This window comes from Cricetulus griseus, chromosome 2 (assembly GCF_003668045.3).
Source record: "Cricetulus griseus strain 17A/GY chromosome 2, alternate assembly CriGri-PICRH-1.0, whole genome shotgun sequence".
Classification (NCBI taxonomy): Eukaryota; Metazoa; Chordata; class Mammalia; order Rodentia; family Cricetidae; genus Cricetulus; species Cricetulus griseus.
This window is the reverse complement of record NC_048595.1, coordinates 162,911,642-162,972,219: the sequence shown is the minus strand read 5'-3', so window position 1 is coordinate 162,972,219 and position 60,578 is coordinate 162,911,642. Positions and strand designations below refer to the sequence as shown.

Here is a 60,578-nt window from a genome sequence, read left to right as displayed (position 1 = left end):
TCTCTTCTCTGGACAAGAGTGGCTCATTCTTTTTATGTCTGCCGCCATGCAGGCAACCGAACCAGTGGAAATGAGCTAAATATCACAGGAATTTAATGCTAGGAGGCTTTATTGTGGATGGAGAGGAAGCAAACGGTGGAGCAGATGCTCTGGAGACAGGGCAGAGCTAAAGCAAAGGCAGCTTATGATAGAGCCAGTGTATCATGGTCACAGGATAGAAGAGATCTCAGCCAGGCATCCAGCCTGGAGAAGCAGCTTGCTCCAGTGCCCCTAGGACCATGGGAATCTGTAACATTTAACACTCATTAGGGCTTGTTAACTGGCCTGTTCGGAGGTCCAGGATGATAGCTTACAAGCTTACCTTAGACTTGCTAGACACTCCAGTAAGCGGTTGAGCTAGTCAGTCATCTTGGTCTCCTGCAGGAAATGTAACTCAAGTGTCTAAGGGGCTTCCTTCACCAGTTCTCCTAGTTTTTATTGGTGCTGTGACAAAATGTCGTGAGGGAGGGAGGTTTTTAGCTTACAGATCACAGTCCCAAGTTCTTCATGGTAGGGAATCCAAGGCAGCAGAAGCTTGAAGCAGCTGTCCACAACACATCCCCACTCAGAAGAGTGCATCCTGTTCAAGGGCCTTAATCCATTTTATATGGTCCAGGATCACAACCAGGAAATGGTGCCACCCAGAGCACACAGTTCTTACCACAACAAAATCAAGAGAATCCCCTATCGGCAGCCCAGAGTGATTCTTGATTCTGTTGGAACAGCACTAGCCGTCACTTAGGCATCTCACAATCAAAGGGTTATGTTGTATTCATATGAAAGACTGAATCCACACTGGTTTCATTGTTAACTTATAGGCCAGAAAATGGGTCAAATGATCCTATGAGAGTAGGGTGGTGCTGATGATAGGGCATGACAGGAAATGATGGGAATCATGAGCACAGAACACACTGGAGGAGTGTGAGCCAATCCAGTAGTGACCAGGTTTCCATCACTCCTCTGACACCTCACACAACTGTAGGTGTGTGCCTGCCACACTACATCTATCAGAACCTACCATAATGACAAGGCACAGAACAGAGACCACGTCATTGTGATGGCTCTACACAGGAAAGGGATCACCCCATTGTGATGACTCCACAAATGTCTCCAGGTGTGATGTCAGATACTATACTCCCTTGGAATGATAGCGATGTCACTTCACCTTTAATCCCACACTTTAAAACTCCAGTATCCTGTAGGGTGGGGAAGGTTGAAACACCCTGTATTTATTATGTTCAGTTAGCTTTGGATCAGTGGTTCCAGTAACATGAAATTAAAGTCCTTAGGCTCCTGCAATAAAAAAATTTAAAACTGCATTAATCTATTTGACCAAAACACTCCTCCCTGAGTGGCAGAATGAATCCCTTTTTCATATTACAGTCATTTGCATGGAGCCATGTTTACATTATCGTGTTTATTTGTCATAAATCACAAAGATGTTTTCCACATAAATTCACGTGGATTTTGCTGGCTTTTTATGATACCAGCCATCAAGGCCTACTAGCTGGAAGCACATTTCTATCTTTAAGAGGCAGCAATGAGGCACCAGATCAAAAATCATATAAACTGCTTAGGTCACTAACAACTTTGAGTATCTTCTAGTGTTTACTTTCATGTCATACATTGGAACAGTTTTCATGACTGATGTGCCTGAGAAATTTGTATTTATTAAATGCTTACTGTGGCTAAAGCATAAGGAATACAGCAGACATAGTTCTGTCTCCTAAGATGAGCATCTTCTAGTCAGCATTGAGGCATATAAAAATGAACCTAACAATACAAAGGACTCCAACAAATTCAAAGCAATGGAAGACTTCCTATATGGAGTGCAGAAGCTGAGTGTTGGGAACAGTTTCCTTAACCTCTAGAGATCAGGTAGCTGTTGGCCTACACCGTTTTAAAGAACACTTCATTAAATCAGTAGGAATGAAAAAAGGACCTCAAACCATGGTACTTAACAATGGAATCACATACACAGATGTCGAATACAGTGTGAATGATTGGTAAGTGATGAAGACAACCACTGACGGTAAGGCTGGGTTTACTGGAGGTAAGTGTGGACCACCAGCCAGACATCTAAAGGATGCGAGTGATACAAGAGCAAGGGTTGACTAACCCTAACTGCCATCATTGAGAATGATGTTTCTAGGAAGATTAGATTTGGCAATGTTAGGCCTAAATTTCCATGTTGACTTGGGCTGAGTCACTACTGTGCCCTTTAGAGAGTCTCTGGCCCTCACCAGTTCACCTCCCTCCCTGCCTCTGCCTTGTACTATAGCTAACACACCTTACTCATGTGCTACCAATTTCCTTGCTACCTGTGAACTCTGATTTATAACAAATAACAACAAAATGCCCCACATTGGATTAAGTTAAATTTTATTTATTCCAACCACTGAGAAGTCAACTCCTCAGACAACTTCATATGTGTGTGTATGTAATGTGTGTGTATATAATCTTTTTTAAATGAATGTGTGTGCATGTGCATATGTGTTCTAGAGCCCAGAGGACAACCTCGAGTGTCACCCTCAGAAACACCATCCACCTCCTCTGAGACAGGATCTTGTTGGCCTGGAGCTCACCTGCCTGGCCAGTGAGCCAGAGTGACCTCCTGTCTCTGTTACCTCCCCAACACTGGAGTTTTAAGCATGCACCACTCAGCCTGGCATGTTTATGTGAATGTTTGGGATCAAACTCAGACCCTCATATTTGTAAGGCAAACACTCTCTTCTAAGAATGACATAGTTTTATAAAAATCAGGAACTCAACAGCTGCAGTTACCTGTACTGAGCTGCAAAGATTGGGCCTATTGCCAGGCAGTGATGGTGCACACCTTTAACCTCAGCAATTGGTAGGAAGAGGCAGGCAGATCTCTGTGAGTTTAAGGCCAGCCTGGTCTACAAAACGAGCTCCAGGACAGCCAAAGTTGTTCCACGGAGAAACCCTGTCTGGGCTGGGGGGGGGGGGGACAGGGAGATGTTTATGGATCCTTATACTCCCCTGGGTAACTATTGTTTATTGATGGATGCTGGGTGGGGGATGGGGGTGGGAACAGTCATTATATTAAGTTGTATGCCCACAGATGAGCCCACCAGTTCTATACTCAAATCATGCATTGATTAAATTCAATGAGTAAATGAGTAACAAAACAAAAAAGACATTATGAAGGGAGAGGGAGAGAGAGATGATGGGAGTAGGAGGAAGGGAAGAGAGGGTAGGCTAAGTAGAATACATTATACACATATATGAAACTGTCAAATTTAATTTAGTAAATAGGAGGCCGAAGAGATGGCTTGGTGGTTAGAGCACTTGCACTCTTATAGAGGACCCTAGTATGGGGGTACAGAGCACTCGTGTTGGGCAGCTCACAACTGCCTGTGACTCCAGCTACAGGTGACCCAGGGGAGCTGATACACTCCTCTGGCCTCCATGGCATATGTACACATGTGACACACACTCATACAGAAACATAAGGAACAAATGAATAATGGTAGATACTCTAGAGTAAATCCATGTATTAGTGTGTCTCCTTTCTTAACGTACCCCCCCCAAGAAAGGAAGAGAATAGAGAAATTATAGACCCACAAGATCAGCCAGTGAGAGAATGCAGATGAGAAGATGTGGCAATGGAAGATGCAAAGTAGATGGAGTGCTAACCAAACTGAGCAACAAATAAAAAGACAAAAAAACTCCACATACACAATTTATCCTTCAGAACACTTTCCTCAAAGACTGGAATCTTCCAGGCACCAGGAGAAGGTTGTGAGGCAGAGCTGAAAAGTCAAGTGGTTGAAAGTTAGCTAACAAACTAATTGGGATCCAGAAGCCCTGAGAAGCTAGGGCAGGAGAATGGAGGTTTTTCTTTATCCCCTAGGAAAAAGGAAGTTAAGGGCTTGGGGACAGTATGTGGCAGGACAGTGGTCATGGTGGTTAGCTAGGGTAAGAGGGGTGAAAAGAGAGTGTAGCTGCAAATACGGTTCTATGGTGGTCTCCTTCCCTAAAGCAGAGGGAGTGGGGAGAACAGAGTTACATGGGGTGTGCATGTTTAGAAAAGCACACTCGGGAGGCAGAGGTAGACGGATCTCTGTGAATTCAAGGCCAGACTGGTCTACAAAGCGAGTACTAGACCAGCCAGCACTACACAAGTCTTGGAAGAAAGCAAGGAAGGAGGGTAGGGGAGAGAGAGAGGGAGGAAGGGGAGGGGATACTGATGGTATCTGACAGGCTTAAGAACAAGTTACAAGAATGAAATTATGAACAGAGACTAAGAAAATAATTTTCTTCAAAATGAAGACCTCGGTTCACAAATAAGGAATACCACAGGAAACTTCTTCAAAATTTTATAGCAGAATTGTGAGGAAAAACTCCATTGCCTGACCCAACAGCACACACTCCTAACCAAAATCTTCATTTTGCTGACATCCATGCCACAAGATCTTGTTTCCAATATAACACAGTTGTCCAAATTCATCCAGCGTTCAAGGATAATGTTCTCCCATCCACCCGAGTCATTGCTGTAGAGGCTCTCGCTGCCTCTGGCCAGGTCAGGCTGAGGGCAGCTTTACACAGATTCAAACTTATCTTGCCAGGCCAAGTATCTCTGAGTCAGATTCTTTGCTGAAGGCTTGGAGTGAGCCAACACTTCTAAAAAGTCCTTTGTAGTCACGGTATCCAGATGGATCTCGGGTAAACTGCTGCCCTCTAGACAAAAAGGCAGCAGTCAGGGCACAGTGCGGCACCTCGCCAGGCACCTGGGCCAGGTCTGGAGACAGTGCCTAATATCCCGTTCCTGGCACTAATGCATCTCAAACGCACATCTCAAGAGGGCTGTTGGGGAAACTTTCTAATGAGCAACTGATGCCCTGATGCCCTGACCCTCACCCACTCCCACCACCCTGCCTCCAGAAGGGACGTCAATATCTTGTTATCAAAGTACTATTTACTACTTGTATAGTACCTCAGATGGACCCAGCCCCACACCAGCGTGTGCCAGAAAAGCAAAAACCCAGCAACTGGAATCTTGCAACAGAGGAAGCAGCTGACTGAGTACATGGAGGATGGAGATTTAACCAGAGAGCATACAAATATAAAAGACCACAGAGGCTGGAAAACCAGGCGCCAGGCTCCACCTGCTGGTCAGAGCGGTTGGGATGTTTGCACTCAAAGAAAGCGCTCGGCCACTGAGTCCATTTTGGTATTTGTATATTGAAAGACAGGGTCTTGTTAAGTTGCCCAGGCTAGCCTTGAGCTCACTATGTAACCCAGATTGGCCTTAAACTTGATCCTGCCTTTGGTCCCAAGTGGCTGGGCGTATAAGCATGCATCACCACATCCCACCAAGAATTGGGATACGTAAGCACAAATTTCTCTCCCAAGCCACCATCATTGTGGGACCCCAACCATACCTGGCTGGTGATTTTCGAGCAGACTGAAGATCTTTCTCACTGGCCGCATGGCTGCTTCCCTGCAGACTAGCTTGATGTCGGAGCCTGAGTAGCCCTCTGTCTCCTGAAATAGTAGAAAAGCCAGGACAGTCAGTGGGCAGAATGCTGGTGTCCTCTTCATTCTTGCAGGCAGGATCCAGTATCAGATCACTGGCTTAGAATTTTGTCATCCCCATTCACCAGGCCAGCATCCCTGGGTAAGCAATGCTGGAGGGACAGAAGGTGCTAACAAGCCCAGCTAACTGGCCTTTGGGGATGATAGCTTCCTCATACCTTCAAATATGCTGTGAGATGACTGGACCACCCAGTGTTGCCTAGTGGGGCCCTTATCCTAAGTCTATGATGGCTAAAGTGGATATCTTGTTCATAAGGCCATTATTGTGTTTGAGGAACTTCAGAAAACATTAGGTTTAAATATCTACCCAAAGCAGAAATCCTGGAAATGGATGCCTGTGGATAGCTGTTCTTGGCTGTAAACTTGACTACATCAGAATTAATTAAAACCCAAGCAGCTGGTTATATCTGTGAGGGATATTTTCTTAAATAAATTTGAAGTGCCAAGAACCACTTTTAATTCAGATCTTTAAGGTGGGAAGATCCACCTTCAATCTGGGCCACACCTTCCGCTGGCAGCCTATGTAAATGCATGGAAGAAGGAAGCTTCCTCTGTCTGTCTGTCCTCATTCTTGCTAGCAACTTCATCCCTTCACTGGCACTACAGAACCATTCAACCACCTCTTTGGAATTCTGGCCTATACAGAAGACCAACTGAGACATCAGCCTTGTGGACCGAATTCTTGGGCCTTACTCTGGTAGACAGCCATTGTTAAAGTAGCTGGACCATAGCATGTAAGCCATTCTAATAATCCCCTTCATATGTACATACATGTATGTATTGAATATACATATATTCACTTTATAAGTTCTGTTCCTCCTGAGGACCCTGATCAACACAATACCCAGTAAGGATCAACAAGATACATACCTTGAGTTTTTCTTTGCAGAGGATTCAATCAATTCATTAATCACAATAACCCTCTGTGGATTCTTCTCTACCCATTTTAGGGATGGAGAAACCAAGGCTCAGAGCATAAGTGATGTCCCTGAGATCTCACAGCTGATACGCTGCAGGGTCAGGATTTGACTGTAGGTTCTCTAAATCTGAACCCCATGCTACTTCCTACAGCTCCCACTTTCTTCTTCACTGTAGCCCTGTCTCTCTTTGGAGCCCATTCTTTCATAGGGAGGGGTTCACTACCCTACTGCGCAGTTTGGAGCCTCCCTCTGAGGCTGCCCACCTGGCTCAGAAAGCTATACTCCAGCTCTGTATGCAGCTCCAGGGCTTGGTTCTTGCTCACAGGGGGCAGCCAGTGGTAGATCATGGCCTCTCTGGCCTCTTGGCTGGGGAGATCAACCAGAATCCTCTTCTCCAGACGCCGTAACATAGCACAGTCCAGATCCCTATATCACAAGAAGACAGGCAATGGATAGAGTGGCAGAACAGTGCTTCAGATGGACTGACAGGTAGATTTCTTACATCTATCTAGTTAGTGTGTGTGTGTGTGTGTGTGTGTGTGTGTGTGTGTGTTTGTGTGTGTGTGTGTGTGTGTGTGTGTCATGGCACATGTGTGAAGGTCAGAGGACAGATTTTGGAAGTTGGTTCTCTCTTTCTACCTTGTGGGTCCCAGGTCACACTCAGGTCATCAGTCTGGAGGCAGCTGACTTTACTCACTGAGCCATCTCACTGGCCCCAGCATCTATATTCTAAGTGCAATTTAGCTTTACAAGAAGCAATTCTGTTCCTTAATTGTCACTATAACAGAGTAGTTAGGACAGTTACTTTATGTTGTTTAAAGAGAGAAAGAAAAATTTAAAGATGTGGAAAAATAGGTGAAAAGAAAATGGGAAGAAGGGAGACAAAGAGACAGGGCACCTTCAAGACTTGTCATGTGAAGGACGTATGTTGGTGACAATGGGCAGAGGACAACTCACAACAACTAAGCATGATATCCACTGAGATTTTAATATGAATTGCTGGACTTGATCTTGCCAGTGAGTCAACTATTCTATAACGTCACTTGAGCATTCTGGAAGTATATGAACTTTTCTGAAACTCATCCATCCTGGAATGAATAACCACCTCACTCCACTGCTCTGGTGAACTCAGCACCAATACCCTCCTTCCTAGGTGCCCAGTACCAACATAGTCTAATAAAAGACTCGTCCTCTGTCAGTCCAGGTTTACACAATTTCACACTACTAAGTAGTTTTTTCTAAACCTCTTAATGTGAAAAATCAAAGCAAATAGAAAAGTAGAATAAAAGTATGCAATCCATCTATACCTCTGCCATCTTGACTCAATAGCAGACAATACTTGGCCATATTTGCCTCATGTAGCTTCCCATATCATCTTACTAAGCTTCTAGATAAATTGCACCACTGACCCCATCTCTAAATTACACCACATCATGCCAAAAATATCTCTCCAGGATTTTCCAACCAAATCTAATGAACAGGTATTGTATACAGTCATTGTCTCCTAAATCTATTGCTCAAAGACAGCCTCTCTGTCCCAGAGAGAAGGACTGGAGTTCGCTGTAAAATGCTTCGGGCCCTAAATGCATCTGGTGTTTTCCTTGTGGCACTGTGTGACAGGTCATTCTGTAACCCAGCTCCAGATGGAAGCTGGGACTAAAAGCTTGATTAGGGCCAAGATGTTCATTATGGAGAGTGTTTCTCAGGCAACATGGTTTTGTATTATGGCACATCAGGATACATATATGTATGTCTCAGCATCAATGACATGGTGTCAATTGCTGGGATCATCCGATGATGATTCAACTCTCCATTATAAAAGACACATCTTCTAATTATTAAGCATTCTGTGTACAAGCCTTGACACCACATGACCGTGCCATCCTTTCTCAATTAGTAGTTGTAGAATATGTTACTGACCCTTATTTGAAGGAACTGTTGTTCACATAAGCTTTCATATAGTGATTTAATATTGTTTTTGTACCAGATTTTTTAAAGACTTATTTATGTATAATGTATACAGTGCTCTGCCTGCATGCACTCCTGCAGGCCAGAAGAGGGCACCTGATTTCATTATGGATGGTTGTGAGCCACCATGTGGTCGCCGAGAATTGAACTCACAACCTCTGGAAAAGCAGCCAGTGCTCTTAACCCTTGAGCCATCTCAAGGAAAGATTGAGATGAGCCAGCCCACGGAAAGATTCTTTTTTACTGAGAATATTTGTCTAGAAGGCCAACAAACCAATACCAGGAGTTCCAGAGAAAATAGCAGAGGAATCTCATGAAGATGACAGACACCTCAAGGGAATGTCCCAGATTCCTAGTAAAATGTTTTCTGTGTTTGAAATGTTAATAAGACCTAACATGTAAACAGCATTTACTAAATGACTGTGCCAAGCTCTTTACATAGGCTAATTCACGTACAACCCCATGAGGCTGTGCTATCCTTGTTGACAATGAGGAAACAAAGGCTTAAAAGGGGTAAGTAGCTCACCTGAGCTACTGATGGCTCAGGAACGACAGTATGACTTGGAAAACAGTCTGGCACAGTTCTCTGCCCACAACTCCCAAACTGCCTCATAGTGAGCTTTCAGAACACCAAGAAAAAAAAATAGATGACAGAAATTTCCAGAGAGAAAAAAACAAGTTACCTACGGTGGATTAAACATAATACTACTCACGACACACATGGTACTGCATACCTGTAATTCTAGAACTTGGGAAGCTGAAGGAAGAGGATCAGTGTTTAAGATTAGCTTGGGCTACACAGCAAGCTCTGGGCCAGCCTCAGCAGCAGAGCAGGATCATGTCTAATTAAAAACAACAACAAACTTCATCCACAGCAGCATGAGATATTAAAAGAGACCAATGCCTTTAAAAATTCTGAGGAAAAATAATTTCTAATAAAAGAAATCTGTAGCTTGATCCGAAATACAGATAATTTCAACATGTAAAGCCGAAACAATAAAACAAACCAAAGCTGGGCAGGGTCTAAGCTCCAGAGGACCTGACACACAAGAGAAGGAAATCACCAGCGTGGCAAAGGCTGGAGCTCGGGGTCCCCTCTGCACACAAGGTGCACAAGACAAGCAATTCAGTTTGGGTCTGGCATGAAGGTTCTAGAAGACAATCTGCAAGAAGAATGTATCAAGCAACTGTTGATTTGGATAGTACCTAATTCTTGTCCCCATCTTGTCCTGAGTGGCCTCTTTATAGGAAGATCAAGACAACAGAAGCACATGGAGGGAGTGGGAAGGCAATTATTCAGTATAGATATCTGTATTGATCAACTAATGCCCTAAAGTGAGAGATTTACCTCAAAACTGCTTGTGGGTACAAAATAAGTGCAACTCTCTGACAGCCAGGCCTGATGAATGCACTCTTAATGACATCAATAATCATATAATCATATGAGAGAGGAAACAAAGGACAAATGGAATATACCCAGAAATCATTCTTTATGCCAATATATTTATATATAAAACTGTAACTTATAGTCACCAGAAAAGACTCCTCCTGGCTCTTGCACTTAGATTTTACACTAGTTATTTTTGTTCTCATGACTCCTTCCTCCTGGTTATTCAGTACTTCTATCCCATCAGTGGTCAAATCAACCAGTAAGCATGAGATACATAAGACATATGAAACACAGCAAGGCTCGTAGACCTCTGCCTACTCTAAACACAAAGCGCTATATACCCTGGCCACACTGAGCACTCCCAAGGGCCACAATACCTTGGATGTGACAGCCTAAGTAACCAAATCAGACCTTGGGGATCCCCCTCAGCCTTGAACACTGTCCTTGCCCTACTGCATTGCCCTGGAACTGAAATCATCCCAAAATTCACAGCATGAAAGAATCAAGCACAATCCAAGTGTATTCCTTCAACAGTTAACAGTATTTCAAGTTCAAGCTATCTCGGCATGCTAACAGAAGAGCAAACCTCCGTTCAGTAGACAAAGTCTTTGCAATCCATCCATAACCACATGAAATGGGTGGTCACGACAAGCCTGGGACAGCAGGCTGCTGAGCTATCTTTGATAGCTCACAGGGAGCCAGAGGTTCAGGTGCTGTCTTCTACAGTGAGCACCACACAGAAGGCTGCCTACTTACACATTTCCCCAGATAGATCCACCCTCTGCCCTTGAGTTCACTTTCAATTCTAGCTCTGATGTGTGTGTGTGTGTGTGTGTGTGTGTGTGTGTGTGTGTGTGTGTGTGTGTGTGTGTGTGTCAGGGGGTGTTTACTGAGTACACTTCAAGGGAGGAAGTCATGGCAGTAACTGCAGTGCTGCTAGCATGTTCGTGTCAATTTCTTTATGGGGACTTATTTTTCCACTTTGTCAAAAGGAAAGTCATTAAAAATCCAGAGCTAGTGCTCTGTATGCAGTAAAGACTTTTGATTTGCTTTAATGTCTATCCTAAAAATTACTTATTACACCAGACATGGTGGTACACACCTGTAATTCTAACACCTGTGCAGTGAGGAAGGAAGGGCATGAGTTGGAGAGAGCCTGAGCCATACAGTGAGTTCAAAGCCAGCTTAAACTCATAGCAAGACCACTTTTTTCTGTCTGCACACACAGCTCACACAGTGCTGACTGCATCCCCAGCTCATGGTTATGTGTGTATATGTCTCCAGAGGCCAAGTATCATGGACAGTATGTCTTGGATTCCTGCTTCTTCCATTATGTAGAGCACTAAAAAGTTCCCAAGAAATCCCACTCAGGTGGGCGGGTGTGCGAACTGTGCACTCGGATCTACTGGCTTTGTGTAAAATGGCCTGCTTTCTTAAACTCTTTGAGTTGTTTATAAAGGGGTTTGTGCTTTGTTGAAAATTAGTACATTGTATTCAAAATTAGTTTAGGTTCATGGGGAGACACTGCATTAACTTGGGTAATGGGAATAAAGCTCTGTACTTCCATTCTTAGTGACAATCATGGACATTGTGAGTTCTGGGACTAATCTGCTGGGCTCACATGGCAGTGCTTCTGAAGAGGCCTGGAGAGATGCATGTCCAGGGCCTCTCCTCTTATCTGAGAGGCCAGAGAATCCAGAAAGGGAGCCCCAACAGTGCAGTCTTTGCTGTACTCATGTGTGAGCTAAAAGTGTCACTTCGCAGGAGTGAAAATTGCCTCACATTACCTATTGATTATTCCCATCCCAAAATACAGTACTAATAACTGAGGGGAAAGAGCTGGCGGCTCTGACCACAGCAAAAGGAAAAACTAGATCAGAAATCTTGTCTTAAGCCCCCTTTAAAATCTCAAATAATTATAAAAAGCACTTTTCGAATGTACAGTGGAACCTCCTGGAGGCAGAGGCTCTCAAGTGCCAAAAATAAAGAAGCTCAAAATCAAAACTGGATAGATAAAGTTAAGATTATGGGAGACTTGGGCTATTTGCCTCTTGGTTGCAAAAGGCTTAGGTTTTAAAGGCTTTGTGTGGGGCAACCAAGAAAGTCTGGGTTCCTTAGAGGTAGAGCCAAGGCTTGCAACATAAATCAAATATTCCATATGGCTGAAGGCACATATCCAGTATGATAGCATAGGTTAGAATATGTCCCCGGTCCCCATTAGCAATGGAAGCCATCAAGAAAACAAGTACTGCCTTGCACTTTGGGGAGAGAAAGTCTTCATAGATAGGTTTAAACTATTGGCCTTGTCATAGTCCTGGATATCTTAAGCTGAGATGAAAAATTAAGTCAAAGTGGTTCGAAACCTGAAACAGTCAAATTTTCTCTTCAGGGTCTCAATGCATGACTCACACAGATAGCATCTATCATCAATAAAACTACAAAACAACCATTAATAAATCCCCCTTAATGAATAAGCCATTAATAAAATTACATATAACAACCTCAATGAATGAAAGTCAGAAGAAAAAAAAACTAACAGAAATACACTCCATTGACTGGAGAATAAAATAATGTTTAAAATGTATAAAGACAGAAATGGGTGACTCAAAAATATGATCAAGAGACTTGCACTTGCCACCTCCTGATGACCAAAACCCGTGGATTTTATACAATAAATAACCTAAAGGGAGACTCTGAAAGGCTGGGAGAGGAGGCAGACTGGCTGGGGACCTCAGGACTTATGAACTGCCATGGCAACCAGTGCCCTGGGCTTTCTTGCCTCTCATCTGTCCTGATGGTTCACTGGAGAAGCCCGTAACTCAAAACTACACAGACAAAGCAACAAGAACTCTCTCCAGCCACAAGATCAGAAACAGGAGATTTATAAGACAGAAACCTGTTTGATATTATCTGTTCTAATCTAACCAAGCACTGCTGGAGATACCCCTCCCACCAAAAGATTGGAGGGGTGGCAAGGAGGGAATATATATATGTATGTATGTATGTGTATATAATATATATATATATATATATATATATTATATATATATATATATATATGCTCCCTTTCTCCCAAAGAAAAGACAAATAAATGACGGGACACTAATGTAACGGAATTGTTTGCAAAGGTGACCACAGTACGTCAAGCTAGGAATACCAGCAAGCCTAGCATAATACAATTCCACCCACAGGATGACTCCATTCTGTTGCAGTTTGTGTGTGCTCCATGTGCATGGTTTGAACACATGGTAGGTATCTCTGGAGTGTGTTAGGCCACTAGATCTTGTTTTCAATTTTGTTTGTTTGTTTGTTTGATGTGCTAGATGGAACCCAAGGCCTCAGTCACACATGCTAGGCGAGCACTCTACTTTCCTAGCTAGATCCTGCTTTCTGCACAGTGCTTACTGACCTGTGGTAGATCACGTTAGGAAAATGTAGACCAGGTCAAAGCCCAAAGCTGGAAGACAGAACCTCAGAGAGCACTTCTCCTCCCCCAGGTTCAGAATGCTGGTGGCTATTGTGAAAAGAACGGGGGTTATGTTTACTGGTCTTTTTCATCACAAACATGTATTTCTATAGGAACACCACAGGAGCATCCATATGGAAAGAAATCGGTTTACATGGGTGGCAGAAAGGCAGTCAGAATAAGCCAGCAGCTGTCCTAGGAACCTTTTATATCTAGAAAAATGGAAGTACAGTCACAATGGGATGGCCCATGTGAGCCACTGTTAGTGTCCCCCAAACAAGCCAGGGCAGTTTCATTTGCAGAGTAGGAGACTCTCTGCTCTTATGCCTTTTTCTGAATATTAGAATAAAGTGTCTTCTAGTTTTTTAACCTACTCATTGGGCCAGTATCTGCTTTCCTAGAGGGTTCCTGGAATCTCTAGCCATTTGGAAAGCAGCCAAGGAAGACAGGAGTGTCAGCATGTCACTCATAGCCCCCCACATCTTTTGTACAAACCACCATAGAGTTAAATAGACATCTCTAGCTGGAATTTGTCTTGTTGGCCCTGTTCAGCACGTCATTCCCTCTGGACTCCTAGGCCTGAGCTTGTGAATATGCAACAATCAAGGTAGGTCAAATTAGCCCTAATTATGTTCCCTACATTTCTTTTTCTTTCTTTCTTCCTTCCTTCCTTCCTTTCTTTTTTTTGTTTTTGTTTTGTTTGTTTGTTTGTTTTTTTGAGACAGGGTTTCTCTGTGGCTTTGGAAGCTGTCCTGGAACTAGCTCTTGTAGACCAGGCTGGTCTCTAACTCACAGAGATCCACCTGCCTCTGCCTCCCGAGTGCCGGGACTAAAGGTGTGCACCACTACCACCCAGTGCTCCCTACTTTTCTTAACATCGCTATTACACTAAGTGGTAATATTAAATGTGCAGCATTATTTATGCCTGTTTGTTCACTTACACATCAGACGACACGGAGAAGTGGTTCCTTCTTGCTTCCTTCTGGCCCTCCCCCATGCTATCTATCTATAGACAAGCCAAGGGAGGTGAACAAAAACTGTAAGCCAGCTCACTGCTGAGACAGCAATAAAGGTCTTCTTGCCCAGTGCCTGAATGATGCACTTGACGAGAACTGCCCCAACTGTAAGGAATTGGGTATTTTAGGACTGAGTCTTCACATGGTTGTTCTGAATTAGTTTATTTCCCCAGGTTAGACTGCTTGGGTCAAATGAGGCCCTTTCCTCAAGTAAGATCCTGAAGCCCAGAAAATCTTATTCATTAAGAATATTCCTTCTGCCGGGCGTTGGTGGCTCACGCCTTTAATCCCAGCACTCGGGAGGCAGAGGGGGGCGGATCTCTGTGAGTTCGAGACCAACCTGGTCTCCAGAGCGAGTGCCAGGATAGGCTCCAAAGCTACATAGAGAAACCCTGTCTCGAAAAAAACAAAAAGAAAAAAAAAAAGAATATTCCTTCTTCCTAGAACATTTCCTTATGAAAGGGATTGGCAGTATGTCTCAAGGGTGTTAAAATACAAAGCCCTCTCATTCAGTAATTCCACCTCCAGATATCTTTCATAACAACACAACTGTACCCAAAGGTGTTACAGTGTGCATGTGTGCACACTGGTTTATGTATGCACACTCGTGTGTGTGTGTGTGTGTGTGTGTGTGTGTGTGGGTGGGTGCATGTATATGTGGAGACAAGAGGACATTCATGGGGTATCATTCTTCAGGTGTCACCACCTTCACCCTGATGTTTTGAGAGCATCTGTCACTGGCCTGAAGCTCATTAAGAAGTCTTGGTTGGCTGGCCAGTGAGCCCCAGGGATCCACCCATCTCTGCCTCCCAGGTGCTGGGATTACAAAGGCTTTATGGGCTGAGCTCTCTCCCTAGCCCCTCCTGTTTGCAAAGGCTTCTGTGCAAGGAAGCTCATTTCAGTCTAACTTCCTAATAGAGAAAGTTTGGGATCTTCATGTATGATCAAAGGAAAGGAATGATTAAATGATGGTATAGTCCACAGGTGGGAATTCTGGGCAGCCATTACAAAATCCAATTTCCAAGGATTATTTAATGACATCGGAAATGTTCTCACTATAATGTTAAGTAATGAAAGCAAGACACTAGTGGGACTGCAAAATGGCACAACCTCTACGGAGGGAAATTTGGCAGGCTACACTATAATTCCATTCACATTACCCTTTGACCTGGTGGTTTTCCTTCCAGGAGCCTATCCCAAAGCTACACTGTTGGAAAAAAAAAGTGGCATATCCATGCCCACTCTTTACTGCATTGATATTTATAACAGCAAGAGTAGGAACAGCCCTGTTGCCATCACTAAATGACAGACTAGATGAATTTTCAGAGATTTACAATGGAGTTCTATGTAACTATAAAGGGAGTAAGGAAGAACTTGTGGCCTTATTTGGAAACATTTCCAGGATATTCTGATATTTTGTTAAGAAAAAAAGCCAAAATATAGAACAATGTATATGGTATGCAGAAATACAAGATGTGCGAGGCTGCTGCTTATAAAACATGGATTGCTAGTTATAGTAAAATGTTTGGAACAGCTAGATTTTATAATAATAAATATCTAGAGTAGTAAACATGTTTACTAATGGCATGTAAACCAGTAACAGTCATTTATTCTCATTATTATGCACTGTACTGTGTATGTTATACTTTAACACAGTTAACATTTGAGTACATTTGTTGACACCAGCATCAACAGACATGTGAGCAAAGTGTTCACACTGTGTGGTGTGGACCCTCCATTACTATTTCACGGGACCACTGTATATTCGGCCCATCATTGCCTGAGACACCATCATGTGGTTCAGTACATTCATAGGACTATGCAACTGCTACCACAACAAACATTCTCTCCACCCCAACCCCATCATTTGGCCGAGGCTGACTTCAAACTCACTATACAGCCAACAATGATGGTGAACTCTTGACCCTCCACCTCTCAAGTGCTAGAAGATCTGCCCGTGCTAGCATGAGAGACCTTTACTGCCTTTCTTGATTGCATCAAGTGGATACATTGAGTGAGTGGCTTACATCATCTAGGTTTGTCCTCCCTTCGTGATGGTAAATCTCAACAGTCCACTTATCAGGGCTAAGGGACAAGCCTCTGAACTGGTCTGTGAAGGCATTTGTTGGGAGAAGATCCTCTTCAAGATCAAATGGCACCAGTATAAAAAGGTCTGAGGAGAATGCAGAGCCACTTGCTGCCTGACTAGCCATGTCGCTAATGCTGCTGGGCCATCCCTAAGGGCAGAATCTAGCTTGTTTGGTCTTCCAGAGAGGACTGAGAACCAGCGATTCTCAGGCTCTTTCAGGCCTTCAGCACAGACTGGCTACGACATCCACCTTAGGAACTGAGCAGCTGTCAGGCTCTCAGCCCGTCCAGTGTGCACATGGCCAGGGCTGGACTACCCAGCCACTATCAGTAAACACCTCCCTTTGGTTGGTTTGTTTATGTGTGCGAGTGTTTTGCCTGCATCTATGTTTATGAACCACATGTGTGCCTGGTGTGGGAGGACAAGGTCAGAAGAGGACATCGAATCACCCAGTCCTGGAGTACAGATGGCTGTGAGCCATTACATGGGTGCTGGGAATCAAACCTGGGTCCTTTGCAAGAGCAGCAAATACTCTTAACCACTGAGCTCTTAACCCTGATCAGGGGATGCTAAACTCAGAGAGGTGTACAGCAGAGGAACAAGATCAATACCCCTGACCCCACAGATTAAGCTTGGCTCATCAAAAGTGAGAAAACAAGACATTGCCCACCTCAGGATGTGATGCAGTGTGATGCTCCTGATACTGAGGTAAAGTTTTAAGAAAAACTGTTGAACTGAATCAGCCTCATTTTTAGCTTAGAGTACTTAGAACAGGAAGAAGATACTACGAAGACCACAGCTGACCTCAGTCAATCAACACAGCACAGAGCACTGCAGGAACTATTCATGTCCAGGGGAGGGCTTTCCACTCTTTTGGAAAATCTGTGTTTACATCTCTCAAGGTACAGACCTGGCACACTCATGTTAAGAGCTTTACAGCTTCGCACCCACCCTAGTGCACACCCACAGTCACCAGGCAGCAGAACAAAGGCACAAAAATCAAAAGCAGTTTGGTCCATTTCAAAGTAACAATCCTTGGAGAGTGGGAGACAAGGACACAAAACAACAGAAATAATAATAACTGACTGGCCAACGTCCGGTTACAGGGTTGATGTGTCTGGTTGCAGCAGTGCAGAGGGTACAACAGAGCCTTGAGGCATTTATGTGAAACTGGACTGTTTAGGAATCTGGCCTAGCCCCAGTCAATGGCTTCCAATAGTGTTTATTTAAACATTTAAATAGCATTCTCTATTGGACTCCACTTTAACGTTGTGTATCAACAAATCTTAACATGTTAAATGCTGATCATCTGAGCATAACAGAACAAGTATTATAAATGTACAGGGAGATGGGGCCAGATTTAGGTTACAACTGTGTCTAAAGGAACAGACAGATCACACATGAATTGCCTAAAATTGGTCTCCATGTTTTCTGGTTTGGGACCCAGGTGAGGAGCTTTCTGTTTGTCCCCACATGTGGAAAAAGAGATAGGGTCGGGTGAGAACCCCACTCTGTTCACTGCTGCTAACCACCCACTGGCTGCCCTCTTGCATCCCCTTCCCATTGCTATAAAAAATAGCAATGTGAAAATGTGCTGAGAACTGTAAGAGGATTATAACATTTTTGAAATATATTCTCTGAGTAGATATTGTTTTCCCCTAATCAACATCTCTTATTTCCCAATTCTTCTTCTAGAATTGTTTTTAAACCACTCTGGGATACAGTTTGAATAGGAAACTCTGAGAGTAGATTATATTTTCAATTAGAGATTATTTAGCTTTTTTATTTACTATATGGCATTAGAGAAAGGGTTTTCCTCCTAACTTAAAAAACTTTAATTTTAACACCAATAAAATCAAAACATTATTTCTGTAGTGTTCTTTGAGAACTAGAGATATTAAGCATTTATAGGTCTATGCAAAACCTCTATTTGATTCAAAAAAGAAAGCATAGTCTCTCCATATGTCCTACTTTCTGTTACTTTAATAGTAATATAAAAAATTGACAAAGACAACTTCAGGGAGAAAGGGTTTATTTTGGCTCACAGTTCCAGGTTACCAACTGTCATAGCAGGGCAGTCAGGAGGCAGGACCCCCAGTCAAGAGCAGAGAGGAATGAACGAATGCATACCTCTTGATGAGCTCGACTCCGCTCTTATGTAGCTTAGACCCCAACCCCCAGGAATGGTGCTCCCCACTCTTGTGCTGGTCTTTATATCCAAAGGAGGTGGGTTCCTTGTCACACCCACATCTACTACAGGTTCAACACCTCCTCCTTTAGCTTTCTATTAAGTGGATCATGAAAATGTGTGCAAAGTGTTCTCTTGACACCTTACCATGGCAGGTTAGATGCTGCTAAGACAAACACAAGGTCCTCCGAGCGGGCCAACCCATCCATCTGCACCAGTAACTCGGTCTTCATCCGAAGGCTTCCTTCGTGTTCTCCCCTACAGAGACAAGGAGATATGATTCCTTCTCACAGCAGAGCCTTTGCCCTCATGACAAGAGTGGCTCTCACAGCAATGGCCCTGTGACTGTAAAGCAGGCTCTATTCTGATAGCAAGTAAGCTAAAGAAAACTGGCATTTCAGGTACTTTATTTTTACATGAAAAGTAGTAAAAAGGTAACTAACACAATGATGATATTTAAAAGAAAAGCAAAGGTTGATGGAGAACTAAAAAAACAACTGAAGAACTGTTAGATTCAATGTAACCCAGCTGTGTCTACCTGCTCCATTATTTAACCCTTTAAAAATGCCATAATTGCCAGGTGTGGTAGTGGCTTTACACTGGTGAGGCTGAGGTGGGAAAATTGCTATGAGTTTGAGAACAGCCTGGGCTACATAGTTCCAGGCCAGCTTGGGCTTAAAAATCAAATTTAATTAATTAATTGAAATGGCATAATAGAATAACTCCTTCACTTATAGGACAGGCATTACATAATTTTTATGTTTCTTATTACTTGTGTATGTGTACATTTGTGTGTTGTAAAATCCCTACACTAGATTGGCTTCATTCTCTTGTAATATTTCATGATGATGACATAGATTTGAATCTGTTTTCTGTGCAAATTTGCCCTCTCAGTCTCCATTACCATTGTCTAAGTCCCTTCCACCAAGGAGCACACCATGAAGATCTGACTGAAGGCCAGAACACACTCTGGAGATTCCATTCATTCACAAATGAGTTAGTTAAAAGAACAACAATGAAATGTCTTCCTTACACTGCACAACATTTGACCTCTCGTGCATGTGTGGAAGTGACCCATACAAGTGCAGATTGAGTTTTCCTTATCCCAGATGCTGAGGACCAGCAGTGTTTCAGACTTTCTAAATTTTAGAATGCGTATACATAACGTGTCATGTTGGACATAAAACCCAATTTTAAGCATGAAATTAATTTATAGTTCATCTCTACCTTTTCACATAGCCTGAAGGTAATTTATACGATATTTTATACTTTGACATATGAAATAAGCTTTCGTGGGTGGAATTTCCTACTTTGTCTGCCAGCACTAAGAAAGGTTCAGAATAGGTCTGTTCAAACACTGGATTCTCACACTGGGGGTGGGCCACCTGTGTGACTTCGTAGAATCTGTGCCTCTCGAGGCCCAGACATCATTTTCTAAGAGAAAAGATACCCCCTCTACAGTTCACATAGCCTTTGCCCACAATCATGCATAATATGTGTACATGTGCTAATTTTAATGTAACTGTCCATATGTATGCACAACCTGCATGCTATGACCCAGGAAGACATCAAAACAGTTACATTTACTTTTTGTCTGTTTTTTGATTTTTTTTTTTTTCAGATGGGGATCTCACTATGTAGCCCTGGCTAAGCCAGAACTCACTATGTAAACCTGACTGGCCTCAAATTCACAAAGATTTGTCTGCCCCTGCCCCTGTCTCTCTGCCTCTACCTCTGTCTCTCAGGTGAGCACTATGGTACTCAGTTTAGCTGCCCTTATTTTTTAAACTGGGATCTTCAAGTCCCATACAGGGACACCGAAACTCAGGGAGAACCTGGATGAAGCACTTGCAATCAGGGATGGCAGAGGAAGAACCAAATTAGCGAAATCTAGGCCACAGGGAACTCTAGGAAGTATGGGCTACAAGGCAGGAAAAGGTCACCCCCCTGAGGCAGGCACAAGAAGTCTGTCTTTTGGGGGGAGACAACTAGAGCACCCAGGGACCTGTGGCTCTGGTGCAGCTAGGTGATCCTGTCAGGCTGGTGTAGCAAAGCAGAGGGCTGCTGTGGGGTCTGTCAAGGCACAGTAAGGTCAGGTCTATGTCCCCTGTCAGTCAGCTGTAACCCCCACCCATCTTGCCTGCAGCTTCTTTCTTCTGTTTCCCTGCTGGGGAAAATGGTTCTGACTGAGTAAAATTTCACAAATTATTTTCTAATTCGACTTTTATATTCCCAACAAGCAAATTCTTTGCCTTTTATTACCATGGGTTTTGTCTGATAGCAGACAATTACAGGTCACTAATAAATACAGCTGTACAGAGATTTTCCAGACACCTGTTTTTATTTTTCCAGACAGAGGTGCCAAATTGAATAAAAAGTTTCAAAAAGTATTTCTGATCATAACAAATCAATCAAGTTGATAGAGTGCTTTCCTAGCAAACACAAAGCCTTGGGTAAAGTCTCCAGCACATGTACTCACACATGTAATGCCACTCTTACGAGGTGGAAGCTGGAGAGTCAAAGTTCAGGTTCATCCTAAGCTATATAGAGTTCAACACCAGCCTAGGTTACATGAGAACTCTGAGCATGTTTGGGGAAACTATATGGAAACCTACTATTTTATGTTTCATATATATGTGTGTGATGTGTTTATCTAATTATTCTTTATCAATGAAAACCAGGAGTCAGACATCAGCTAAGAACCTAAATGATCAGAGAAGCGACAGAGAAGCCACAGTAACCTCCCATCTCTCCCTGTTCCTCCAACCAAAAGGGCTGAGATCCTCTCTCTGATAGGCCTTACTACTTCCTGTCTCCTATCGGTCCTCAGTCCTTCAAACCTCTATGGTTAATTGTGGTCAGCTAGTGGCTAGCTCCACCCTCTAACTATTGTCAGAATTCAATCAAAGTATCATACAACATGTGTGTATGTACATAGATGTGTGCATACACATGCTCACACATATTCATTAAGAGTTTAATTGGAGTTGCCCTTCACAGGGAATTATACTCATCCTAGAGCCCAACCATAGGTTGTCAAAAAGCCCCGCACTCTCCTCTCCTCTATTTTTGGTCAAGGGTGCAATGGTAAGTCTTTCCACAGAAGCCACCCAGGCCCTACCGCCACCTGGGCACTTTCCGCCAACTGCCCGAGTTCCGCGGGCTGCATTAGGGCCCAAAATAATATACAGAGACTTATATTAGGTACAATGCTGCTGGCCAATCCCTAGGATTTCTTACTTGCTAGCTCAGTCTTAAGTATCAACCATAAAGACTTATCGGACGCCAGCTGCTGGCATCTTCTCTTGCCAGGATCACATGGAAGCTCCAGATCAGACAGCAGGAGGAAGAGAAAACGGGAAGGACTTCCTTCTTGACCTTGCTTATATATGAGTCTGCCTGCTATGTCACTTCCTGCCTGTATCACAAGACTTCCTTTTACTACATTTCCCAGAATCCTCCTTGATCCTAGCCAGCTTAACCTGCTTCTTCATTGGCCAACCAGTGCTTTAGTCATTAACCAATAAGATAAACATACACAGAAGGACCTCCCCCATCACAAGGGTATCCTAGAGAACCCCAAAACAATATAAGTTATTGCTACTGCTCTCGATTGCCCATCAGAACTTGATTGTAAGACCCTATTGCTGAAGACAGCATGAACATTGGTCATAGGGCATTGAAAAATCATGTTAGTATTGACCAGGAAGCTTCCTCCCTACTGGGTAACTCTACCTGAGAGTGCTATGCAGGATGGTGGTGGAGGGGAGGTTAATAGTCTTTTATTGTTACTAGTTTTCAAGACAGGGTCTCACTATGTATTTCTGGCTGTCCTGGAATTCACTATGTTACCCAGGCTGGCCTCAAACTCACTGAGATCCATCTGCCTCTGCCTCCTGAGTGCTGGGATTAAAGGTGTGCATCACTATGCCTGGCTTGGGAGTCAACAGTCTTATCCAGCTGTGACCCCTGTAAACTACAATAATGACAGGTATGGCAAGGGTCACATTAATGTTATGGGGGCAACCAACTGCTTTCTGATTGGACTAAAGGACCCATTCACCAGAGAAAGTACATTCCTGGTACTGCAACTCTAACCAATAACTCAAGGTTGGGGAGTTCACAGGCCCCAGGGGTGAAACGTACTACTATTATTTTGCTAACTGGACATAGTATAAAACTGTACTCTAATTTCATAACTCTCTACCCATAGATTACTTGATCAGAGAAGTTTCTTTGTGTAAAGATAGTGGCTAATGCAGAAACTCAAACTGGTCAAAGTGTACAGAATAAGTGACTGCGGAGTGCTCAGCCACACATGGGACAACGGTCCCTTAGGCTCAGGGACCATTCCAGAAGATGGGGTAGAAAGACTGTAAGATCCAGAGGCCAGGAAGAACTGGAGCAAGCACTCATGACCTCATAGCAGCTGTGAATGCTAGCACCAGACCCGCACAAGAACAAGCCAGTCAGCTAGTCTAGCATGGAGTGGGAGGAGCTTCATGAGCCCTCACTCCTAACTGAGGAACTGTGGATATCTGATGGTTTCTAGGGGAGGAAAAGTCAGTTCTCTTTAAGGGTGTGGATCCTGGTAAGTTGACCATGCTCCAGCGGATGGCCTTACACTCAGAAGTATATAGTCAGTACATATTGGAGTCAATAAATTTTTAAATAAATGATTTAAAAAAAATGAAGTCACGAGCCAGGCAGTGGTGGCACACACCTTTAATCCCAGCACTTGGGAGACTGAGACAGGCAGATCTCTGAGCTGGGGGCCAGCCTGGTCTATAAAGCAAGTTCCAGGGCAGCCAGGCTATACAGAGAAACCCTTTGTGATAGAGTGTACAGGGGGGAAGGAGTGAGGGGTGGAGAGGATCTGGAGAAATTAAAGGGAGTAGCTGGGAGCCAATGTGCTCAAGACATACTGTATGAAATTCTCAAAGAATTAATACAAAATATTTTAAAATAAATTTTAAAAACTTAAAAATGGGGACTAAGGTGATAGCTCAGTTGATAAAGTGCTGCTGTGTAAGCCCTAAGGACCTAAGTTTTGATTCTCAGCATCCACATGAAAAGCTAGACATGCTCTCTCTCTCAAAACAAAAACAATTTGGAAAGAGACCTCTCCCATACACACACACACACACACACACACACACACACACACACACACACACAGGTTATATGCACCTGTGCACAAATATGCACAAATATGCACACACATAAAACATGCCGCACACACAGTTACATGCATCAGCACACATGTGCACACACACAACACATGACACATTACATGCACCAGCACACACGTGAACACATGTATTACATGCACCAGCACACATTGCACATACTCAACACATGCCACACACACTCACAAAATCAAGCAGGCAAGCAAACAACTCCATATGCCCTTTTAAAAGGCATAGCCAGAAGCCCTTTGTAACTGAGAGGTGTGCCTTCTTTCTTCAGATACTTGATCTTTAGAAATAATGCATGTGACTGATGTCAAAGAATCACTGGTTTCTTTGGCTCACACCATCAAAGGGACACCTCCAGAGAATGTGATGCAGAAGCGCCCCACTCTGTAGCTGCATGGGTGAGCCCCAGTCCCCACTGGCAGCCCTCTGGCTCCAGAGGAGGTTATTTTGAGGCAGCCAGGCCATCATGGCAGCCTGGGGTCCTGTGGCTGGACCATCTTCAGGCCTGAAAGCCACTCTGTGGGGAAGGGGGGATGATGTTTCCTCCGGTTATAAAAACTATTTAAATCAGCTACTCAGTTAACAGGATCTAATTTAAAGACCTTCCCATGTGTCTACAGAAAATCTATGGGCTCATTAATAGGCTCATTCTGCTGGTAAATGTCGATGGGCTTCCGACCGTCACACACACTTACAAAGGGGAGAAGTGATGACCCAAAAAAACAACCCTGTCTGTTACCCAGGAGCCATGCCTCTCTGACTCATCACAGATTCCAGCTCATCCAGGAAGATCGTGGAGGGGGCATGATATCGGGCAAGTTCAAATAGCACCTGAGGGGGGAAAAGCAAGGACAGGTTCAAATGTATATTCTTACTTTAGTCCTCGTCATACACTTAAACTCTTAAAAGTTCCCAGTTAAAAGTTTAGAGTTGCTGTAATAATAAGCATTTGTTTTACACCAGTACTCTGAGGCAACTTTATAACCATCACTGTTATTTCTCCCTAGTTCTACCCTAGGGAGTTACATGGTCCAATTATTTCAATTTATCATTTGAATAAATTAGAGCCAGAGAGAGTAAGTGGCTAGTTCAAGGTTGCCAGTGATAAATTCGAGAGAGCTGAAGATAAAATTCAGTTCCCAAGCTTCTTATTGCCTTGTTAACCCCCAGGGACATCTGCCAATAATGTGTTCCAGGTGGACACAAACATACTTAGAATATATAAGATCATAAAGTAATTTTCCCCCTTTTGTCTTTGGGGACAATAGGATTGCTCTCAGAAGGAAGAAATTCAGAAAAAGGCCAGTCATGGATAACAAACTGAAACTGTCCTTTCATGCTCCCTGAGTGATTCCACAGGGCCCCCACCCCACCTCAACACTGCTTGCTAGGATCGGGTTCTTTGCACACCTCTTTTTCTTTTGTTTGTTTGTTACTGTTGCTGGGTTTTGTTGTTTTGAGACAGCTTAAGCTAGACTGGAACTCACAAAATAGCTCAGTTTAGCCAGTGAACTTAGGGTGATTCCTCCTGCCCTGCCTCCCAGATACTAGAGGAGCAGATTCTCAAAAGTAATTCCTGATTGAATAAGACGTTCTGTTCCAGAATAAAATATTATAGACTGAACAAGAACAAGAAAGCAGCCAGCAAAAAAAAAAAAAAAAAAAAAAAAAAAAAACCATGAAGCCGGCAGGGAGATATAGTGGTGGTGAACATACATTATAAAGAGCTAAATCTTTTTTTTCTTTTTTAAATCCTGCAACTGATCTCTTGAGCCCCATATACAATTCTTTACTGGCTGATTGGAGAATGCAGCAGTGATATGGGGAAGGGCAGAGAGTCTTCAGTTGCCATGGGGGATTTAGTCTACTTGTCACTTTAGCACAAGGAAGGCATCACAGGATAAATAGGAGGGGAGAAAGCACGAGTGTGCCTTTTAGGAGCAGGGGCAGAATGTCCCTCTGAGGCCTCTCTGCCACCGAGGAGGAAATTCCCCACCTTCCCCAAGACTCAGGGTATGGTGAGTCCAAGGTGATGTGTCAGCACTTCTCTGTCACAGGATCTTGGTTCACAGGACCTGGCTCCTTCTTATAACTAAGAGAAGGACTGTGTGTAGATATTTCCTTTAACTGAAATATCCCCTCCTAGACAAAGGAGGGAAGCTAATGAGACTCAAGAAATAAAGGGAACTTAACAGTATCAGGAAGTAAAGGGAAATTACAAGGCTAAGGGAACAAAGAGAATTTACAAGGCTCAGGGAGTAATGGAAACTTAAAAGGCTCAGGAAGTAAAGGGAATTTACAAGGCTAAGGGAACAAGGGGGATCTACAAGGCTTAGGGGATATGGGGAACTTACTAGATTTAGCAAGTAAAGGGAACTTACAAGGCTCAGGAAGTAAAAGGAACTACAAGAATCAAGGAATTTACAAGGCTCAGGGAGTGAAGGGAACTTACAGGCTCAGTGAGCTCCTGAAATACAACATTTATAAGGCTGATCCCCATGGTTGTAGAAGCATGGACAACTGGTACAGAGAGGAGATTCTGTGATTGGTGGAACTCTCTGCAAGTTATTCAGGAGGCAACAGGTATGCAGCATCTGTGAGCTGTCACCTAAGCTAGGTAGGCTTTTTGATGATGCAGATGGCTTTACTTCTATGACCATTCATCTATGCTCCAAAAACTCACTGGTTGACACTTGGATAAAATTATTTATTTGGTATGTTACCAGTGCCCTATCTGAGTGGATACACATTTGTTCACACTTTCCCAGCAAAAGTCATGAAACAAAGGGCAATTCTGGGAAACTTATCACTAACACCTCTCTCATACACTGGAGACCAGTCAATTAGGAGCAAGTAACTTTTTTTCCTGTTACAGAAAGAGAAGCCCAATTATGCCTGATTTTAAAGGTGATTATAATAGTAGCAATCTACCCAATGAGAGAAAGGATATTAGGATCCTGTATCAGACCTACACACAATTTTAAGGAGCTTACTCAGGTGTAGAGCACCTCCTAAACATGAAGTGAGAAGAACTAACTGCATTTAGGGCTTAGGTCTCCAGATTGCTCAAATTACTGAGTTCCCATTCCCAGAGAATAAATAGAATCCTGGTAAGTGCTTCTCAAAGCATTAGTCTAAAATGTCCAGAGGTGCTTGGAGGAAGTTAAATCATGTGAGGGGGAGGGAGATGTAATCATCGACAGGTGTGTGCATTTGCTAAAGAGATCACTCAGCTATTCAATAGTGTCCAGCTAAGAGGCAAGAGCATTAGGAGAGGAGGGGGTCCACAGCCCAAAGGGTCCCTATAAATAACTTCTTAATTGGAATAGAAAGAGAAACAAATGGGAGACAATGCTTTTCTGATTTAGGGAGAAGGTCCTAAAGGGTTTTGCTTTCTCTAAAAACCTTTAGAGGAAGGAGTCGACAGGATGACGAAAATCCTCCAAGTGACGATCTTTCCAAATCTCAAAGGACAAGGAACAAATAACTTCCACAAGGAACTAAGAGTCTTCAAGATTAGCAGGGATTTTCAGTTTCATCCTGAATATTTTTCAAATATTTAAATCAAATATATTTTCATAAGAAAAAAAGACATGGTAAAATGCTCACATTAGGGCCTGGGAGATGGCTTGTTCAGTGAGGTGCCTGCCATGTGAACATGAGGATATGAGTTCATATATTCCAAATCAAAGAAATGTATGCTTCCATGCATTTTTCATAAAGCTAGGTTCTTTTAAATATGTGGTGAAAGAGAAGGAGAACTGGGAGAGGAAGCACTACCTCCCTCCTAGAATAAAACTAAAGCAGAAAAAAGAAAAAAACCTGAACTGAATAAAATACTCACAGAGAAGGGAGCAGTCTTGTGATTTCCAGCCATTCAACACTAAACAAGAAACCATTTTCTCTCCATCTCTGTTGAGGATATTCATGAAATATCTAAATGTACATGTCTCTCCACCTAAGGCTTGTCCAGGGGGTCTGGGATCTTTCTGTAAGCACTTTGCAATGTCTTGTACTCATGATTCAAAACACTTTTTGTGGCAGGACATGAATCTATACTATTCAGGAGAGGGCATCTTTTGTGAGTTTTATTACTGTTACTCAACACACAGAAATTAAACACACACACATCCCAAAGAGTTGTAGGCTGACAATGATTGTACTTCATTGAATCTCAGTCCTTTGAAATAGAGCTGACCAGAACCCTGGAGATCCACACACATGAGCGCCGATAAACAAGAGTCCCTGGGGATGTACCCTGAAATAGCCTCAAGATAAAGATCAAAGCAGAAAATGCAGGTAAATATTTTCGCAGATTTCATCTTGGTCCAGTCATATAATCCTGGAGAATGAGGTGATCCCAGCATACAGATCATGAGTTCAAGGCCAGCCTGGGCTTCATCTACAAAAAAGACCTTGTCTCAAAACACCACCACTATAATAAACAGAATAACAACAGGAAAGAAATACAGTGTTGAGGGGGGTGATAAAAATTCATAAAAATGTAAACATTTGAAACAACTTGAGAACAATATCAAGGGGTTAAGGGCTAATCTAGTGTTGCGTCACTTGACTGGCAGGCAAAAGGTCTGCATTTAATCCCCAGATGAATGATTGAATAAATAGTAAAAGTAATAAATAATAGGTATAGCTTTATTTTTTAATCAAACCTTCTAAAATATCCCATTATGTCTCCCAAACATCTATAATATTTGTAAATCAGCTTTATGAAGGAACATAATTCCAGAGTAATATTTTAGGATAATTTCTTTTCAGAAAGTAAATTTTACATTCACTTAATATTGATTACTTATCAGTCCTACAGGAGGCAACAGTCTAACAGGGTTTCTGGCAAGGATCCCCCTTTATGGTGAGGTATACATCATAAGAAGCTGTTCTCTTAGGGTGACAGGAAGATACAGCAAAATGTCATAGAATAAGAGATGCCATGGACCAGGAATGAGGTACTGTAAAAGATGGAAAGACCCTTCCAATGAAAGAACACGGTTTGCAAGCAATGAGCAGAGGAAGAAAAGTTGCTCAGAACATCCAAAAGAATAATAAGGTTTAAGCCTCTCAATTCCTCCAAAGAGTACTTAGTGTAGAGTCTGACACACAGCAGCGGCCTCTCACTAAATGTTAACTGGGTATATTGCACACCCTTAATAATGAATGGTCTTTGAGTAAAGAAAACAGTAGGCTACTTTAGAAATGTTTATTCTAGCTTTTATTGCTAAATTGTATAACTCAAAAAAGGGGCTATTGGTAACTCCAGAAGAAGGGAGTCTATGTTTTACTGATGGCAATATGATTATTATCCACATGTGACAGTCAATCTACTTCCTAGGCTTTTGGTAGTCATGATCCAAGTGGAGTCTAACATATAAATCACCTTAAAACAAATAAGCTGTAGCATAAGTTTGTACTTTGGTATTCTAGGAACCTGATTTTTAAAAATACTAAGACCTCGGGGCTGGAGAGATGGCTGCTCAGAGGTTAAGAGCACTGGCTGATCTTCCAGAGGTCCTGAGTACAATTCCCAGCAACTACATGGTAGCTCACAACCATCTATAATGAGATCTGGTGCCCTCTTCTGGTGTGCAGATATACATGGAAGCAGAATGTTGCATACATAATAAATAAATAAATAAAATCTTTTAAACAAAAAAAATGCTAAGAACTCCTACCCGGACAAGTTTTTCTGAATCTCCTCTCCACTTGCTGACAATGGTGGATGCAGAAATGTTAAAGAAGGTGGTTTTGCATTCAGTGGCCACAGCTTTGGCCAGTAAAGTCTTTCCTGTACCTAGGGACACATGAGGATAAACATGAGCAGGTGCTTCTGCCTCACTGACAGGCAGAAGCCAGTCTCCCACAGGCATCCTTTGCAGAACAGAAAGATGCATTTACCTGGAGGGCCATAAAGCAGCAGTCCTTTCCAAGGGGAGAGGATTCCTGTAAAAAGCTGTGGGTACTTGGAGAACAAAGAACAAGGTGAGCATGAATAATCAAACCTACATGGCCTCAGCAGGAGGGGCAGGAGGTCGTGCAAAATGGCCACTCTAGGGCTCAGGCCCACTTTTCAAGGTTTGCTCCTTCGTGTGGATCTTGTTTGTCAAATGACATTTTCACACTGGGTAAAAATGCCAGACTTAATTTCTGTGGCTTCTTAAAACAAAGAGAGAGAGAGAGAGAGAGAGAGAGAGAGAGAGAGAGAGAGAGAGAGAGAGAGGAGAAGGAGGAGGAGGAGGAGGAGGAGGAGGAAGAAGAAGAAGAAGAAGAAGAAGAAGAAGAAGAAGAAGAAGAAGAAGAAGAAGAAGAAGAAGAAGTATATGCAGCTATTTTCTTCTCTGTGACAACAGTTATTTGTTAGGCTTATAATTTCCTTTCCCTCTGAGTTCTCTATGTGGAGTGTTTAGCTCCTTTTTTAAAATTGTAAAGAAGGCACAAATCCAAGATGAATCCTACAGCCAACCCATAAAGGTGTGTGCCCTTGTGGAGCTCTATGTGAAGCCTGTGTGGCAGAGGCTGGGAAGAGACACTGAGTCTCAGAGGAAGCTTGCAGATTTATTTGAGTCTCTTCCATTAGTTCAAGTTCAAACTGTCTAAGTTGGACAGGACTAGTAGAGAACAGGGAAAAGGGAAAAGGGGAAAGGGAGTAAAATTACTACATGTACTTAGTGTCTCAGAAGTGCTGACAACAAACCCACTACCATCACCTAGAGAAGGTATTAATACCATGGAAATGACACATCCAGAAAAGGGGGGGGGAGGCTGTACCTCTGTGGTAGATCTTCCCACTATGGTAAAGGCTGTGTGTTTGTTCCCCCAAAATAATGAAAAAATAACATATCTAGGGTGCCAGTGAAATGCCCTGTCTTTCCTAAAAGTTTTGTGCTATGGTTTCTCTGTCAGTTCTGAATAAATATATGTCCTACACCCATCTTATCAAAAGAAGGGGTTGGGGCAAACATAACCTGAACTTAATGTTTTTGTTCCCTTAGAATAAGAGTACCCCCATAGAAGGCCTCACCCTCCCTGGGGAGCAGAAAGGGTATGAAGTTGGTAGGGTGTTAGTTGGGGGTGGGGCAGGGGAGGAGGAGAGGGAGAGGGAACTGGGATTGACATGTAAAACAATCTTGCTTCTAATTTAAATAAAAAAATGGAGAAAAAAAGAATAAAAGTACCCCCAAAATCAAGAGCTTCATGGAGTCAGAGGTAGCAATATACAGTTGTTGTTGCTTTAATGAATGTGTAATCCTAGCCTTAGGAAATTATAGTTGCTAGCCCCAAATTCTGTATAGTGGATTCCAACAGAAGAATGTAGAGTTCTCCGCCGCCTGCATCTGGTTCCCTCTGACCTTACCCAGAGAGATACTAGAATATATAAAACCTACTCAGGACCTCTGCAAGAGCTGCAACTGGAATAGGACCTGCACTGGGCTATAGCGTAGACTGGTGCTCCAGTACTGACCAAGTGTGGCCCAGTCAAAAGTCTAACTTACAGACAGATATGTCGCCATACCTTCCCCTCTTGACACAGCTTGTCTGATCTCTCTGTCAAGAGATCAGAAACATGGTTTCCCATACTTACCCTTATTGGGTACACAACAGCTTCTTTGACTAACTGCTTGGCTGCATCCAGTCCGATAATGTCATTCCACTTTATGTTGGGGTTATGCAGATAAATGTCCTGCAATGTGCATTTGATTATTGCGTCTGTGCTGCCAAGTTTTCTTCCACTTCTGGAATAAACATGGCAGCATAGAACACCTGACTTAATAGGATATAAGGTGCTGGTGATAAAAAAAAATGTTTCAAGAGTATTGTAATGCATATCTACATATACATTATAATTTGGGGCTGGTTTACCAAAGAGGAGGGAAAGGATTCAATGATTTTCCCTGAAGAAGATATTGAGAGCATAATATGGTACTTGGGGCGGGGGTGGGGAGAGGCTGGGGGTGGTGTCTGACAGTGAGCCATGCCTGTCACCAGTCAATAGCAACCTGCACTGATTTATGATCTTAGTCAAGAACCGCCTCCAAATTACCCTAATTTTTAGTGAAAAACATACCCTTACCAACGCTGGGCGTCTGTCTAGCTGTTTGGTCTGGCAAACACTTTCTTAATTTGTTGCAAATAGAGACTGCTCCTATGCTCCCCTGAAACCAATTCCTGTTTTCCCTGATGAGCATTCCCTGCTTCCAGCTGGAGCGATTGCTTCTGCAACATTCAAGGAAGCAAACAACCAAGTATGTGCAGTTTCCCCTCTTACAGGAGAGCCCTGTAGCAACCACCCTAGAGCAATCAATTAAGTAGCTTTTACTGATAACTAATTTACAGTTTCCCAATTTCAATTTCACAAAATGCCTCTGAACAGCCACTCAGGGGCCTTCTTGATAGGAGCTATTTCAGGCAAACAATGTCTGGAGTATTACTTTTTTTCTTTTAAGGTCCTTTCCTATGTCATTCTGACTAAAGAACAAGTCTGGAAACTGTTTCTCTGTCTATTTGTGTGTGTGTGTGTGTGTGTGTGTGTGTGTGTGTGTGTGTGTGTGTGTGTGTGTGTGTGTGTTTTAAATAAGTGAGATGTGCACATGTTTCAAAAATATAAAAGTATGTTTTTAAAATGGCATAAGATGTTATGGTACTATGTCTATCTCCCCTCTTGCCAGAATTCTCCACCAGGAGTTCCACTTTACTGAGAAAAAGTATTTATTTATTTATTTATTTATTGGTTTTTCGAGACAGGGTTTCTCTGTGTGGCTTTGGAGCCTATCCTGACACTTGCTCTGGAGACCAGGCTGGCCTCGAATTCACAGAGATCCGCCTGCCTCTGCCTCCCGAGTGCTGGGATTAAAGGCATGTGCCACCACTGCCTGGCCTGAAAAAGTATTTATTAGAAATGGCTGGGTCATACATAATGTATCTTACCCATTATCGGACAGGGTGGTGGACAAAGGACACAGTCTTCCATGTTTTGTGTTTTGAGAGAGGGTCTCACTCTGTACCCCTGGCCTGGAATTCACTGTGTGGCTGGCTGAGTGTGGGATAACAGAGATTATATCACACCTGACTTGGGCTTTCGAAACTTGGGGAGAGAACACATCTCTGATGAAGGCCTTTCTTAGGAAGTCTCGGCAATGAGGGTCACAAGGAGGATGCATCTCCTTTGGTATTAGAACCACCCATGGAGAAGTGTATTTCTCTCCACAGTCTAGAGGTGACATGAGTTTAACAAGGTGGTGCCTAATTTCCCAGCCCAAAGTTCTTCCTTATATACATCCAAAGTTATCTGTCATGACTCAACAGGTTTGCCTCATGAGGTAATGATCTTCCCATCACCAGAAGCTTACAAGAAGGATCTGTCCACTTCCTCCGGTAGTGTGGGATCCTTTCAGGTCACTTCCTCTCTCTACTTTGAATTCGGTCATGCTATCCTTTTGCAAAAACAGGAAGGAGACTTCATATTTTTGTGGGTCTAAGAAGTGCTAGCTTCTGCTTCCTTGTGCATCCTGACCTGCCTTAATCTTTATCCTGTTTCACTGGTGAAAACCTTATTGCCAGCCTCTCTTCTCCATTACTTTGCACCATCCGCCTCACTGAAACTACCTCTCAACACACAGGCTGAACTGCCCCCAAGAGGGATGCCAAGGTTCTCATCTCTCTACCCAATTCTCCACCCTGGATACTTCTCAGGGACCCTTCCTCTAGAACTTGAGCCCTCTCTCCACCTTAACTTTGCTCCAGTATGTTCCAGCTAACCCCCTCTTCTCCATCCTTTTCCTCATGCTCTCCAGATGCACTCATCCATGCAAATGGAATCTCTTGAGTGACTCCCCTCTGTCTGCATGCCTCTGGCTGGGCGGTGGACATCTGCTATCTGAACAGAGAAGCACAGATGCCCTTGTAGCTCAGCAACTGTGTACTTTCTAGAGGATTGTTAAGCATCTTTCTGACTCTACCTCAGTTTCAGTCTCCAATTAAACTGAAATCAGTGGAAATCAGAAAAGTCATCTGTAATCAATCATCTATTCTTATCCCAATGAGCTTGCTAAAACCATATAGCTAGAAAGAGAAGGCTCTAGAAATCACATGCAGGTCAGTTGATTTCAGGCTGCATCACTGACTATTCATTTTCACTGCCTTTAGGTTCCAGAGTGCAAGCTTCAAGTATTGGTGCCCTGGACACAAAATCTTTCTTATAAATCTTGTTATGTTTCTTGTTAAATTTCCAGGTGTTGGGTCCTCACACTCCTAGGCCCTGTGTTTCCAGACTGTGGTGCTTTAAACAAAAATGCATGTGTGCCCCTTACTTTTCTTAGAACGCTCTTTCCCCAGCTCTGGGGCCTGCCAGAAAGCCTTTCACCTGTCCTTCCCTTTCTGCATCTTTTTAGCTGTCTGCTTTCTTGGCCCCTATAGTAGGATGGTGGGCTTTTTCTATTGTAATTTTACGATTCTATAATTTATTTATCACGCATTATTGTGCCTCTAAACAATATGAGTGCCTCTGCAAGTGGGGGCACTTTATAAATAAATGATCATATTTATTGTTATTAATAAAAGAAGCAGTCCACAATGCTCCAGGAGCCCTGGTCTGCCTCCATAAATTTGTGAATTGAATAGCAGATCTTACCCGGCTCACCACGGCTGCCAATTCTCGCATCTCACTGTTCATGCCAATAAATGCACTCAGAGGTTTCAGCAATCGTTCCTGGTGAGAGAGGAAAAGAATGGCTGGCGTTACAAAACTCCTTCATAATTCAGGAGGGAAAATGGGGATCTTGGAGAAACAAATGGTGACTGGTGGCAGTGACCTTTGACTAGACCTCACAGGTCCCTGGACACAGGGTAATACTCCTAGAAGTTCCATGAGATTTGTGCAGTTTGAAAGTGGAGGAACATAAATCTTGGTTACTTACTGAAGGGTCTGGGTTACATTCAAAAGTGTTCAAGGTAAGTTCACTGGTGGTTCCTTTGATAGCATCTGTGAGCAGTCCCCGGAAGTCAATGATTTGGCCCTAAAAAGGAGCAATGGTTATTTAAGCCATAAAAACAGGAGACCAGAGTAGACTTAGTAGCTATGTGCCTATATCCATATATGTGAGGCAAAGTTTATCTTAAGGGAAAGCTGAACTATTGCTGAATAAGATGTGCTAAGTCAGGACTGTGTAAAAAAAACTACACACAAAAAAAAAAAAATAAACACACACACAAAAAACTAAATAATTCTCCAGAATGGTGTTAGATGAATAAAATTCACAGACATTTTGCATCCCTGACACCCACCATCTGCTTCCTCCCATGGCTACTTGCCCTGTCTGACCAGGCTACTTGCCCTGTCTGACCACATCCCTTTAAAACATTACACACACAGGAAGAACCCACTGGGACAGGGATAAAGACAGGCCCTGTGTGCTGACTGCAGCCTCATTCAGCAGAGGCAGAAGACAGCCTGGGACAAAAAAAGGAGTATACAAGGCTCTCAGGCCAGATCAGCCCTGCTAGTGGTGAGTGACATTTGAATTTCTCTAGAGGAAGCTGGGGGAGTTAAGCAATTTGCCCAGGGTCATAAGACTAACAATTGGCTGAGGCCAGGACTCAAAGCCAGGGGTATTTATTGTTATGTTTGATTCTGAACTCTTCCATAGTGTCATGAATTTGAATGTCTGGTCCTAAGTGACACTGGTGGCACTCTTTTCAGAGGTTGTAGAACCTTTGGGACATGGTGCCTGCCTGACAGACATTGGCCACTACCAGAATCCCTTTGGAGGTCACACTTATCTCTGATTCTAGTCTAGCTTCTGCGTCCTGGCTGGATACCATGGAAGGAGTTCAACCACAAGCTCTCACTACCACAGACAGAAGCCACCCACCATGCCTGGCTGGCCATGATGGACAGGCAGCCCCTGAAGCACAGAGCCATAGCTCCCTCCTTAGGTTGCTTATGTCAGCCATTTGGTCACAATACAAAGAGTAACGGACATCATCTTCCATGCTCCTGGTGGTATTGTTTCCCTTAGAGTCAGGACAGGACATCAACAGAGCAGGTAAGACGCACCTACAATACTTAATCACCAGTGGTAGGGAAGACACGAGGACCTCCCTTCATTCTCACATTTAAAGCAGGCAGTATTATGTTTCCATTTTACAGATTAACAAAAACAAAAACCACAAGGCTTGACCACAACCTGACCACTGTGGCACTGTGGACTTGGGCAAGCTGACTCCCAAGCCTGTGCTCCAAAGGACAACATACTTTAGAGATTTCAGCAAGGCACCAGAATCCCAAGCTAGAGTCCTTAATTTAGTGACGAGAGATCCCCCAAGGGTAAAACTCCATGCCACTCAACCCATGCACATTTGAAAATGAAGGAGGGAAAAAGAATCTATCTTTTACCCTGAAGCCATTTCTACTAGAAACAGAATTTATAGCCAGACTATTTCAAAGGTTAAGTGCTGGGTTAAATAGTCCCTTCCTTGTGACTTACACAGAGGTACCCATTTATATCAGTGTGAGGCATTCACAAGAGACTAAAGCCACAAAACTGCTAGGTATACCACAGGAGACTAAGAATTTGTCGAAGGCAATGAGGACTAACAAGGGACAATTTCTGGTGGGAGGCAAATTCATCATCTCCTACAGCAGTCAGTTCCCTGAGGCCTGCCAGGGAGCCCATGCAGGCCCATAATGAAGTCCCCATGCTTTGCCGGTCAGTGGGCCTGGTAGCCCTTCCAGCATACACTACTGCAATTAGTTTGTCTACACGGCAAGCCAGAACTAACCCAGCAGCCCGTGGTTCAACAACTTAACTGAGGGAGAAGAGTTAAGGAAGGACAGCCTAGAGGGTCCCTCAGGAGGACCTTGAGGTGCACCTCCTTGCCAAAGGTCCACTAACCCTACCTGTTATATCCACGCCATATGGTACTTTTCTCTTGGAGAAACTATTATTTACAAAGCCAGACCTGAGTTTCATCAGAAAAAGGGTTGAAAGAGCTAGTGGTGCTTTAATTCCAGCTTTTGGGAGACAGAGGCAGGTGGATCTCTGGGAGTTTGAGGCCACTCTAGTCTATATTGTGAGCTCTATGCCAGCTAGTGAGACCCTGTCTCAAAAAAAACAAAAGGAGGAGGAGGGAAAGGACAAGGAGGAAGAAAAGGAGGAGAAGGAGAGCAGAAATATCTACTGAGCACAGGACTAGCTCTAAACCAACTCATCTTCATGGTTCACAAATTGTCACACAAGTTTAGAGTGGTGGAGGCATGTTTCCAAGCAGAGGGGCATTGAACAACCACCCTCACTCAGCAGGGCCAGAAAACAAATGCACATGGGACCCTCAGGGCTGTCCTTGCTGGCTACTGTAATGCAGCACACCATTGTTTGTCACTGTCATCACAGGGTTCTCTGTGTTTTCTTAACCGCTTCTGATGCTGGAAGCAAATGCAGGGTTTTATGGATGGCAGGCAAACACTCTACCACCTGATTACACCCCAGCTAATCACGGGATGCTTAAAGTGGAAAGGAACATAGAACCCTCTCTATTCTGAACTCCGTTTATTTGCAAATGAGGAGATGGTTGTCCCAAGAGAAGGACCACTCTAGGGCATCCTTCCAAAAAGGTAAGAGCAGATCAGAGCCGCATTCTGGTTTCCCATCCTCACGGGATCTTCCTCTCTGCTTACCTCACAGCCAACATTTCATACTTTTGTTTTCACTTTCATGTTTGGCAAAAATCATGTGCTTCCTTTTCCTTTTCCTAGAGAGAGACAAACTCTCCTTTCCAACCTGAGTTCCACTTACTCTTCGTGGGTGAGGCTTCTCTGTGCTGTCTTTGTGGATTTTTGATATGTTCAGGCCAAAGTCAGCACTGTCTATTGGGGTGTTATTTTCACTCTCCTGAAGAAAAAGGAAGACTGTGAGAAGCTAGACATGGAAGCAGCTGCGACCCTGGCTCTGCCTGCCTGTCCCCCGCCCTCCCCCCTGCAATGCAAAACCAAATGCTGGAGACCAGCTTCTGTAAAATGGTGATCTAGTCAATTTTGTTTAGATTTCCAGGATGAATTAACCATGTACCCGAGCCATGAGGAAGGGGCTAATCCCAAAGGCCGAGAAGACTCCAGGCCATGGTCTCTGAGCAGCGCTGCCTGTGGAAAAACACCCATCCTCAGCCCACTCCCACATGTCTTTCTGGCTTGTCTTTTCTCCTCTAGCCAGGGCTGGCTGATTCTGGCATTTCAGCACAGTCACCCAGCCTCTTGTGGAGCTCACTTGTCCGCCTCACCTCCTTTCTGCCTTGGGCACAGCCATAGACCCTCTGCCAGCCAACTGAATCCCATGATCTGTTTTTTCCATCCCACTAGTCCTCAGCATTAGCATTTTCTGCTGCTTCTCTCCGTTCCCACTGGTCCTTTCTCTGGAATGTTCTATCCTAGACAAGAAGGTTCTGAATGTAGAGCTCCTGAGGCAGGAACATTGATTTCGCCCATCTGCTGGGCCCACTTCTCTTGCTACCCTCCCTTCTACAAAGTCTAGTGTTGAGGTACGGGGGTGAGGACTAAGCCTATGCTCTCTGCAAAAGCCCAGCAGGAGATGCTGAGGCCCAGCTGTATCTCTGACTGTTCCTGGACCACACTGGGGACTGGAGGACATGTTTGGATGGGAAGACCTGCTTCCTGCACTAATCTCAGCTATGAGAATCTTACCAGTCAGCCCAACACCATCCAGTACCCCCCCCCCCCCCCCCCCGAGCTGAAGCTAGAGAAGGAGCTGGCAAATCTAGGAACTTGTCCATTTTTTCTTTTCTTTCTTTTGTTTTTTTCTTTTGCTCCAGCATACTAACAGTAAATCTACAGTATTCAGCGACTTCTACAGGTTAACTAACTCATACAGCAATTTTTAAAAAGAACTTCAAAAAACAAGTAAATAAGCTATTTTTCTTGAGGCCACATATCAGCCAAGTGTGGTATTACCGACATCAAGCAGTCATCTCGACCTGTTTAGAATGTTCCTTGACAAATTTGGTGTCCCCTGTCTTCCCTACTGAGGTTTTGGGTCTAGGCTTCTGTTGATTTATCCTGGGGAGATTTTGACAATTGTCATTCGTCACCCTAAGGAAGGAAACAAAAACCTTCAGGGAAATATTCTAAGCATTTAATTCAAGGTAAGTAAATAACTAGTGTAACACAATTAAAGAAGTTCTTGTTAGACATATGTTAGACACAGCACAATGAGGCACTTCTCTCTGACCATTTACTGGCTCCATCTCACGTGGCTCCACTCCCTCCTGTCTGCTCACTAGGCTCTTCCCAACTAAGCTAGAGTGCCCAACCCTCCCATAGGCCCAATGTACCCTCTTCCATTCTCTTTCACAACACAGAGTTTCCTCACTTTAACAGGTTGCTTTAGTTCTCAAAAACCCACCATAAGAATAATATATTTTTTTTTAAATCTTAAAAAAAAAAAAAAGCAACAACCGGGAGTTGGTGGCGCACGCCTTTAATCCCAGCACTCGGGAGGCACAGGCAGGTGGATCTCTGTGAGTTCGAGGCCAGCCTGGTCTCCAGAGCAAGTGCCAGGATAGGCTCCAAAGCTACACAGAGAAACCCTGTCTCGAAAAACAAAACAAAACAAAACAAAAAACAAAAACAAAAAAACAAAACAAACAAACAAACAAACAAAGCAGCAACAAATATTGCTTTAGAACATCAGTTCTCAACCTGTGGGCCTCAGCCCTTTTGGGAGTCAACAGGGGTCACATATCAGATATCCTGCTTATCAGATATTTACATTATGATTCATAACAGTAGCAAGATTGCAATTATGAAGTAGCAATGACAATAATTTTGTGGTTGGGGGTCACCACAACATGAGGAACAGTATTAAAGGATCTAAATATTAGGAAGGTTGAGAACCCCTGGTTTAGAAGAATACTCCAATTGTTAACATCTCCATCGGACCAGGGAAATGTGTGGGTGGAGGGAAGAAACAGTCCTTCCATTCAAGTTATGAAATGTCAGAAGATCAAGGGCTCTGTGTGGGTTGTAACCCTGTATACTGAATATACTTCCTCTGTGTAAAATATCTCTTAGCATCAAAATCATCAAAGGGCCTACAGGCTGGAGCGATGGCACAGTGGTTAAGAGCACTGGATGCTCTTCCAAAGGACCTGAGTTTGGTCCTCAGAACCAGTATCAGGCAGTTCACAACTGCCTGTAACTCCATCTCCAGAGGATCGGACACCCTCTTCTAGCCTTTACAGGTAACTACACACAGATACACATAAATAAATAATAAAACATTTTGAAGGGAGGGCAGAACTTGGCCCAAGTCTACTGTCACAAGTCACTCAGCTTTGCAAAATGATTTCTCATCAGTATATTCATTTCTGAAAAAACACATTGACAGGGCTGGAAATCAGAAGAGTGGCTAACTGTGGTAAAGATGGGGTTTATAGGAAGGGAAGGGATAAAGGGAGTCTGCTTGTGGATGTCATGATAGTACAGCACACACATTTGAATGTGTTACACATTGCCACAAGGGCAGAACTAATTTGTTTGCACATCCTCATCAATAGACAAAAAAAAAAAAAATGGTAATGGGATGTTTGCATTTTGTAATGGAAGACAAGGTCAGAGACATGCAGGGCCTTCTTAGGAGGTCACCAAAAGCTGCTCTCTTCTCTCAGCTCTTTGAAAGGTATCTGCAGGAAGTTCACTGGAGGAGTGGCTCTCATGTTCTAAATGATCTCAGACAGCTCTGTCTCAGTTCCAATTCATTACCAAAAGGAAAAGTTGATCATCTCTCGTATAACTACCATGTCAACAATACTACTAGTGTCCACACTCGAATATCCTACTCATTAGAACTGGACACGGATCATTCCTAGGGCATCTTTTTTTCATCTCTAACTTAGACATAAGATAATCTGTCTCTCAGGCCTTCTGCTGGAACAAAAATGAAAGAATCATGAAATGAATATCAAGCATTTTATACATGCAAACTCTACTAATAGGATTGCTTTAAATGAAGTTATAGATAATACACACACATGCACACGTACACACACACACACACACACACACACACAAATCTCAACATCCATTTGGGTCTCTCCAAGAACCAGAACTCCTGTCTTCCCATTCTGATTTTCCACTAACAGCAAAATGAGCCATGAAGTTTGCTTTACTATGACTCCAGACAAAAGCACCAGTGATTATAAAATGTTTCTGAATATAGAACCCAACTTCTTCTGCTTTAACTTTACCCATCAGTCCTGGCTCAGGAGAATTCTACAGAGAAGGTCCAGCCTCTTGCTAGAGTTGTGAACTTGACCGAATTAAGAAACACCTGGTGAGGGGCAGGAGAGGTAGCTCAGTGACCTTCCCCAGTACTCATGCGGTATCTCCTAATTGTAACTACAGTTCCAGAGGATTCATTGCCTTCTGCAAGCACTGCACACATGTAGTGCACACATACACATGAAGGCAAAACACTCATAAACATAAAATAAAAAAGAAACACCTAAGGCACATCTTGGGGCATGCCTGTGAGGCTGTTTTCAGAGAAATTAAACTGAGAAGGGAAGCAGCAACATTGTTGTGGGTATCTGTACACTGTGTGAAGATGCCCTGCTGTGACTGGTTTAATAAAGAGCTGAAAGGCCAATAGTGAGGCAGGAGGTATAGGTGGGACTTCTGGGCAGAGAGAGAGAAGTAGGAGATGCACCCAAGTGAGTGGAGAAGCCAGGAGACATAGAGAGGAAACAGAAGGTGCAAGATGGAAGAGAGATGAATCCATGTGATAGAACACAGATGAATATAAATTGGGTTGGTTTAAATTATAAGAGCCAGTTAGGGGGCTGGAGAGATGGCTCAGCGGTTAAGAGCACTGACTGTTCTTCCAGAGGTCCTGAGTTCAATTCCCAGCAACCACATGGTGGCTCACAACCATGTTGAATGAGATCTGGTGCCCTCTGCTGGCATACAGGCACAAGACTGTATGCATAATAAATAAAATAAAATCTTAAAAAAAAAAAAAAAGCCAGCTAGGAACAAGCCTAAACTAAGACCAAGTCTCTATGTCATGATTTGGGAGCTGGCTATCAGGACAAAAAAATACTTGTTAAACAGCATCCTATGGGTTAGGGTTCTAGAATTAAAACAAGAAAAAGGAGAAAGCCAATTGTCCTTTTTCTGCTCCCTGGCCAGTGCCACAGACAAAGTCACTCCTGCCACCGTGCTTTTTCCACCATGACAGAATACATTCTTCTAGGCCAAAATAATCCTCTCCTCCTCCCAGCTGCTTTCTGCTGGGTATTTGGTTGCGGTAGTGAGAAAACAACTAACTTTAGCCCTTAGGAGGGTAAAGGAGATGTGGGCTGTTCTGTTTTCTACCCGAACACCCGAAGGTGCTCCTGTCACTGCTAAAGTCACCTGGCTCCCAGATTCCTTCTTGTCTTGGCTAGCTACTCTTTGCCCACTGTCTTTAGACCAGAGTAAACTAATCTCCTACTTTTTGGACTGTTTTTCTATTGATAAGGCCCGAGACCACATCACACTTCACTCAAGAGGTGCTGCCCTACTGTTAACTTGATTTCTAGGTCTCAGATTTTGCAATGGGGAAGCTACTTGTTAGAGACTGAACCTTATTCCATCAAATTCCATTATCATAGGCCCATCCCACAAATTCTCGAGCCTTTTGGGACCCCAATTCTGTCACCTGTCTCATTCAATAACTTCCCTTCCTTGACTCATCACCAAATCCATAACTGGGAGAAATCTCTCGTGTGAGGCACAAAATCAGGAAAGAGCACTTGGATGACTGATAGCCAACCTGATGACACACCCTGTTACTGAGCAAGTATCTCACATAAAACTGTGCCCAGAGCAGCTGCAGAGATGGTTCAGTGGCCAAGAACACTTGCTGGTCTTTCAAAGAACCTGAGTTCAGTCCAAGCACCCATGTTGGGGAGATCACTACTGCCTGTAACTCCAGCTCCAGAGGATCTAGTGCCCTCTTCTGGACTCTGTGGGCACTGCACAGATGCGGTGCACATACATAGTGCACATACTTACATGTAGTTAAAACACTCTCACACATGAATAAAAATAAAAATCTTTTAAAAAAAATCCCACAGTGGCCAGAAACACTGTCCATTGTTTTCCTGATTCTCCTCCCTGACTAACCATTTGGTGTTCAACCTTTGTGCTTGTCATATACAGACATCAACTCAGAAGAATTGAGGAAAACCCAAGTGGCACACATGCCACTACCTACCTTCCTTTCCTCCGCTCACTGATTATCTACCAGGTGAAGTATCCTAAGCACACAGCAGGCATGAATGTACTGAAAAGCAATCAGAGCCCAAGTACATTCCAAAGCTGGCCTCTGAAAATGCCCTCACTGTTGCTACTCACAAGTTGTCATCATTTATCACCAGAGACTGATATCTATAGTTATGGAAACTATAGATAAGGCAATAGCACCTCCATCAAGACAGTGCAGTGACACTGTCCCTAAAAGACAGTGCAAAGTAGTGGTGGCCTCAGCCAGAACTGTTCTGAAGAATGCATGGCTCTATCCAGCCCCTGTTACAGATGATGCCTAAGGTAGATAATGCCTAGCAGAGATGATGCCTACTGGCCCTGGTGAGGTCTCTGGGTTCTTCCTTCTCAGGCTGGATACGGGGAACTGAATTCACAAACTGAGACACTCAATGGGGCCTACAGAATGCCCACCTCTCAAGACCTAAGCACTTATCTCAATCTAAGTTTCCTTTCTCTGGCACATTCTAAGATTTAGAAAACAATGTTTTTCATTTCCTAAATGAGTGTGCAGTTCCTTCGAGAATGGCACTTACATCTTCCCCTAAGCTTTTGGCTTCTTTTTTGTTTTTTCATGTATGTTGAGCTTTTGGCTTTTTTACACTAGCAAAAACTTACAGTCGCTGCTGCCCCAAGTCAGCCAACACTGGGGAATATGCCAGAATCTGCTCTTTCCTTATAAAAAGCAGTGGTGAGAACTGGGTGTCAATCTTTTAACTTTGGAGATCCAGACTTTCCAAGCCATATGGCTGAGAAAGACTGGATATCACTGATCATAATTTTCAGAGACCTGGGAGACTCTTAAGTCCAGGCAATGTTGACAAAAGGGGACTCTAAGGTCACATGGCCTCAGTCTGGTATTGCTGCTAGACAGTCATGGAGCTGCACAGGTGACTCTTTAGGAAGTAGATACCACAGACTCTTAAGAGTTAAGTTGACTGGGCTTGGCATAGTGGTACATGCCTTTAATCCTATCATTCAGGAGGCAGAGGCATGTGAACCCTTTGTGAGTTCAAGACCAGCCTGGTCTACAGAGGAAGTTGAAATCCAGGGCTGTATAGAGAGATTCTGTCTCAAAAAAGAAAAAAAAATAAAGGAAGGAAGGAGGTAAGGAAGGGAGAAAGGAAGGGAAGGAAGAAAGGAGAAAGTTAAGTTGATCAAGATGAATCACTTTACCTTCTGTTCTTCACTCCATTTCTTGGTGTTGAATTATTTTCTATTAGGGAAAAACAAACATGGGGGGAGAATTTAGTCTTAAGAGAGAGCAAACAAACTTTCAGGTACATTTTTCTTTCACGGTGTTCTTATGTTCAGCCTTCTGGACCAGACAGCTATTTTAATAAGCCTTCTGGACCAGACAGCTATTTTAATGAGCAGTGTGGGGAACAGGTAACAGAAGGTGGTCAGAGCTTCTCAGGTATTTAAGAGTCATGAAGAGAAAGACATCCAGGCCTCAGTTAGTAAATGTGTCTCAGACCCCATGTTGTGGGAGCAATAGCCACTATAGGCTGGCTTTATGGCTTGCCATTCCATGGAGTTTCCATGCCATTGTTTTTCTGGGTCACATAGCACTCCAGAATTGCATGAGTCTGACAGGAATATTTACTGAGTCACATCTGCCAACTGACCTTTAGAGTTAAACCACTGTGTTCAGTATCACAGGGGAAAATGAGTGCCAAGCAAGATGGGAGCAGCCCATCTAGAGATCAGTTCTTTGAGAATGGGGCTTGTCCCTGTGTCGGAGCCAGTGACCAGATCAAACAACTAGCCAAATCTCTGAGCTCTGAGCCCTTCACTGGAAGATAGCTTAGAGAAAATTAAAATCACAGACCTCTTCCAAGTCTAGATTTGGCCCTGGCTATTTTTAATTGATGTTCTTCTCTGTTTCCTGGTCCCTACATGAAATGTTAACATCTGTGGCTTAGCAAGTGCCTTGTAAACAGGACAATGATCTCCCCTGGTTTGTAATTACTTCCCCTACTTACAGACTTCTAAGTCAATGTTACTACAAGCCTAGGACCTTGGCTTCAGAGCCTCCCTCTGACTGCTGACCTATCCTGGGTCTTTGCATTCTATTGATCACCATCTGGATTGATGGCTTTCAAAAGCATTTCATTATCTATACATGAGCTATTAGCTTCACCAATACTCATTTCCATGTTATTTTCAAGATAGATAATAGGTCTTCCTAACAAGAAGACGTCTTTTGTCATTTATTGTCTTCCAACAGCCCTTTCCATCACTCCAGAAGTCAATGCTGGTCTTTCTTCTAAAGAGCACCTGCAATACACTGGGGCTTTGCTCTCATTACCCTAAAACATAGTCCTAGACAAATATCAACAAGACTAAGGATGTCAGAATCCAGGCACTCATGTTTGACTGGCCAATTCTGGGTCTGAGACCAGCTCCAGATCTTTCTGGTCTATCTTTCTAGGCACAGAAGAATACCATCTATCCATGTTCCTGGGAACACCTTTTGTTGGGAGAGGGACAGGCCAATCTGCTCACCCCACTTCCCTGATATTGGGGTTACAGATGTGAGCCACCAGAAACACCATTCTTTTTTTTTTTTTTTCTTTTTTGGTTTTTCAAGACAGGGTTCCTCTCTGCCTCCTGAGTGCTGGGATTAAAGGCGTGAGCCACCAACGTCCAGCAGAAACACCATTCTTAACAATGGAATAAAGCAACATTTCTAGCACAAAGCTATGTACCTGGGTCTGGCGCCTTCTTAACCATTTTGGGGTACTTCTGGAACTTTACAAAATAATAGCTCTCATATTCCATCAAAATTGTTTCCAGGTCAACATTGTCACAGACTTCAAAGCGCCGTAATCCCAACTTAGTCTCTTCCTCCAAAGCATTAGCAGCATCGATGTAGCTGGCAGTTTTACACAAGAGAAAAGATTAAGTCTGGGTGTAAAGAATAAAAGCAAACAGGGGCTGCAGATCCAAAGAGAGTCAACACAAAGAGCAAGCAAACAGGAAGCAGCAATTACAGAAAAACTACTGTGGAAGAGATTTTTCTAGAGTAAGGAAACTTACATAGCATTTTTTTTGAGAGGGGGTGGATTTTGTTTTCTTGGTTTAGGTTTTTAATATTGTTGCACTGGCAGGGGGAGAGGGTTCTCTTTTGGTTGCCAGTGATTTTGGTTTTGATTGGTTGTTTTAGGGATAAGGTTTCACTACATAGTTCAAACTGTCTTAGAATGAATGATCCTCCTATACCAGTCCCTGAAGCCCTGAGATTACAGACATGTAACTGAACCACATGTTAAATATATTCAAATACTGTCATTCCCAACAGTTCTGTCTGGAAGCTACCTGCTTCTAGTGACATCCAGTGATGTTATCATTGTCTAAAACAATTTTGAAAGTGCTTAAGTCAATTAAGAAACTGTCTTTGGCTTCCCTACAGGGCACTCTTTTTTTTTTTTTTTTTTTTTTTTTTTTTTTTTTTTGTTTTTTAAGACAGGGTTTCTCTGTTTAGATTTGGAGCCTGTCCTGACACTTGCTCTGGAGACCAGACTGGCCTCGAACTCACAGCGATCTGCCTGCCTCTGCTCCCGAGTGCTGGGATTAAAGGTGTGCACCACCATTGCCCAGCTTTACAGACCACTCTTATGGAGGCTTCTTCTCAACCAAGGGTCCCTCTTCCCAAACGATTCTCACTTGTGTCAAGTTGACATACAAGTAGCTGGGACAATAAGTTATATATGAACAATGTACCACAGGTCCTGTTCAACTTTCCCATGGCTAGGGTGGACTTCTGCACTCACCACTGCTTGCCATTAAAGAGAAAAATAAATTTTCAGGTAGCTGTTTGCATGTGAAAAAAAAAAAGAAAAGAAACTGTCTTTGGGTTGCCTTTCCTCATTTTTAGCCAATTTGGTTATATTTTGTTGCTGTGGTGAATGTCATTGTATTACCACAAGCTCATCAGTTATAACAAATTAACTACATTAATTCAAGATGTTAACAATAAGGGGCTGGGATGGAGTTCAGTTGTAGAGTGCTTTCCTGGGGTCCACTGCCAACACTGCAAGTAATAATATTATCATAACAATAGTAATATTAGTAATAGTAAGATAGGAAACAGATTGGGGGAAAGAGTACAGGGATTCACTATACTTTCTGCTCATTTTCTGTAAATATGAAACTGTTGTAAAACTAATGTTTAGTCTCTGCTTCTGCAGGGTCAGAGAGGAGAGGCATCATCATAAACGTCTGGTAACATACCCTTCTTGTGTTAAATAATGCAAAATCAAGATGAGGAGATTTTTTCGCCGAGCTTCTGTTCTCATCTCATACTGTGAACAAAGAGGAAAATTTAGATGGGACATCAGGACACAGTGGTGCTTTATAGAAATAATGGCTTAGAGGGAGAGGCCATCTGTCAAAACTGGGCAGCCTGTCTTAAAGGCCGGCCAGCCTCTATGGTCTCAGAGGCTGCATAAAGTTGTTTTCTTCTTCAGTCTAGCTCCTTATCAGTAAATCTAAGAGACAATGACTTGAATTAGGATGACACATGACTAGTTGAACTCACTGCCAAGCTAGCCAGCCTTTTACTGCCTAAAACCAGAAGGAAATAAATATACATACCCCTGCTATTTAGACCAGGTTAAAGAATGTGGTTACAAAATAAACTTGTGGGGGCTGGAAAAATGGCATTCCAGGGGGCCCGTGTTTGATCCCTAGCAGCTACTTGAGGGTTCACAAAATCTAATCCTGGGAGAGCCAATGCCCTCTTCTGGCCTGCAGGGGTACTTCATGCACATGGTGCACAGACATATAAGCAGGCAAAAGACCCATACAAACAAAACAGTAAGATAAATTTTAAAAGTAAAATAAGCTTGTGTTGTAGAAATCAGCTTGACAACACACATGCATATGGTAATATATCTTTAATTCACTCAGAGTCCAACCGGGTTCCTGAACTCAGTTAAGGATTCCAGCAAGCCATGACCATACATCAAGCACCCAGACTGGCCACTGAGAGGAGCAGAGCCAGTAAAGGGAAATTCTAGCATAAGAAGGTCATCATCCACTGGATGAATTTGCCTTTGTTTGCCATGCTAATATGCACATTTAATATTCTGAGATTTCAAATTTTCCTGGTGTATTCTCTACATATCTATATCCAATAGTACTTCTCCTAATAGGAAATAACTATCCTTATCTAAAGAGACCACAGGTAAGGTGTGTGTGTGTGTGTGTGTGTGTGTGTGTGTGTGTGTGTATAAATGGCCTCTGTGTAGTCCAACTTATGTCATGAACTGTATGTACATGGGCTGGTGATGTAGTCAGTTAGCAGTGTCCTTGCTTAGCATGCACAGAGAGCTGGACCCAGCACTTCCTTAAACCCAAAACTGGATGAGCCAATACCTCCGTGGAATCCCTGTAATTGAAGGATGGACACAAGAGGACATAAATTCAAGGTCATCCTCAGCTACATGGGGAGTTTGAGGGAGTCTGAGGAAACCCTGTCTCGAAAATTAAATCTATATACAAACACTCATGATACACATGACTTTCATAGCTTTCTAAAAGCTAATGTTGTTATAAAAATAAAATATGCATATAATTAATGATTCAAAAGGCAGTAGTACTTTTCCCTTTTTCTTTTTTGAGCATGTAGCCCAGGCTGGCCTCAAACTCCCTATGTAGTTCAGGATGACCTTGAATTCTGATCCTCCTGTCTCCAATTCCCAAGTGCTAGAATTACAGACACCAGCCACCACGCCCATCCACTTTTTTTTTTTCTTTGAGTTACTCTCCATTGTAGTAAAATACATACCTGTGTTTAGGTAAGAGGCACTGCATATATTTGCACCCCCACCTGCATCTTCAGAATGCCTTCACCTCCCTCAACTGAAATCGTGTGTACTTGATAAGCACCAGAAACAAAAACCAACTAAACATAAAGCTATAATATGACCTGCTACCCCAGTCCTGAGTATAGACTTGAAAGAATCAAAGTCAGAATATAATAAGATGCCTGCACATCCATGTTCACGGAGACATTATTCACCACAGACAAGTCATGGAGTCAGTGCCCACCAGTGGGGAAATGGACAATGTGTGGTGTGGGATCCAACATATTGTAATTAAGGCATAAAGGAAGACCTGAGGGACCCTCCTGAGATGACGGATCCATTCTCCATCTGTCTCTTGGGGTTGCTATATGGCTGTATGCATTTGTCAGAACTCATGCAGCTAAACTCCAAGGAGAACAAATTTTACTATATGTTAATTTTTATGAATAAATATAAGAACACAATTTCATTGTTTGCAGGAAAATGGGCAAAACTGGAGATTATCATGCTTAAACAAAGTAAGTCAAAATCAGAAAGACAAACGTCATGTGGTCTCTCCAAACAATCTAGATTTAAAAAAAAAAAAAAAAAAAAGCAGGATAAGGTAGTGCATGCCTGTAATTCCAGCACTCAGAAAGCTGAATCGGGAGGACTGTGGAAAGGTCAATCCAGCCCAGGCTAGCTAGCAAGAATTGGGCTAGTCTGTGCTGTACAGCAAGACCTTGACTCAATAAACAAAGAGACAATTTAGGAAGATCAAGGAACCTAGTAGGAGGGAGACAATTGATGAGACAGAAGGTTATAATGTTGGGGAATATTATTTTCAGTGTGAGACTTTTGTTTAACTCTGTGAAGCTGTGTTACTATGCTTGTCTAAAACACCCGATGGTCCTAATAAAGAGCTGAATGGCCAATAGTGAGGCAGGAGCAAGGATAGGTGGGGCTGGCAGGCAGAGAGCATAAATAGGAGGAGAAACAAAGAAGAGAGGAGCCAGGAGAGGAGGACATCAGGGGCCAACTACCCAGCCACCCATGGAATAAGAAGGAAAGATAGATGGGTTAATTTAAAATAAGGAAAACTGGCTAAAAACAGACTCGGTGTATATTTATTTGGGATCTGGGTGTCAGGTCCCTTGAAAAAAAGCTAAAAGAGCTCCGACAACATGAGGGTGGGAATATACTTAAAGTTCATTCTATTCATGGATGAAAATGTCATAATGAAGCCCATTGTCTTGCAAAATTAAGAAAAAGATTTTCAAGGTAGGTAACAAAATAAGAGGACAAAGAATGAAGAAATTCCCTTCTGTATAAAGAAATATAAAAACATATATGCTATTATGACATGCAAAGGGATAAGGCATTATTGGTGGCTGTTCTTCTACAGAATTATGTAGTTGCTTCCTCCATATTGGAACACTCTCTCCAGGAGGGAGGTTGTGCTCACAAGACTCAGGAGGTCAACAAACTTCACAAGTCTGGGAAAAGCTGAAACTTGCAAGAGTCACTAGGGCCCCTTTCTAGAGTGACAGTTGCAGAAAACAACTGCTGGGGCAGGACAGTGAGCACAGTGCAGGACAAATGGAGCAGGAGATCTTAGAGGTAAATAAAGTAAGCTAGAACCATAAAAACAGGTATGCATGTTCTCTGTGATCTGCATGGAACTGCCTGCAAGCTGTGCGGAGAGCTCCAGGTTTGCAGCTTGCAAGAGTCCTACGTTGGAGTGGGCTCTGCAGCGATGCAGCTGCTTTGAAAGGGCTCATCTCTGCTCCTTTAAGTAACTCCTCACCCATAATCCAGTAAAATCTTAAAAACTTATCCATTCACCAAGCTGGACTTCGGCAGTGCACTCATTACTTTGGTCTGGCATGGGTTCCCTTTCTGGGGGAGCAAGTGTGTGTGTGTGTGTGTGTGTGTGTGTGTGTGTGTGTGTGTGTGTGTGTGTGTGTGTGTGTGTGTGTGTCATTGGATCTCCCCGTGAAAGGTGTCATACAACGTAGGTAAATAAACTGGGAAAGGGTCAATTGTAGGGAAAAATGGCACTAACTTTTTTATTGTAGACTTTTCTGTTCGTTCTTGAGACAAGGTCTCTCACTATGGAACCCTAGGTAACTTGAAACTGACTGTCCTCAAACTTGCATGGATTCCCTTGCTCTGTCCCCTGAGTGACAGTATTACAGACAGGAAGACATGTGCCAACACATTCTAAAAACAAGCTATTGTTTGCAGCCCTGTTAACTTTGAACTCTCAAAGGTAGATCCTTCTACCTCAGTCTACCAAGCCCCGGGATTTAAAAAGTGTGCTACTGCCCTGAGCCTGTTTCCATTATTACGTCTTTTCTAAAAATAAAACTATGGAAGCTGCTGCCAGGAGGTGGTGGCGCACGCCTTTAATCCCAGCACTCAGGAAGCAGAGGCAGGCAGATCTCTGTGAATTCGAGAACAGCCTGGTCTACAAGAGCTAGTCCCAGGACAGCCTCCAAAGCCACAAGAAAACCCTGTCTCGAAAAAACAAAAAAAAACAAAACAAAAAAAACCAAACAAACAAACAAAAAAACTATGGAAGCTGCACAGCGTAATTATTGTAATTATTAAGAACACTTGCTGCTCTTCTAAAGGACCTGAGTTCAGTTCCCAGAATTCACAGTAGTCCTCTCACAGCTGCCTGGTGCATACATATGATATATACCCTCTCTCTCTCTCTCTCTCTCTCTCTCTCTCTCTCTCTCTCTCTCTCTCACACACACACACACACACACACACACACACACACACACACAAATAAAAATAAATCTTGTTTTTAATCTACTATGCTAATCCTAACATTTATACACAACAAAATGTATTCAGTTGAAGAATACAGAGAGGATGGAGAGCTGGCTGAGCAGTGAAGAGCACTTGCTGTTCTTGCAGAGGACCTGGCTTCCATTCCCAACACCCATGCAAGGCTGCTCACAACTGCCTTCATCTCCAGTTCAGGGTATCTGTCTTAGTTAGGGTTTCTATTGCTGTGAAGAGACATGACCACAGCAACTCTTATAAAGGAAGCATTTAATTGGGGGTGGCTTAAGTTTCAGAGACTTAGTCCATTATTGTCATGGCAGGAAGCATGGTGGCACAAAGACAGACATGGTGCTGGAGAGGAGGCAGGAAGTTCTACATCTGGATCTGAAGGCAGTTTGAAGAGACAATAAGCCACTACGTCTGGCTTGAGCGTCTAAAACCCCCCAATGACACACTTCCTCCAACAAGGTCACACCTCCTAATGCCACTCCATAAGCATTCAAATCTATGAGCCTATGGGAGCCATTCTTACTCAAATACCGCAGTATCTGATGCTCTCCACTGGCTTTCACTCAGGTACAGAAATACACATAAAATGGGGCAGACCAGATCAATGAGTTGTAAGAAATATACACACATATAATCAATACCCTGATGAAATTTAGAATCTTCCTATCATCGAAGCTTTCCCCTCTGCCTGGATGTTTATTAGCAGAATCCAGTTCCTTATGGGTTTCAGACTGAGGGCCTGTTTCTGGTTGCCTGTTTGCTGGAAGCTGCCTTCAGTTTCTTATCGTCTCGGGTTCAAAGAAGCTACTCAAAACGTAGCAGTGTGCTTTGTCAAATCAGCAAGTGCTTCTCCTACTTGGAGGTTTAGGGTTTTTTGGTTTGGTTTGGTGAGACAGGGTTTCTATGCAGCTTTAGAGCCTGTCCTGGAACTCACTCTGTAGATCAGGCTGGCCTCGAACTCACAGAGATCCTCCTGCCTCTGCCTTCTGAGTGTTGGGATTAAAGGCGTGCACCACCACCTGTCTGCTTTGGGGGTTTTATCATCTAGAGGAATATGTTTGGCCATAATTTCTTCATATTCTTTTCCCCTCCCCTAAGTTCACCCTTGGATATGAATTGCATTTCTCTGGGCCATGAACTTCATTTTTTTTTTTCTTCAGCCCTTTCTCTGTATGATTCAGTTGAGATCATTTCTGGTGTATGTTCTTCAGTTCACTAATCTGTTTCTTACATCATCCAGTGAATTTGCCATTCAGGTGGAGTACTGTACTTTTCAACTCTTAAAGTTCCATTTTTCTTTGTTTCTTGTTTGTTTGTTTTTTTTTTAGTTTTTGTTTGTTTGTTTTTTAAAGACAGGGTCTCACTATGTAGACAAGGCTGGCCTTGAACTCAGAGAGATCCACCTGCCTTTATCATCTGAATGTTGGGATTAGCCAGGCAGTGGTGGTGCTTGCCTTAATTCTAGCCCTCTGGAGGCAGAGGGAGGTGGGTCTCTGTGAGTTAGAGGCCAACCTGGTCTACAAAGCTACACAGAGAAACACTGCCTTGAAAAAAAAAAAGAAAAGTCCTTTTGAGATGTATCTGACTCATAAGTTATGAATTCTTGCTGCTCTTCCAGAGGACCTGAGTTCCCAGTCCCAGCACCCTGATTGGGTGACTACCAACTACCTAAAACATCAAATATGGGGAGGGAGTCCTATACACACATGATAAACACATACATAGATGATAGCTAGATAGATGGATGGCAGAATGGATGGATGGATAGATAGATAGATAGATAGATAGATAGATAGATAGATAGATAAAAATAAAATCAGGGCTGGAGCTATGACTCCATGGTTAAATGCATGTACTGATGTACTGCTCTTACAGAGGACCTTAGTTTAGTTACTAGTACCTAAAACTGTCTTAAGTCATGCTCCAGGAGATCTTAGGACTCCATGAACACCTGCATTCACACCTGCACACACCTACACATATTTATACACATAATGAAAAACAAAATAAACCTTAAAAATAAAATGTAAAAAAAAGTATATATTCAAGTGATGAGATTTCTATCTTGGTGGTTAAAGGTAAAACCCAACCAGACATGGGTGGTTCATGGTAGTAATTCCAGTAAGTGGGAGGCAGAGGCAGAAGGATCACTGCAACCTAGAGAACCCCATAATCTATAGAATGAGTTTGACTGTAAAAAATCCTATCTCAACCCTCCCCCCAAAAATTAGTTATTTGTACAAAAGAAAGCCAGTAAGGATGTTTTAAATACAAAACCTGGATATTTATGGTGATGGTAACAGGTCTCCATGAGTACAGCATGATGCTGGCAAAGTGTTCCCGATTCTCTGGTAAGTCCCCCTTCCTTGGTCCAGATTTACAAGAAGAATGTGGATTAACAATAGCATTTCATTTATTTATGTTCTGGGTTTTTGTTTTGTTTTGTTTTAAAACATGGTCTAGCTATTCAGCCCACACTGGCCTGGAACTTACTATATAGCCTAAGCTGCCCTTGAACTCTCAGCAGTCCTCCTGTCTCTACCGCCAGTGTGCTGAGATTACAGCTGTGCATCAAAATGTGCAGCTTTTAAAGCCACAGCATTTTGGAAGACGCTCACAAGGCTGCCGTATTGGTCAGCGTTGAAGTAGTTAATCTTCATTGTGTAAACAAAGCAGAAAGGGGGAGCTCATGGACCCCAGACTGATAAGACTGATCCAGCTCCCATGAATGTGGGTGTCAGTGATGAGGCCTCGGAAATCTATGGGGCCTCTGGTAGTAGATCAGTACTTATCCCTAGCATAGGAATGGGCTTTGGGAGCCCATTCCAAATAGAGGGATACTCTGTCAGCCTAGACACATGAGGGAGGGCCTAGGCCCTATCCCAAAGGATATGACAGACTCTGAAGATCCCCCATGGAAGGCAGAAAGGGAATGGAATAGATAGGGTGTTTGTGGAGTACAGAGGAGGAGGGGAGAGAGAGGGAACTGGGATTGACATGTAAAACAATCTTTTTTCTAATTTAAATTAAAAAATGAAGAAAAAAAAGAAAGTATATGAGCTACTGATGCCCAGGAAAAAAAAAAAAAAAGGACAGAGCAGAACATAAAACATGAGTTACTTACAATTCAGCCTAGCTTTATGGTGATTTAGAACTTGTTTAATTAGTATTTAGAACTGAACATTGTTTATAACTACTGGTATTTCAATAGATGCTTAAATGTTTTGAACATTTAAAGTTTAATAAGCCTCAGTTCTTTGAAGGAAAACACAGAGGTAATTAGATTTTCAATGACTTGTTTTGTTTTAGGAATCCATGCAATTAATAAAGGGTAAGGCATTTAACACTCATTTTAAAAGTTAGTCAACTGCTTCATCAATTAGCTAAGCATATACTAAATAATTTTTAATACAAAAGGCTCACCCTAGGCAAAGCAGAAACCTCTTTAAAAATACATGAGAAAGAAGTGGATGGTCCTTGGAGAAGGGCCTCTTCCAATCTGCTGAGATTGGGGGTGGGGTGGGGTGGGGGGTAGGGGGTGGGGGTGGAGCTGGCTTCCTGTCCTGGTTATTGGTAGTATACACGTGAGTGTGTGGACCAGGCTTTCCAAAAACTATTCCTGGGCATTAATCCAGCCATTATTTGTCTCTAATCATGTGTGCATACTTAAAACACTGACACTACTGCTTTTTACAACCCACCTGGTCTCAGAGCATTTTACAGGTTCTTATGTTTGGAAAAAAAGAAACAACTGGCAGAGGTATACAAATTAGATACAATCTTATTTGTTTTTTTTTCTTTCTTTTTTGAGACAAGGTGCCATTCAGGTATCTCAGGCTGACTTCAAACTCACCATGTAGCTAAAGATGACCCTGAACTCCTTTCTAAGATTACAAAATCTGTCATGTTATGCTGGACATGAAACTTAGGGCTTCTCTACCAACTAATCTAGATTCCTAGCCTCTGGATATAGTCTAATTTTAATTAAACACTAAATTTAAAATACTGTAAGAGAAAATCTACCACCCAAAGATACCAATGGTATATCATATAATCTTGTGATACAAACCTGAATTTAATAGGGTTCTCCAAAGAGACAAAACCTGCAAGATACACCATATATGCCTGCATGCACACCACACCCCACACACACTTTGTGATAGAGGGTGACACATCTTGGTATCCTGGAGTGAACTGGTTCCACAACCCCCTTCAGATGCAGAACCTGTGCATCTCTTATGTAAAATGTAACAGCATTTGCATATAACCCATACATATCCCCCACAGACCTAGTCATCTCTAGATTACTTATCCATTATAAATTCTTCCTAAAGGAGGGGGAGAGCAAGGAAAAGAGTGATTAGAGGAGCAAAGAAAAGTATCTTAAAATATGCTACATTATTTTTCAGAAGTGAGGGCATAAATTCCTTTAATGTAAATAACATGACCAATCTGAGAACATGGTAGACCACACAAGACTCTCGTCTTAAAGGAAACATTCTGGAAATTCGAATACAGTATCTGAATTCAGTGATGGAAATTCCTGTAGACAGCCTGTTCTCTTTATAATGAATTCACCTGTCTCCTCCTCCACCTCCACCTTATTCCCTCCTCATCAGAGCAATCCTGTTGCTCTTAACCCTGAGCACATCTAAACATTGCTTTAGCGCCATCTAGGGCCTAAAACAAAACAAGGAAACAAAAAAGACTTGGACTCTGTCTTTAAGCTTAGAAAATTCACTTTTTGAGAGTATGATACATACAGACAACAGGTAATAAATTAATCACAGCTGGATACTAGATTTTAGTGTGCGAGCTCTATGGAGTTTGGACAAATGTCTGATCAGAAAGGATGCGTCTACTACTGAGGGAGATGAAGCAGAAAGTGATGGGAAGAACCCTGCGACACACGGTTCTGTCTCACTGTAGTGTTCCACAGGTTGCATCAAATTTAATATATATAATAGAAAGCCATAAAAAAGATACCAGCCAAAGAGTAACATTCAATGAAGACTAGAGAGAGGCAAACCCAACAGAGAATAGATAGAAGTCCACTGAAATAGGCAACGTGAGGGCTCACTGGGTATCAGGATGCGGATGAACTATTAAATATTAGAGATCAGCTACAGAAGTAGAATGAAGAATATTTGTTGATGTTTTCCTTCTGTGAGTGAAACTGTAGGTGACTGGGAATTCTGGTTCAAAAAACTGGGTTTATATTGTTGCATGATCTCAGAGTCAGGAAGATGGAAAAGGTATAGATGTTGATAAGGAAGGTTGAAAAGTTAGGTATTGAACAAGTTAAAACAAAGATACCCAAGACATCCCACTGGCTGTGTCAAGTCCTTGACAATCACGATCTCCACACAGCATCTTTCTAAGACATGGGTACACTAAGCAGAGTGGTTTAGAAGTAGTTTGGTCTCATTCATGGAAACGTGAGGCCATTTAGGACTGTGCTTTAAAAATTTGGTGTGTTTATGTCACCAATTTCACAAGCCTTGTCCCAGTTTGTTTCAGCAAGTCCTGTTGAAGCCCAAAAATTGGCTTTCTTAGGTGGCAGTGTCTCTGATTATGATGCAGGTAGTGCAGGCGAAGTGGGATGGGCTTAATTGCCTTGCCCAGCCTTAATTCGAGGGAGGTGCCTAGTCTTACTACAACTTGATATGCCATATTTGGTTAATGTCCATGGGAGGCCTGCCCTTTCATCGATAGAAATGGAGGAGGAGTGGATGGGGGGGGAGGAGGGGGGAGGGAAAGACTGGGAGAAGAGGAGGGTGGAGAAATCGGTTAAAAAATAATAATGAAGCCTGGCGTTGGTGGCGCATGCCTTTAATCCCAGCACTCCGGAGGCAGAGGCAGGTGGATCTCTGTGAGTTCAAGACCAGTCTGGTCTACAGTAAGAGCTTGTTCCAGGACAGGCTCCAAAGCCACAGAGAAACCCTGTCTCGAAAAACCAATAATAATAATAATAATAATAATAATAATAATAATAATAATAGAAGAAGAAGAAGAAAAAGAACAACAACACTGGCTCTGCTGTTTCGGAGGATCTGGGTTCAATTTCCAGCACAAACATGGTAGGTAACAACTGTCTGTAACTCCAGTCCCTGGGGCTCCAGTGCACTCTTCTGCTCTCTACAGGCACTTAAACACAGGTGGTGCACAGACATACACACAGATAAAATACACACAGAAAATAAATACTTTTTTTAAAAGATAGAAGACACTAGAGCAATGATTGATAACTTTAGCTATACAACGTAGTGGTCACTTGTGGAACTTTAAAAAAAAAAAAAAATATATATTATATATATATATATATATATATATATATATATATATATATCAATACTCCCTGAGTAAGCGCTGTGTTTTCTTAGCTTGAATTTTATTCATCTTTCCCCGAGCACCAGCAGCACCGCTCCCACCCCACCCCCACCCCCGGTACCCACAGTATTGTTCTCATGCCCTGTGCCTGCAATAGGATAAGCTTTCAATTCATGTTCATCGTTGTGGAAATATTGCTGGCAGCAACAGACGACCCAGACCACAGGATACCATGGGCTGTATTGTAAATTCACGAAACCCTCGTGTGAAAGGATCAGTCAATTCTCTTAACTCACAAGGAGACCCTGAAGGGGGTTGGGAGGAGTGATTTATTTAATGCCTATGAGCTCTAGCCTTGATAATGACAACTGAGGACCCAAACCTAGGATTTTACCTTCAGGTTAGTAGGAGGGGTTTTTTGGAGAAGGATGGGGCAGGACGCTTTCAACGATCTCATTTTTGTTGTTGTTGTTTTGGTTTGTTTATGTTTGTTTGAAATGGGGTCTCATTATATATTCTCCCTGGTTGGACTGGCACTTGCTTTGTAGACCAACCTGTTACTGCCTCCCGGGCGCTGACGTTAAAGGCGTGCATGACCACGCCCAGCCTAACAGTCTCATTTTGTACACTTCCAAACTCACGTCCACAAGCAGCCTCTAACCTGACCCTCAAATCACAAACAGACCGTACAGCTCTGTTTCATAAAAGTTCATTGTCATCCCCAAGCCCTCTACGGTTCGAACCCAGATTTATACTGCGGGGATCACCACTTCAAACCTAGCCTCCTTCACCAAGGGACCTAGGGCCACTGCGCTTGCGCCGCTTGAGCATCCGCCTTTGTCGCCATAGCAACTGGAGACTCGCGAATCAGCCTGTTGCAACAAGAGTTCCTGGCTCCAGGCTGGGTTTCGCTTGTTCGGGGTCGCTCTCCTTACCGCTTCCCGCGCCTGGTGCGTGAGTTTGAGAGTCTGATAAGAAAGCTCCATTTAGACACTGAGCCAGGGCCCACGAAGAGTGAAGGGAAGCCCGCCACCTGCGGACTGGTGTCTAAGGACAGACAGCTGCAGGACTCCGACGCTCAACCAGCCCGCCCCCCTCGGGATTGGCCAGGGCCCAGACGACGCAGCCAATCACCGGCCTCAGAAGGATTCTTTAATGAGTCAATCAAGGTTACACTAAACGTTTGAGCCTGAGCGTTTGCGCGATTCCAGTCAATCAAGAGGTTAAGAGGGTGTGATTGGCAGAGCCGTTGGGGGCGGGCTTTGTGGTTGTTTGGGTTCTCCTGATTCGTACTTGACCTTAGTCAGGCAGTTGTGGAGGCGGTTATGGCCCAATGGCTAGGTTTTGACACCCCGCCTCCGTGTCAAAGGGTAAAGGTTAGGGAGTTCCCCCTGCTTTTCTTTGAAATCGTGCCCCAGACTGAAAGGCTGCCAATACTCTTTCAGGAATACAGCCGCACACCAAGCTTTCCCTTCTTCTGCTGCCTTTGCAACAGCCCGGTTTCCGTCAGGAGTGGACTCGCGTGGGCTCGAGGATTTCTGTCCTCCATTTTCTTAGTATATTGACTCATTTATTACTTCATTGTCTTCCCTTGTTTTTTCTTTCTTCCCTCCCTCCTTCCCTTCCTCACTTTTTTTTTTTTAAAAAAGAAGCTAACGTAGTAGAACATTTTATTTTAAGTTTTATTGGGGTGGGGACGGGTGCCCAAGCATGCCATTAGAGGGCAGCTGATCCACTGGAGCTGGAGTTACCTGTAGTGTTTGCTACTATGTCGGTGCTGGAAACCTAACTGGGTCCTCTGGCAAGAGCAATATGTGCTCTTAACCACTGCATTTTTAAAAATTGAAGGTATATGGCTGCCCTGCAGGAAGGAAACTATTGGTCCCATTTTCCCAGCATCTATTTAATTGCTATATTTGTGCCACATTTCATAATTACGATGACACTTAAAATTTGTCTATTATATCTGTTATGATGTCCTGTGACTAATGGTCTGTGATGTTGCTATTATAACTGGGGGTCGGGGAAGAGTATCTCAGACTGTACCCTAATAAGATAATGCACTAAACTTTGTGGTGCTTGCATTCATACTGTCCCCTACTAATTGGCCTATGGATTCCTAGATAAACAACAATGTTGAAATCAAGCCAATTAACAAGATACAATGGCCTCTAAGTGTCCAGCTGAAAGAAAGAGACCTCTCAGTTTAAATCAGACCTATGTCTTTCAGATTAAATGAAGAAGATGTGTCAAAAGCCAACATGGATTGGGTATATAGCTCAGTAATAGAGCATTTGCCCAGCCTCTGTGAAAGCCCTGAATCCAATCCCCAGTGGTACTAAACAAATGAATGCATTGACAAATGAGGACAAAATAGGCCGAATGTTAGAGCTCTTGCACTAGTTTGCCAAGTCGTAAATTCAAAGGGAAAGTTCTGTAGGGAACCAAAAGTGCTATTTGAGTGAGCAAACATGACAAGGAAGGA

At 43.0% G+C, this 60,578-nt stretch overlaps 1 protein-coding gene across 1 annotated transcript; it reads right to left on the bottom strand.

Annotated features, from left to right (window-relative positions):
* Positions 1-4,367: 4,367 nt before the first annotated feature.
* Katnal2 (katanin catalytic subunit A1 like 2) lies at positions 4,368-59,178 on the bottom strand. The gene is made up of 16 exons (XM_027397932.2): positions 59,029-59,178; positions 47,397-47,467; positions 45,872-46,038; positions 44,337-44,376; positions 38,831-38,945; positions 37,639-37,734; positions 34,762-34,860; positions 34,476-34,553; positions 31,431-31,529; positions 29,747-29,810; positions 29,524-29,642; positions 24,576-24,667; positions 18,786-18,896; positions 6,785-6,947; positions 5,448-5,550; positions 4,368-4,743 (listed from the first exon to the last, which is right to left on the bottom strand). The coding sequence occupies exons 1-16, from the start codon at positions 59,077-59,079 to the stop codon at positions 4,604-4,606; spliced, it is 1,608 nt and encodes a 535-aa protein (XP_027253733.1). The 5' UTR covers positions 59,080-59,178; the 3' UTR covers positions 4,368-4,603.
* Positions 59,179-60,578: the final 1,400 nt, after the last annotated feature.

Coding starts and splice junctions, on each gene's coding strand:
- Katnal2 (XM_027397932.2), bottom strand. CDS start 59,079: ATGGAGCTTTCTTATCAGACTCTCAAACTCACGCACCAGGCGCGGGAA. Junction 34,554..34,761: donor AATGTAACCCAGACCCTTCA/GTAAGTAACCAA, acceptor CTCTCTCACCAG/GAACGATTGCTGAAACCTCT. Junction 29,643..29,746: donor GCTGCTTTATGGCCCTCCAG/GTAAATGCATCT, acceptor ATGTGTCCCTAG/GTACAGGAAAGACTTTACTG.